This window comes from Rhea americana, unplaced genomic scaffold (genome assembly GCF_003343005.1).
Source record: "Rhea americana isolate MKP2758 unplaced genomic scaffold, rheAme1 scaffold_45, whole genome shotgun sequence".
Lineage (NCBI taxonomy): Eukaryota > Metazoa > Chordata > Aves > Rheiformes > Rheidae > Rhea > Rhea americana.
The window spans coordinates 3,354,471-3,426,559 of NW_028186590.1; positions in this window are offsets into that span (position 1 = coordinate 3,354,471).

Here is a 72,089-nt window from a genome sequence, read left to right on the forward strand (position 1 = left end):
AACACATGCACCCATAAGTTCCCCTTCTGAATGAACAAACAATAATTTAGTTAAGTCCCTGCACACAGTACTACTTTGATGATTGTAGAAGAGGGGCCACTGGGCAACTGGAGCAAACCCAGAAGTATTTTGACTGAGTCAGAAAATGCTTATGAAAGTACTGGAGGAAGTGGGGAACGTGAGCTCTATCCTTCTCTGTAGGGCAAGAATGGTAGGCTATTGACAAGATTTTTTTTTCCTTTCTCATGCAGTCTAGCATCAAAGTTTACTGACCATCTCCTGAATACGGCAAGAAAAAGCTCATGTGTGCAATGGTGTCCACTGTTATACGTGCACATCTTGGCTCTGTTAATGTTTACTATAGGAAGTCATATAGCACTCTTACAGTCAAAATTATTTTATTACTGAATTATTACTGAAATAAATTATTACTGAAATAGTCCTGAGGTTTACATTTATTTATTTTTTTATTTTTTGTCATAAACCTTTTTGTCCTTATCTGGAAGCAAAAACTTGCACTGGAGTGAGGCTCATGTTCTTCATACTAGATAAAACTAAGAAATGACATAGGAAGGTCTTATTTCAGTGGACTTCTCCTTCGGTAGAAATATTCCAAATTTAGGCGTACATTTGCATATTGCTCCTAAGTATTCCAGTTTTGAATGCAGCCTAATTCTCAAATGTTCATTAGCCTTTCCTGTGAATTTCAGCATTCRCCTCAGCATGTATTTGAGATTAAGTTGCTTTCAAACTCCAGCACTCATAGAAAATGAATAAAAATGGAGATTCTTAAAATTCATTTTCTCAAAACTAAGACCTTGTCTGAAAGAGAAAAGCCACTTGTAAGGGTTCCATAATGACCAGTTATCATGACCATTGTGACTGTTTTTAGTAATTTGAAATAAAAAAAATCCTCAGATTCCTCCCTATAATTGAGTCATTATCTCTCTTGCCTCCTGTAGTCAGATTTACTTTTAACTCCAGATGTGGCAGTTTCCAAGGAAGGATTAATGGTGGATATGATCTCTATTGTTCTAGAGCCAGTGCAGGAGTATGAGGAAAAGAGAAGTTTCTATGTTTTCCTCRCTCTCTGCTGTTCCCTGGTTGTTATAACACCCACTTCTGGGTAGCCAGCTTGTCAGAGAGGCTTCCTGCTGCTCACATGTGTACTGAAAAAGTCACCAGGCACTTTGTAGTCCCTAGACTTTCAGAATACTGAAATAAAAGGAGCAAAATCTGTATGTCTTTCAAGAGCAGAGTGGTATTTGCTTTAGCTGTAGCTACAGGTCAGGTCCTAAGATTRCTGAGACCAATAACCCTGTACAACYGCCTTGACAGTGGGAAAGTACAGTTACCATAAGATCGTAGGATAATTCATGTAGGAAGTGACCTCAGAAGGTCTCTAATCAACCTCTTGCTCAAAGTAGGATCAGTTTTGAGGTCAGACCAGGTTGCATAGGGCTTATCCAGTTTGGAAAGCCTCCAAGGACAGAGTCTGCACAACCTCTTTGGCAACTGCTTCACTCTAGACTACATTCACGGTGCAAAAATTTTCTCTAGATGCTGAGTCTCAACCTTTCTTGCTTCAGTTTATGCCCATTGTCTCTTGTCCTCTCACCATACAGCACAGTGAATAGCCTGGATCTGTCTCCTTGATATTCTCCCTGTAGACACTGGAGGACTGCTGCTAGGTCACCCTGAAGCAGTGTCTTTCTCCAGATTGGACAAACCCAGCTCCCTCATCCAAGGCAAGAGCAAATACTCCAGCCCCAACCATCTTGGTGGTTCTCTTTTGAACCCTCCTGTTTACCAATGTCTTTGGTAATAGGCTGCTGTTATCCCTTCCTTCRACCAACAGGCTGTGCCTCTCTGGATACAGCCCAAGACATTATTGGCTTTCTTTACTGCACATGTTTGCGTTTTGCTGGTCTTGCTGCCCTTCAGGACCCCAGGTTCTTTCCTACAGAGCTGCCCATTGAGTCCCCMGCCTGAATCACTGCAAGGTGCAGGACTTTGCATTTGTCTGTGTTGAATTTCACCAGGTTCCTGTTGGCTCATTCCTCCAGGCTGTCTAGGTCCCTCTGGATGTCAGCCCTGCCCTTGAGCATATGAACTAGCCCTCCCATTTTGGTGTCAACTGTAAACTTGCTGTTACCTCCTCCAAGTCATTTAAAAAAGATGTTTAAAGGACCCCAGGATATTCCACTTATTACTAACCTTCTAATGTATGACTCTTTAACTGCTTCCCTCTGAAYCTGATGATTAGACTACTTTTTCATCCATCTAATTATCCAATGAGCTATTTGTTCATGTGCTATTTACATTTTTTTTGTGTACGTTCGACTTTTTCATATGATGAGGAAACAAAGACACAGTTAACTTTTATATTTTCATCTTCTTACCTCTGTCAATTAAAGAAATAGCCCTTACAATTTTTTTTCAATGCCACAGGATGATAATATGGTGAGTTCTGGGAATGAGGCAGAGAAAAGGTTAAAATATTCTAAAATATTCTTATCTCCCAAGCAGGTTTCTTCAAACTGTACAYTTTTCAGAGAAAAAAAACAGCCTTCTTAAGTTGCTGGAGTTAACTGTGTATTTCTTATTTTAATCATAGAGACCACGCTGAATGTTAACTTGAAGTRTTCATGTAGTTATTGAGGTATTAATTTAATAAGTTATAAATAAGTAAGGTTTTCTGAAACTCGTGAATCTCATTTCTTGTTTTTGTTTCCATACAGCTTTTTAAAATAAGTTTTCAGAATTATCCCAAGAACCTTCTACCAGAGAAAGTATACATTACAATCAAATAATTTACAACACTAAGATACTTGGGTGGCCTTTAGAATTGTTCACTGTTTGCTTATCTTAATATTTGTATACAGATTCATAGTACGAGAGTATGGGCTTGCAGCTACGGTTCAGTCTAACATYAGCCATTCCATTATGCTGTATTAACCCAAAAAAAAGACATACCACCTTTCTCGAAACATAAGTGAACTAGGAATGTCAAGATGTGTTTTCCTCACATAAAWCTACTTGCAGAACACAAAATCATCACTTTATTATTTCTACACAACTTAGGTTTGAAAGATCACCTGGTTGCTGAATAGGGTCTTGTACATATTTCCTTGTAAGAAAACAGGCTTTGTTGTCTCAGAAAAACAAAAACAAAACCAAAAAAACTTCTTTAGTTAGGGTGTTGGAGCAAGTTCTGGCAGGCACCAATGCAGTTTGCTATCCGMACTGATCTCCTTAACTAGATTTCATTCTTGAGGCAGAGTTGCTTCTTAACAATCATTGTCTGTGTGGTCTTTGTGACCAAATATGTTCCAGGACTGATTTATTCATATAAACAAAATTGATTGGAATATAAATATATCTGCCAGGAGCCACAACCCGATGAATGTAGACACAGGAAAAAATGTTGAGTTATGCTGTTCAAAAACCTAAAAACTCCTCTGATAGGGGTGTCTGTGCTGGGCTGATGAAGTACAAGGCCACACTCCAGTTTATGGCTGGCTTATAATTCAAATTCTTGCAACACCATGGCTTTAGGTCAGTAATTTCATCTTCAATGAAAAAACAAGTCATTGTTGGGTACCGCTGCGTAGACTGTTCTGCAATACTGTGAGGCATTGCATTACTGTGAGGCATATTCTGGCAGCTATCTACATACACAGAAATAACACACACACACTTTTTATAGAGTACAAACATAACAATTCTTTTTCTAAAAAGGAAAATTAGTAACTTTCATTTGTAATAAAAATGAACAGTCAAATGTACAGCTCTTTCACTTTGTATACTTTTATCATCTAGATGTTTTTTGCTCTCAAGAGATTTCTCTGTCACCAGGCTCTCCAATACCACTTTTACCAACCGCTTAAGATCACTAGTAGGTGCATGCTGCCAGTTTGCCTTTCCTCTGAAGCCACGTGATACGATTCATTTAGGATTTTTCTTAAAGACTTATAGGTTGTTTGTAAGGAAGAATAGCTGTCATGACAGATTCATCCTTATACTTTTTACTATTTGTGAACTTTTGTACTCATTTTCTTTATTTTGCCCTCTTCCCTGGTAACACTTACAGTAACTGTCCTGTTGGGGATCCAGGGAACTCGTTATCCTCCCTGTTACAGTATTAATTGGACTTCTGTTCCTACTGCTTATCTACTGGTTGTGCTTCTAAAACGAAAGCTGTTAGCTAGCAGTATCCTTGTGCAAAAGTGTGTGAGGAAATGTGCTAAAGGCAATTCTGTTTCTGGTTCAGTTTTCCTGCACTCCTGCCCACTGCTAGAATGAATGACTACTCTTTCTCTCTAACTCCTTACAACAGAGARTTAAACTATATTCATCTTTCATACTGACCTAATTTCAAGAAATGTATGTAGAAAGCTGCTCATAGGAAACCATTTAAAATGTAAAATCACCACCAATTCTGAATCCTAGAAAAATCTAGCAACAACGCTCCCAATTTAATGGAAAAAATAATGAAAGAAAAAATAATGAAAGAATAGGGTATTACACAATAGACTACTGGGATATAAASTGCTCAAAATGGATAACCGAGTATGCTCAGTCTGGTCTGCTAAAGGTGCTCTTGAACAGAGCTGTCCTGGGCACCAAGAAAAGGGGGCAGATTACCATCTTGGTGGCTTCAGTGGTCTTTCAGTTCCACATACACCTGGCGACTTCCTTGCTGTAGAGGCAGAATCCTTAGAAGCGAACAGTGGGTTTAGAGCAGGTTTACGGTTGGCCTGTCAGTGTTCATCATGCACTGTGAAATATAAGCTATACAGAATACATCTATCTACTGCAGCCCAGTTAAATCAAGCTGAATTTCATCCTCAGAATTTGCATGAATTGTTAATATTTGGAAGCAATTTTACTTCAGAAAGACCAAGTTGTTCCAGAACAAGCTGAGACCAACAGTAGATAAATTTTCTGCGTGTTTCTTGTACAGTGTGAGAAAGTGGTTTGTAGGTCAACTCTCATTAGAAGAAGGGTGACTACATTATGTTGMGAGTGTCTTCTCTGGAGATAACAGTATAACGTAATTCAATCTATTATTAAATTTCAGATTTACATTTTGGCACTGTCATGCATTTTCCATTTTTCCAGATTATTGCCTGTGACCCTTCATTCCAATATATTTCCATGGAGGTTGAAAACTGGATTGCTACCCATTACCTGTAACATACTCATTAACCTTTCAGACTGTTTGCCCCAGTGCCTGTGCATCCTGTGAATCAAAGACAGGTCATCCGATTCGGTATTCAGCAACTGTGAACTAATTTCAAAGGGATTATGTTGAAATTAAACAAMTGGTGATTTTTCTTATCATAGGAAAAGAAAAGCCAAATAGCTTCATGATTGTTTTACACAGGTCAATGCCAGTATGGTGTAACCTGATCTCTATTTCAAGGATAGCTAAAAGGCAAAAGTTATAAAGCTTACAGCAAACCTTGCTTGCTTGACTCAGGATTTTTGGTAGAACTTATCAGGGCATAAAGTCTGGAATAAAGGAATCTGAAATGCTATATGAGGATTGCATTAAAATGTAAAAATATAAAAAGGTGAAAAAATAGAACATACTGTAATAAATTCACATCTTATAAATGAGTTTATTACAATAATAGAAAATCAGCTGGCTTCAGCTTTTAGAATAACTACTRTTAGCTTCATGCCAAGGTAATGTATACGATTTTCCTGGATAATAGCCACATCCTCCTACAGATTTTTTTTTTAAAAAGTGGTATTCACTGTGGTGAATTTTGTAAGGTTATAGAATTTTATGGGATGTAACCTGATGTAACAAGTTTAAGCAACAAAGTTTATGTTGCATAAGAAATTCCATATTAAGAAATTAATTTTTAGAAATAAGGCAAATTTATTCTTGCTGGTGACAGATATAATATTTGCAGAAGACATGGTAAAACATGGTAAAAGTAAGGCATAGGCAATTAGAAGTGAAGCATGAGAACTCTTTCCTGCGCAAAGTTAGTATACTAGACTATCTTTTCTGAGGGTTACCAAAATACCTATGTGAGCAACTGGAGAAGACTAAGGATGGTTAAAACTAAGGATGAAGTCCTAGGATAGCTGATCAGTGTGATCAGGATTTCAAYCACAGGGTGTACAGATCATTTCAAGCGACCCCCAAATATGGAACAACAAAATCCACAACTGAAAAATTAATCTTCTTTCACTGTCTTRTCTCATCTCTACCTAACTTCTAATAAAGTGAGCTAGAGAACTGTCCTGTCTAGGGTAATCTTGTCTACTTGGTCAGCACTCAGAGCACAGAGCAGACATTAGGAAAATATTTCTAACTTCTTTGCAAGTGCCTTTAAAATCTGGAAGAGATCACGTAAGCAGCTGGTAGGATCTCCATTGCAGAACATGTTCAAGGACAAGATAGATGAATACTTGTCAGGGCATAATTGAGTCTGYCTTGGGTCAGAGAAAGGGGCTAGTTTTGAATTTCCATTTGCASTTTGCACTAATTTAGACACCAGTCTAAATTAATGATTCTCCCTTAAGCTTCATGTTCATACTAACATGATGTCAGTGGGAAAAAGCTGGTCTTGCCTGTCAAAGATTTGGGTATTTTTCATTTATGTRGTGAAGAAGGACGAAGTTACCAGTTACCCAAATGTCACCAAATGTTTCTACAGGCATATTTTACTATATTCCTTTATACTTTAAAATGTAAATGTGTTATATCAGATACCCTTATCTTATAGTTGTTTGCAAAAGGGARTTTAATTGCTGACTGCCTTCAGATTCACTGCCATTTATCTGTCATTTTTCATATTTCTAYTTATTATTCAGCTTTTGTTTCTATCTATTTACCTCTCTTTTCTAGCCCTTTCTTTCAATATGTGAATGTCCACATATATTCGTTAGGGTGATGAAAAAAATGTTGCCCATTGGGGGATGACATTTCAGATACTTCTTTCATGCAAAGYCATGCAAAGTTATTGCTATGTTTGGCTCAGTCAGATTTAGTCACTTGGTGTATGGTTCAAGGCACTGAACAAAATAGATCTGATGTAAATTAAATGTGTGTCAGCACATGGTCAACACAATATTAGGAAAGTCTTACAACTAGGGACAAGCTTTAGTCTTACTATATCTGAAGTAAAACYATCTGTTCCTGAGAGCTAGATCAAGTTATAACTACTGCAGTCCCCCCCCGCCCCTTTTTTGAATATATCTGCTATTCTACAGACTTAGAAACACTGAAGCTTATCAGGGATCAGGTAAATTAAAAAGAGAAATTTTCTGAGGCTTTTGAAGCTCAACAGRTGAAATGAGACTGTACAATAATTCCCTCCTTTTTCAAAAGAAAGATGAAGATTTCTGGTTTTACACGTTTCTTCTTTTCATGTAGAACTCTTGATTCATTCACTGACACAATGGAGTGTATTTTCATGCAGTATGGAAATACATTTTATTTACTGCTAGTAGAATATAATATATAAATATATAGTTTGAGAGAGCAACAGTGTTGAACTGAACATTTTTCCCTCCAGAAGACACTTGCCAAATTAAAGTGTTTATTAATCTAAATATGAATAACATAACGGTCCCTCATCAGTCAGAAAATTATAACCTTACAGTGCAATAGGTAACATAATACTGGACCCTATATTGAAATATGTTAGGAGAAACTGTGGTCCACATTGTTTTAAAAAACATGCTGACAGTTTTGGGATGCTGACCTTAAAAATGTGGCTGCAAAGGCAAGCTTTATGGGTACAGATAAAGTTGACACTTGTGCACACAGAAYGTTGATTTATACTAGTGTCAGATTTCTCGACATATTAAATCTTTTCCAGTAAAGAAAAAGCAAACCACATAGGAAAGTTGTATTTCTAAGTGGAATAAAGAACTCTATGTACCCTTGACTGTATCTATTATTTTRCACCGTTACTAAATCATCTGAGTTAACTATTGGAATGTAATAGGGTTGGAGATTAATATCATATTCATTTTATAGATCAATAAATCGAGACAAAAATGATTAAGTGATTCATCATGGATTGCAGTAGAAATGACTTACAGACTGATTAAACCAGCAMTAATGGAATCTCCATCTGCACTTTTTATCAAATTAGAACATGAATAGATAAAAAGTTTAATAATATTTAATTTAATGYAATGTGTTTTACATTTATCACTATTATCAATAATATTTCCAGACTAATTTAATTTACTTGTTTAGCACCTAAAGAATACTGTGCCAGCAGTCCTGCAGCTTTTTCCTCTGAAAGAACCAGAAAAGGGTCATGCGGACAATACTTTCTCAAGGATCAGCGTACCTGAGCCTCTAAATGTCATTTTTGATTCAACAAAATGGGTTTTTAAAATATGAAAGACGAAACCAATCTTTTTTCAACCCATGACAGAAAGAGATAAAGACATTGATAGTAAAAATCAGCTGGCTTAACTAAAATTACATCAGAGTTTCATTTGGTTCAGAAACYACTTCTGCCTTTTAGCTCTGTACTGCTTCTGAGCTGTTGTTACATAAAAGTTATCCCACTCCAGGGGACCGCAATACCTTCTGTTAACTCTGGGGCTAGTGCTATGTAACTCTAAGGTCACGAAGGCTTGAGGCAGCCTTCCTTAAAGCTCCCCAGGATGGGAAATGATACCTGCATTTCAYATTTGTGAACAAATTTAAAAGGATATTGTAACGAAAAAACGAGATGACATTTTTTTGATTCCCTGAACTGGGATAAACACGTTTATCTAACAGGTTTATTCATGTTTATCCTAACAGGTTAGGTTTCTCGTTTGTTTTTCTCTGCATTTCTCCTGGCAATGTAGCCAAATTACCTCTGTTGTTTCAGAAGTGAGTGAACTGCCATTTAGCCACTTTCCGTACATTAGATAAGATTTCCTATAGTCTGACCTGAAACTTTTCTTTTGAATTTTGGGTGTGTTRGTTTTTCCTTACAGCCCTGTGGAGGGGATGTAATTCCCTTTTTCTAGCTGAAGCTTTTCTCAGTCTTTTAAGACTAATCATTTGAATTTTCAATCTTTCTCAGTCATATTTCCTGTAACTTTGTGTATTCCTATTGCTCTCCTCAGTGTTGTCCCCCCGCCCCATGATTGCAGTGTAGTGTTCAAAGGCTCAAGTTCAGCAGGGAGCTCCAGCTCTGATCACAGTCTCACTGCAAATGGTGAAAAGATCAGAGGCTTCACATGTCCTGCAGGCTCTGATCTTGTATCAGATCCAGGTAAGGATGATGCTTGTTTTCCCCAAAGCAGCTTGGCGTTGTTGAGTCATTATTCAGACTGCAAACTATACTAATCCGTCTGCTCTTGTTTGGCCTGGCAGGGTGGATATACCTTTGTCRCTCACTTGTCTTGGTCCTTTTTCAAAGCCATTCCTGAAAGTCACAAAGTCAGTTGGCTGGATTCTTAGGGAAGAAGTAGAGCCTTGGTACGCTGAAGGAGAYCTTCACTCAGGAAGTAGCATATGGAGTATTGCTAGCAGCTAGGGCAGAGCAAGGTTGTAGGTATTCTCCTGAGCTGTCTAAAATCACCGGTCTTTGAAACCAGTGTAAATAAACAGAGTGCACTTTGGATTTTATTAGTTGAGCAGTTTACTGCTCAAATACCTGTTAGATGTTAACTGAACTGCTAAAACCAGCCCTTGACTGCTTGTAAACAGYGTGCTAATCTCACTAGGATTGTCTGCTTATCACTGCTAAAGCAAATAAACATTTTAAAGATGCAAACATTGAGATTCAGAATGTTTTAAAATGTTGATTTTTCTAAGCCTAATAGCCATAAGAAAAGGACTWCTTTCCATTTGGTTTTAATTATTATGAACTTATGTGGGCTAAACTCAAAGAGCTGCAGAACCTTTCATATATCTTTCAGGTAAATATTAGATGTCTTTGCTGTTAATGAGATCTCATTACATTCTGTATATTAAATTGCTGCCCTATTCTTCCTGAAAGGCCTGGTTTGCTGCTAGGACGCATGGATGCCAAATGTGATTACATAAAAGGTCATTATTTTTCATTTTACAGAAATTAATCTGGGCTCCTTGAAGCTGAAGTTTCTTAGAGAAAAAAGGAAACAGTTCTTCATTAGTAGTCACAATGTCTCTCAGGCATGCAGGAAAATGTGGTGCTGRGCAGATCTTAAGCACCAGTTCCCAGCCTAAGAATGTGTGTGGACTGGAAAAAGCAAGAGGCTGGGCAGCGTCACTCACATATATTTCGTATATGACTGTTCCGCAGTGACCTGTCCCTCTAATGTAACAACAGCAACACACCAGGAAGCTTATCATAAACCAGAATTTCTCCGGTGTGTGGTCATAGCTCAGCTCTAATAGCTTTTCACCTGGAAAATAGTCTTTCAAAGGTTTGTTTTTTAACTCCCCACAGAGTTTTGTATTGTGGAATGCCTGGCCCTCATCTTCACTGCTCAGTGCCTTTCGAGGCTTCTGCCAAAAATACCACAGAGCTYTTAGCATCTCACTTATACTGCTTATGGAAAAATCTGTTTACTTGCACAAAAGTAAATTAAGAGGAGAAAATCTCAACTGTGCGTACTAACATATGCTGTTGATTCCAAGTAAAACATAGAGTGGTGGATATTTATTCATCATAGAACATAACATATAATTGAACTTGTCTGAGGTAAGTGAAAGATCTTTTTCCATAGGAAACAATGACTATAGGAAGTGTTTAGTTATATTATTAAAAAATAAGATCATATTGCTATTTCTCAGCTGCAGATCCTACAGCAAAATAAAACACTTTCCAGTTAGTAAGATGATGATCCAATGTCAGTCATCTTCAAACACTTCTTTTTTATGGGAACCTGCTCCAATTTCTTGCTATTTTGCCAAATTTCTATCATCATTCACATTTCTACGTTGCCAAGAACAAGATAATAGATAACTTTAAAAGTCCATAAAAGAATGATACATTCTTCTTTGATGACTTTTCCCCTTAGGAAAAAAATATCCTTTAGTTATAAGGAAGATGGAATTTTCAGGAGACTGAAATGTTTTGGTTTATATGTAACATTTATTTTTGTTTGAAACATATGATCATTACATATATATGTGCATATTTGCCTGCCACACAGCCACAGATCTACTTTTCTAAAATTCAATGGAAGTATTATTCTTGATATCTATGTTAGCAGATAGAAAAACAAAGCGTTAGCACTGCCAAGCCCCTTACTTCCTTTGCTAAACACTGCAATATTTTGTTACTCTTGTCCTTAAAAACTTAAACTGAACGGAACTGAAATTGCCCCAAGCTGAATATTAAAAAAAAAGAAAAAAGGAAAATGGAAGGAGCATGTCCAGGAGCTGTGGGAGATTTGAACTGCACGGCTGAAGAGGCTGTGACTGGGACAGAGATCGAGGATGAAACTGGAAAAACACGCTGGGTTTTGAGGCAGGAGGAGCTCAGACAGTTTGGGCCAGATGAACAGGAACAGAAGAGATACTAGAAAAAGGAAAGTCAAAAGGGATGGGGTGGGGGGGGGGAGGTACAGGCCAGAGATGTGAGGACACTGAGACTGGTTGGGGAAGGAAATGAACACCRAGAACCATGAGCCAAACTGCAAAAGAGATTTGAAGAGGTGCTGGGGGAACTGCAGGAGAACCAAATGTGGCTTCTCATAGAAAAAAGAAATGGAGTCAAGGAGACAGGCAAGGAGAGAGGGAGACAGAAGTGAGTAAGAAGGGGATATAAATGGGAGTTAAAGACTGAAATCAGGTAAGACACTGAGGAGGAATATGTGGATTTACTGAGTGAAGAGGTGCAAAATTTTTGCTGAATTCCTTATYGTACTTCTGTTTTTTTCCTCACTTCGTCTCTTTGTTTGGGTATCTATTGTTTACAGCCAAACTTCAGTTGTGGTGGTTTCATTTTCTTGGTCAGTTTGTTTCTTCTTCAGAGGTTGTACCCTCTTTGGACTATTGTTGGGATGAATTTAAACTTTGGTTGTGTGATTTTTTATTTTAGAGGTCTCTTCACAATTGCTGTCTACTTCTGGCCCTCCAGGTCACTTGTCCCTTTTTTGCCTGCAAAATTATTTTTAACTTAAATCATTTTCTTATGCAGCTCTACAAACTAGTGGATGGTGGCTAAGGAGGATGACAGGCCTAAAGATAAAACTGGCGGACAGGAATGCTTTACTTTGCACTGTGGTTTCTAGTCTTATTTCAGCAGGAGTCTGGGTTTGGATAAAGCATACATTTCAAAATGAGATCAAGTTTTCATTTGCAGTGTTCAAGGGGCAGAAAATCCATCATTCTTATTTGTCAGGCGTTCTCCTGATTAATCATCCTTTCTGCTGAAAATGTGAACATTAATTTTAATAGGATTTTTTTCCCTTCATTGTTGTGCTGAGCATAAATGGCAGGGTTTCTGTAATGGGGGACTGCAGGGAAGGAGGCCATGAGCTGCCTGGTGCCAGTCACCATTGGGTCCATTCAGCCCTGATACAGACATTAATGCCCCATCACCAGTCAAAACTGCAGCTCCTGCCCAAATGTATCTAAGAACGAGCAGCAGGCACCAGGAGAAGGAGATATGTGCAAATACAGATTTGGAGAATTTTGAGGAAAATTCTCCCCTCCTAGGGGAGGCACAGGAAGAAGATGAGCTTGGAGAAATGCGGAAGGGGGAGACGGTGGGGGAGACGTGTGCCCGCGCCGTGGCAGGGACGCCCTGGAGGCACTGTGGCTGTGGGTAACACACTGAAATGAAGGAGCCTGGGGGAGTGGAGGAAGCCCTGCAAGAAGCAAGGAGCAGCAGAGCGAAACCATCGCMTGACCCCGGTCTCCATCACTTCACCAGAGGAGTTCGGACAGACTGAATGTAACCTACAGTGAAGCAAGGGGAGTTGAAGCTAAGAAGGGGGGGAGGGTAGGTGTCCTAAGCTTGAAAAAGGAGCACCAAGGAATTTCTTGATCTAATTTGGCCTTAGAAACAATGGCTCAAGAAATGACAAAACCATCTGTGCACAAGATAAAACAATCAGAATGTAAATAGTCAAAAGACAAGGTAAAAACAGCCAATATAAGTTTGTCAAAGTCAGATCTTATAAAATAAATCTGATCTGCTTTTATGACTAAATCTAATTTTATCCTTTGACAGGATAAGTAGCTCAATGGATAATGAGAAGGTGCACATGGGATGTTGTATATTCTGAACTTAATAAAACTTCTGATGTTTTTCTGCATGGCATTCTTAAAAGCAACCTAAGGAAATATGATGTATAGTGACCATAAGGTGAGTGCAAATTTGGTTTAAAAATTGCTGTCAGAAAGCAGTAAGCATTGTGAATCTGAGAGAGATGAAACCATTTTTACAGAATGATACTGTGAAAGAAGGAAGAGGATTTCAAGTTTTACAATGAAATACAAAATCCCTGCCTTTTTTAACAATGCAATTGGAAGCTTTTATCTTTACTGGGTAAGTAAAAATATGGGCTATGGAAAAGCGATGTTTGAGACCAATAAATGTGAAAATATTTCACTTCAGTTTTCCCTTATCCTTTAGATATTCTTGAATAGCAAAGTATTCGTTGAACTTGCCTCTGGCATATGGAAATATCCACAAATGAAGGAAAGAAAATCTCAAGGTAGAAAATTATTCATAAATTGTCCATGAAGAAAAAATGCAAGTTGAGGAGTTATTTGGAGGCTTTTTCAGTATTGCTCAAATTAAGTCACATCAAGAGCAAAATTATTTTTAAGTTGTAGTGATTAATAATCTTTAGCCATGAAATAATTACTAATTGGGCAAACTCAGCATTTCTGAACTTTTATGAGGATTCTAGTACACTTGTCACAGGAAAGGGAGAAAAAGATTTCTGTTTTTCACTTGAAAAAATGGGAGTTATGCTTACTATAGTAAGGAAAATATTCACTCCTAGTGGGAAGACTATACATCTGCAGTTTATTAGAGAAGAAAGCCTTTAAAAAGTGTTTAGGTTGGGGAAGAGAACCCTCTTTCCAAACAAATATTGCAACAAGATCTGCTCACAGCCTGACCTCTTGCTGACAAGGCCACAAATGAACAGCGGCCTTCAAAGAGCCCGTTTAGCAGTTACTGTACTGCTTTCAAACAGTGTCTTATGAGTTGAAGGATCATGAATTCATTGGTCCCTAGAGAGGATCTGGAATTAAATTGTGTTTGCTGCCCATAGCTGCATAACACTTTGCAATATTATGCTTTTAAAATTGAGGCTGGCAGGGGAAGAAATAAAACAAAAAACTCCCTTCCCTTCCCCCCCCCCCCCCCAAAAAAAAAACACAAAACTTGGCAGAAAATTAGAGAGATTTTCCTAAAAATACAAGCAGCATTCCAGATCAGCTTTAGAACATTCCTTAAAGATTGTCTGTCCAGCAGGGTTTAATCTCACCTAACTTGAGCCATTTAACAGTTAAACATTTAGTGACTGTTAGTGGTCTAGGATCCCACTGTGATCATATAATCTTGAGTGCTTATCATGTCAGATTTCTTCTCTAAATAGGCTCCTTGTTGAAATATTATTTGAATCAAAGACCTCTATTGAAAATCCCAGGGGCTGAGATGGCTAAGGTATAAAATTGTGCAGCATAGATGCTTTGAGAAAGTCTTCTGTGCAAGCACWGATTTAACTCTGAAACCTGATGTCAGGAAGAGAGATAAACAAATGGCTTAGCTAGTTACCTCTCTGCCTTTGCTCTTCATTATTYGTCTCTAAGAGAATTAAATATTTTAATAAGGATATTAAATATATTTAATATATTTAATTAATTTAATATATTTAATTATATTTAGCTCATAACTTCTTGCAATTCTTATGTTTTTCCTATGTGAAATTCAAAAATAAGTTCTTCTGCTGGGAGACATAAATGATGTTTGTCTCCTGTGTGGGCAAACTAATTATTAAAACAAATGTCTTAAAAAAATTAAACAAAATGSTTTTCTGTAAATATTCAGACAAAATCTTTGTCCAGAACATGAATATCTGAATAAAGTTTTACTTTCAATATTAAGGAGCTTAAATTAGGATCCTCATCTCTGTGAACTCTATGTCAAGTCAATGAAAAGCAACAAGCATCATCAGTGAATGACTTAGATCTAAGGAGGGTCTGCAGAGGTACATCTCTGTCTGTCTCTCTCTCTCTGTTCCTTAGACTGTCTAAAATTAAAGGTGCTAAATCTGAACCAATATCTTTTTTCTTATCGCAAAAGTTTGATCTCTTTCAGCCCTCTCCTTCTTGTATTTCATTGTTTCTCAGAGGTATGCTACTAAATTAAGGAATTTTCTATGAGGATCCAGTTATGGAAGTTACTTTCCACTTTACAGCCAGGAACAAGTGTCAGGGTGATTTATATCATTTTCAGCTTGATTAATTGTTTCTTCCTCCTTTCTCCCCTTCCAACCTGGAAATTTTTTTGTCGGTTATGAGTTGGGAAGTGTATATATTCATATATTAGTTGACTGCTTGTTAATTTTGATACTTAACTGTGTCTGTGAATCTAGAAACTGCAGCAGGAATTCTCAGTCACAGTTTAGCTCACAGAAGTTAAGTCCAAGGAAAAGGAAGACAAAGCCTTTGCAACAAAAACAAAACCAGAAACAGCATCTTTGGACTGCAGCTATTTTCCATGGTCAGATCTGTATGCCCACATGTAGGCATCTCAAARTATATCTGCCCAGCTTGATTTCAAAAGGCCCCTTTCAGATTACAAGTGGTCAGACCAGTTAGGAATCAGTCAGTGGCAATCCTGGGAAAGGAATAGAAAATTTCTAGGAATTAATTAGAATAGCATTTCTCTGTGAGACAGACATTGCAGTCTGTAGGAGAGCCACAGCCCACACTAAGTCCTGGGAATTAGTACAAATTCTTAATTGCCTGAGTCATAGATTGAAAAGCACTGAAATGCAGCATATCCTGAATGTAAAGTTTCCTACAGTCTGTGTACACAGGGCTAGTGCTACAACTAGAAAATGTTCACGTGCTACATCTGCCTCATCACCCGGAGAGACCCGGGTGCTGGGCTGTAATGCAAGGGCAGCAGGGCCTGACCGCAGCAGTGACATGSACAGAAAGGCTGTGTACCAGGAGCTAAGCACCAGGAGCTATGTCAGCCACCAAAGAGGACTGCCTGGGTAGCAGTCTTTACCTCCCTAAATCCCTGGCTGTTAGTAACAACGTACTTAGTGCCGGACACAACGATCTCATGGACTTTCAGCCTGTCCACGTAACAGAGCTCTCGTCAACGTCGGTGGAAACTGTTTACACAAGCTCTGTGCGATCACATCCTAAGTGCCTAAGACTACTACTGTCTGTTTTCAGTTTATATTAATGAGCCTTTTTCTTAAATGCATTTTACAGTGTCTCATTTTTCCCTAAAAGTGTTTTGTTTCCAAGAATCAAGGCAAAGTGAGGTATTCTGCAAGAGATTTGGGAACAGTGGTTGAAGGAAAAACAATTAATACCCCAAGGAAACAAAGCAAAACAAAACTACAAGTTAAAATTACAGAGCACCTGCTCTTTTTTAGATCTGGTAAAGCATGGGGAAACAGCTGGGACTTTTCCTTACAAACCAGCATGGGGCAGTATTATCCAAGCAAACTCAAACTGTGCATTTACCAGCATAACTGTCAGCACAAATGTCTGTAAGATTTAGAGATATACATACAAACAGACCTGGAGCCACCTGTAAGTAACTGGCTTGGACAAATATAGCTAAATAAAAATGAAAAAATCTCCTACAGCAAAAATACTAAACTTAATGCATTGTGTTATTTACTTCAGAAGCTCAAAATGTGTCATAACAGCTAGCCAGAGGTGTCTCTGTCTGCGATGAGGATGTTGATGATAATTAACATTATCATCCTGTATCCAAAGAGGACCAGGAAATAATAACACCAATTCGGTTAAAACTCATATAAAAAGGTAATGGAGAGAGGTTCAGGCAGGGAGGGAAGCCAGAAAAGACAAAAGACATGATATTCTTGAGCAAGGTAAGTCATAAACACAGTAGGTTAGCATCCAAATTTTACTAGGTTAGCATCCAAATTTTACTAGGTTAGTTTGTATGCATCTTGGCAAAGTAAAGCTTTGTGGATAAATGACAAGATTTTTAAAGGTAGAGAGGCAGTTAGATTTCAAAAGAGATGAACAGGTGCAATTTTCAAAAGCACTAGCATGCTCAACTCCTGTTGCTTCTAAGCGATGTTAGGATCTAGCTAAAATTCTGTCCCTGATTTCAGAAAAATCTATTTATTTCATTATTATTAAGGACTGGGTTTTCTCCATTTATCCAGTCCTCTGTAGTGATTAGGCCACCGTCTTATATTTTCTTGAAAAGCAGCCATATAAATCCTGCTTTAGCATTCTATGGATACTTAAACACTTATTTTACACACCTTCCAGGAAACTTGCCTTACATGACAGTCAGGATCACGTCAATAATGTCGGAAAATATTTTCCCTAAGCCTATATGTGCTTTTTGACTTGACAGCTGGTCAATGATTCATCTCTAGCACACGGATGGCGAAAGACGGACTATTTTAGGAAGGAATGTGGAACCCGAAGAAAAATCTTCTGGCAGCTCCTTGAAGATGTTAAGACTCACAGCCACAAAGTGTCATTTGGGTGGAGCAAGACTTTACTGCTTCACAATCACTGCTGATCACCAGAGGAAAGGGRAAGAGGAAGCTTCCTCTGGACACTCTTGCAAACCTATCAGAAGTGTGCTAGTAGAACAGAGATGATCCAGCTTATGAATTAAACAATCTCCTATGATAAAGCTCTTTAAAACGATTTCTCTCTCTTGTTCCGTCTGAGTTCTGTCTGAAAGGAGATATTTGGCCTAAAAGAAGAATCACTGAGGTCTTAGAAGCCCAGGGGATGAGTAGAGGAAATATAAATGTACCAGTAGCTGCAGCATTCACAGAGGCTAACTAGGTCTTAATATGCATGCAATTGTACCGAAGTTTGTTATTTGCGGAGTAAAATGCTTTTCARGAGCGACACACACTAATTCAACGAACCAGTGCTGTTCTGGGGGTCAGGAGCACCTGATCAGGGTTGGTCAATGACCTTAACTTTTGGCAGTTTACCTCACTGCCTAGGTCTCCATTRTACCCTTTGACTGTCAGCTCAGGATCTTTTGCAGGTTTGGGGACTTAGTTTTGGTGCGAATTTTGTTGTAAAGCATCATTAGTTATAATGATGAATTGAATAATGGAGGCTGAACCTGTCATTGTTCAGAGGCTAAGACACAAACGTTTCTTCTGTTCTTAACTCCTCTCTACCTAAGGCAGATTTTCCCCTCTTGCAGGTTATTTTTCTTCCTCTTGCAATAAATTGTTCTGAAGCATGAGCAACATGCATGCTTCAACAGCACAGACTAATTTTTGGCCTTACAAGTTTAACAGTAATATCTCTAGAGTAGAGATTTATGATGTTTTTAATTATTAATCTTTATGATTTTTCCATATCTTACTGAAATTTACTTTGAATATGGATCTTTCAAGGTTTTTGTGAAGATTTGTGAATCTCAGTGAAGATTTGCTATTTTTGAGTCAAGCTTTTAAAAATAGAAGTAGATATTTTCAGCAATGTTTCATCTGGGATAAAAAAATAGGGCTTCACCATTAGAAATATGGAATGAAATGTAGGTGAAATACTTGTAACAGGTGATATTACATATTTTTTCAAACCCTCTCCCCCAAAGTGTATGTCTTTAATTATTCTAGTGACTGTCTTTGGAACCACAAAATGTTGCAGATGCAGAAGGAGAGTCTGGTATAATAGCAATAACATCTATTAGTGCTAGTAGGTCTTTCCCCATCATTTATATAGCTGATCATCTTGGACTGGAAATCTTCAAGATGAAAACTGAAGTGTAAAAGCAAATATGACAGATTAAATTAGATATAACTACTGTGTTCTGAGGAAAGTCACTCATGTGTGGGACAGTCTTCAGTCTTCCACTGCATGCATTAAAAACTAGTTTWAAATCAAGAGATAACATAAACAGGTTTCTTTCTCTCAAGAGGAAGAAAGCTAGATGGTGTTGAAGACTCCTATTTCTTCTATCATTTTTATTCTTTCTGTTTTCTTTTATGACCATATTCCACTGTTGCTGATGACTTCAGTTAATGCACCATGTGTTTTCTTGTTTGCTGCTCACAGCTCCAGAGAAAATGAGGTTTCTTTTGTAGAAATTGAATACTAAACGAGGGCTGTCATATATGTCATCACATTTAATTTATCACACAAGAAGAAGGTAGTGTTTACCCAGTGGTTCTGATGGTAGATTTAGGACACTGCTAACATGTGGACTGCTGACAAATTGACAAGTTGGCAAAACAATGATTACTAAAAAAAGAAAAAAAAAAAGAGAGGCTAAGCCAGCTTCTCTTCAAATAAACTATGGATAATACTGCTCTGTCTGCTTTATATTATTAAAAATTAAAGAGGAATGAAAAGCCAGGAAAAAGAGAATTATTAAAATTGATACCAAAACATGTTTAGCATGCATCTCCTGTATGAAAAATAACTAACAAGATGGTTCTGTGATCCAGCCTATTATTTTCAAAGACATTTACAGATAGAAATGGAAACCAAATAGTTTTTAATAATAGCCAGATTTCTGTGATATAATATCCCTGAGATGGAGTTATGTGACTCTGGGAGCAAGTACGCTGTGGGGAAACACAATTCAATTTAAATATTTTGAGAAGAAACTGAGAAATGAGATTTGAGAATAGGAAAAAAAGACCARATTTAACAGTACATTTTCTGTAATGTGATACAGAACATAGAAAAGCAGACACTTTCTGCCTTATTCTATCCCCAAATCCGATGGTAACGTAAACATTTATTTTCAAGTAAAAAGGCTATGAAAAAGCAGTTGTAGTTCTTGAGTTGGTAAGATTCTGAACATATTCAATACATTACTTTTAAAAATTAAAATTAGTTAATTTTGTGAAGCCTTTTCTTTTCTCTGGGACTAATACTGTGGTGCAAGGAAAACAAGAAATAATTAGATGTACACATTGAAGGTCTTTAAAAAGRCTTTAAACAGAATTATTCACAAAAGTTAAAAGGAGATACACTTTTAAAAAAGAACTTCCTGACGTAGAAGCAAGGACATAACAGAGGACAGAGGTCAAAACAAGAAGGAGTCACAGCAAAACCCATTCTGCCCTGACACCCCTGAGGAACCAACTGCTGGCAAGTTTGCTCTTGTGGTTTGAACGCAACAGAGCTTTCGGAATGCAGAAAAGTACAGTACCATCAGCTTCCAGCAAAAAGTCCGTCCTAATCCAGCCAGATTGTGAAAAAAGAAAAAAAAAAAAAAAAAAAAAAAGGGGGGGGGGGAAGGACTCCACAGTGCACAGTGTCAGGGAGGAAAATTTGTAGCTCAGTCTCCCAGGTTGGATCATTTGTACCATGTCTGTGGTACGTATTTTCAGCTTAGCCTGAATTGCTTTTGCAGAATTGCTCTGGACAATTCATTTGTTTAAAAGTATGAAGTCTTAAGTGTTCTTTAGAAGAATGAACAGAGAGTGCATTTTGGAGGAGTGCTATTTAAAAATGCATTTGGCTGGGCCTGATGCTGCAGTCTTTAGTCACAGTAAGTTTTAAGGGTTTACACTGAAATTCTGCTCAAAACCCTCTGGCTAAGGGGCAGTTGACCTACTTAGGGAGAAATTAGGATTTAGGGCAGAATTAGGACTTGGGGGTCCCAGTTCCTCCTTTGTTATCTCCTGCCCTTGGATAGCAATGATTTTCTGTAGCTCTTTACCAAATACTTCACACTTTTCATCCTCTTCCTTGTACTACCCCCACTTTGCTACTGATATCCTGGGCTTGACCTTCATCCTCTACCTTCTTCCTGCCCAGTAACCCTAAAAAGGCACTAGACAAAAATACCCTAGAGGGTATTTTTCTGTCCTTTCATTAGACTAAAGAGCCTCAAGTCCTTCAAGAACCATCTCATGCAGTGCAGGATGCTGGAAGGGTCTAACACCGGGGCCTCATTGGCCACATCTTCTAGTAAACTAAATAAGGCCAGGACCCAGGCTTGAGCACAGTCCCTGGGTTGTCCATACTGTTTAATTGTTTGAGTGCTCCTCGAAAATTATTTCAAATTTTTTGAGCACAGTATATTAGAGAAGATAATTCATATATAGTAAATTACATAAAGTAAACTACTAAATAAAAATTAAAGGGACAGAGGTAGATGCCGTCAGTAACAATTTTTTGTAATGATCCAATTTCTGTATGTTCAAATTATATGCCTAAATATAAACCTACTCATTCTCAAGAGAAAACAAGAACTCTGTGAAAAGAGGATTAGCTGCCTTTATTGCTCATGTTGCTCAAGAGTTGATATAATTCATTTCAGAATGCTCTTTTTTAATTGCTTTTCCACATTTCAGAAGCACAAAAGGAAGTGCTATGCACAAATGTGTTGGCACCATTAGTTCAAAGCAAATTTTATCAAAAGTATTACAAATAAATATTTAGGAAAATAATCAGGAGAACAGCTGTATGAACAAAAAAATAAAACTAAGAATACAAAAGCAATTCTCAAAACTATTATCAAGCCATTAGCACAGGCAAATGTAAAATGCTAAGCTTGAATTTGACTTCAGGATTTCTGAACAATTCTTACATTTCACCTGCTAACTATGTCTTCCTCTGAATTGAATTGTAGCTAAATGTTGAATAGTTTTGTTTACAACAGAGATAGTGCAGTAGGAAAGAAAAAGTCAGAGACTGCAAAGGAAGTTAGGAAGGGATGAAAATGTTTAGGATTTTGCCACTAAAGCTGCCATGTGAGGATTTGGAAGATATGGAAAGACTATTTTAAAACATTCTTAAAAAATACTTTTCATTTTTAAAACATATGAAATAAAATGTGAAAACCTCTTAGGACACTTAGGTGGCCAGAACTTGAAGGTAGAACTCCCTTAATACTTCCGTGATGATATTCCCATCAACATCCCCCAAACCATGAAAACAGAGAAAACCAAGAATCAGAAAAAATAGAAATTAGCAGGTGTTTTAAACAGTCTCCCTCCCCACTCTTGTCATCTGTACTGAATTCTTGCAGGTTTTCTCTCAGCCCAGCAACCTTTATTGGCTTCCTGAAACCCAGCATGTCTGAAGCCAGTCTGCGTGTCAGCTTCCATCTCGTTCCAGTAGCCTCCAGGGCCCTGCTGGTGTTGATGGTTTCCCCTTGTTGAGTCTCTTTCCCTCTGCCGTCTTGTCTTGTGCCTGAGCAACCTCCTGAGGACATCCTCATTTGCTCCCTGAGAAGGAACATTTCCCACAGAAGACTCTACTTGATCCAGGCAACAGCATCCATGACAAGGCATACAGAGAACCTCATATATTGATGCCCAGCCCTACCATTTTGAAGAGATGTATAACATAGAAGAAAAACCACACAGCTGAAACAAACACCATTCACTATAACCTCCCACAACCTTCCCAGTCTCCCTTTGGATCACCTGCTGTAAAATGAAGCACAGCTTGAGCAAAACTGGTGCCAGATGACTGCAGCGTGATGTCCCAACAGTGCTGTTGCAGACCAGAAAAATGACTTTACTAGAGATTAGTGGAAAGCTGATTTAAATCAGAATGAGAGACATGAAATTAATATTTCTCAACTCTTCTGTGCCTTATCACTTTCTGATCGGTCCAGCTATAGCCACCACCATCCAGAATATAAACCACTCAACCATCAAGATGTAGAGGGCTAATGGAGGGGAAAATTCTAATGCTTTATGTTTTTAYAGATAGAAAGCTTTTTCTAATACAACACTGATTCTTTTCTGTTCTATACATGATGGGGACAGTTCATTACCTTTTTCTGCAGTCTTTTATACATTAATGGAAATGAGAACTGTTAAGTGCAAATAAAGTGTTTTATAGTATTGTTCCAAGGAAAATGAAGGTCTGTCAGCATGCAAAACAAGTTGTAGCAGATTTTGTCATGAGGTTAATTAGTTGCTGTTTTGTCACAGACCCTTTTCTTAATTTGGTTTAAAGATTTCATGGTATCTTTTTATTGAGTATACATTATCTTTTACAAGAAGTTCACACTTTTCATACTTGATCAGAATGCATCACATTGCTGTGGTTTTCTTAGTACTGCACCCAGCTAAAATTCTTGTCTTTAAGAGACAGGAAATATTAGTTTAAATTTAAAAYGGTGCTGATGCAGTCCCATGCCTCCCAAATGGTGCTGGATGCATCTGGAGTGTGGGCAGATGGAGACTGCATCTGCTTCCAAAATCTGTGTAGATGAACTGTGCAGAGGACTGCACTACACCCTCACCAAAACATTTACAAACAACATTTTTGTAAGCTGTCCATATTGGAGTGATTGTCAGGAACTGTGAGATGCCCGCATGGCTCTGGCTGCTGCAACACTTGGAGGATTTGACTTTGAGATTTTAGGTGTATTCACTACAGTATGAAAGCTACAGTATAGTCACAGAGTTACCAACTCTTTCCTTTAAAAATGATGACTCATGACCCCAAGACATGAGAGATCCTTATATGATGGGATCTTCAGTCAGCCAGTGCTTTCAACTGGAACTACTCCACCACTAAAATTGAGCAATTCTCTAAAACTAAGCACGCCAAAAGACACTGAAGGTTTCCAATCTCTAGAGGTATATTTTGTTAAAGCACAAAAATAGTTAGCTGGAGCATGGCAATTTTTTACAAAGAGAAAACTCAGGATTACCGGGTGAGATCAGTTAAAAATGAGGTTTGAAAACAAATCTTCCTCCTCTCAGTTGCATGCTGGCAGGACAAGACCCATCCTTCAGGCTTTCTTTTCTGTCCAGCAGCTTTTAGTGGTTTCCTGAATTACAGAAACCATACACAGCCACTTTCAGGTCTCCAGAAAAACTTTCTCCTTTCCATCATCTCTTTAAGAGTCTTATGACACCTCTTGACTCCTGGTTGCTCCAAGTGTGACTCTTGGTCGACCCCACCTTCCTCCTGGAGACCTTCTTCAGCTGCAGATGTTCATTCTCTGTTAGAAGCGGAGGAATCTCTCCCTGTGAAGTTAACCTGATCCAGAGGGCAGCAGCCAGAGTGCYGCACAGTCATCCTTCTTCCAGCCTCTTCAGCAGGTTATACAACACACAGCAATCTTAGAACAAAGCAATTGAACTGCCCTACCTATTTGTTCTCACTTGAAAAGATGAGATTTAAGACAAGGCTTTTTTCTGAGCAATGAAATCAGTAATGTCAAATTTCCTAAAGATTTATTTCCCTCTCTCCAAYCCTACACATTTCAGTAATCCTATTTTTCCTGTAAAGGCCCAGGGGTGAATGTTAAACCAGTTTGGAACTATGTGCTTGCTGACTGGTCAGGCCAGTAAGTGTGTGCTGTTTGGCCAACAGGAAGTTGCAAAAATTAAATGTATAAATGTGTAAATGTGGAGTTTTTCTTCCCTTTCCTTCATATGTCAGGATCTTTCTTCCAAATCAAACTGCTGATTTTCATAAAACTTACAAGAGTATCCTTGGAGACTTCCACTATTTTTTTACATCTAGGTGAAATGTGTTCCAAAATTATTAGAAAGGGAGGGGTAGACAGATGGATAAACAGAAATTTAAAGAAAGACAGCTAGATGGCATGCACATATCAAACATTTMTTGAGGACACCAATTAAAATACTGAAATATTTATAGTGATTTTATTTTATTTTATTATTTCATTTATTTTTTTAATTTTAAAATGCTTAATAAGTACGTAGTGTTCATTTTGCTTCCACTTTCAAATTTTAGAGTATTTCTTTTAATTGAAAAAAAAATTGAAMTTAATCATTGGACTTAATCATTGCACTCCTGAGTCTGGAACTTAAATAAAACAAATAAATATTGTAAAACTTGTGATARGATCATGAGATCTGGCAATGCTTTTTCTCTACAGCTCTGCTTGTTAGGAATAAAGTATATCCAAGATTGCATGCTTTGGTTGATGCCTCTTTTTTTTTTTTTTTCCTATTTTCTATTAAAATATATGTGTTAGTATTGTATCCAGAGCTCAGGTAGCTGCAAGGATTTATTTTATAATTATGATATGTATTATAGTTAATTTTTTTACAATTCCATTCAATGACCTGCTTTGCAAACAAAGCCTAGAAGCTCCAAGGAATGCTTTTTCTACAGGATTAGCATTCTTAAGCAAAAGTTTGAAAATCATAGGGCCATAATTATTATGTATTAATGCACTTGCTGTCTGGCTGCAGTTCTGGTATTCTTGCAATATAAGAGAATATATCCTTAGTATACTCTAAAGCTGAACAACCGGAAGATGTGTTTGTTTGTTTTACTATAAAGTATTTCCCAAAAGAGAATGAATATAATATCCATCTAGGAAACTTTTCTACAAATAAAGAGGGAATCAACAGGAGAGGGAGGGAAGCAGAGGGATGTAAAAGAGGTTTTTCAAAAACTCCCAGCGAAGTCAGTATGAGAAATCCCAATTAAATTCTTGTATTCATGTCCTTGCAATGCTTCTGCAAATTTGCTTCTTGACTGATAAAGTAATGAGTAGTCTGTTTCTCTATTTACAATTGTATAATAGAGGTTTAATGTAAAGTAAAGAAAAATGCAAATACTGGATCAGAGGCTAGTTTAAATCCAAAATCCAAATGTCAAATGTCATTGAATATAAAGTGGAAGCCAGCTACCTACAAACAAGTTTAATCCAAGATCTCCATTCACCTGCTATATCCACATKTATGCATGCATATATTCATGCATACAATAATAGACCATGAGGAGTTTTACAAGATGTGGCAAGGGGAATATAATGATACAAAAAATAAAATCATATCAAATGTCTTGTATTATTCCAAATATGCTTGAAAATGTGAGGAAACATATTACAATTCCCATCAATGCAAGTCAGGTCTTAACTGAAATAAGTTTCATTAAAGTCAATACAATCTTGATATGAAGCTTGTATATCTCCTTTAAAGCTGTCTGGAGATCCCAGTTTGCTTTTTGTAGAGGAGACGAATGAACATGAAAAAATATTACATTGAAAAAGTCAAAAAGAGTAAAACTTACATGCTATACATTCTGAAAAAAGTAAGAAAGCTTGGGCTGGCCAAGGTRGCTGTCTGACCCTCACACTACTTGTGAGTTTGTACGCTGTTCCTGTTAATATAGTAATAGAGGGGAAAACTTTACAGTATCTTCAAATTTTTTACAAARATCTGAGCAGATGGCTTTCACTATATTTCCAGCAGGTTCTTCTTTATCATTAGATCCCAAATCTAATGCAATAGCAATATCCAGGGATACACTTTGCCTCTAAATTTCCTCATGTGTATTTGGGGAAATAGTGAATGACACCTATGGAGGCCAGATGTTTGTTTTCCTTCTAATGTTGAATGTGACTCTTTATCTTCCATCTGCACTAGGTTTATAGACAGAAAATTGACTCTCTTTAAAGACACGGAGCTCATGGAGACCTGAAACCAGACTACACAACAGCATCTTATAATTTTAACGGCCAGTAAGACAGGTCATGTATTGATAGTAAAGCCAGTAACATAACAAAACAAATATCTAAATTACAGTGTGGCACTGCTCATAAATATATTTTTTCCTCATATTTTCAATATTCTCTATCCTTGGGATGATTTTGGATGTTGTCTAGTAATACTTTGATTTTTAACATTAGAAACATACATGCTCTCACTCTTTCTATTTTATGAGAGAGAAGCCACAAGTTAGAATGAAGTCCCAAATACTAGTGTAAGCTCAAAAAAGGAAAGGGAAAAATCTATGCTCATAAGATTTGGTCATTAGCCAGTAAAAGCAAAGATACTAACAAATGCTCAAAGGAGAAAAAAAATGAACTATATGTATGAAAAGTTTTTGATACTTTCTCTCAGTTTGATGCAATCAAGCTAAGTCAGGAATATAATGTTTCTGCTTGACAAGAGATAGTTTATGAAGGGAGATGGAAAAGCTTCATACATGTATCTGGGGAAACTTTGGATAAATTAGAATGGAAAAATCAGAGGAATTCTTGCTGAATAAAGCAAGAGTCAGTAATGGATGGGGTAAAACTTACTCTAGCACTTTAAAAGAAGATCAATTTATAATTCTCTCCTGTGACTAGGAGACTGAGGAGCTGATGATTGGTCATAGTATTTTTTTTTTTATATAGGCCAAGGTATGAGGTGATATGCAGTATGCTCTTTTTTTACTTTTGCTCAATTTGTATATTCTCAACTYGGAACTGAGGAACCCCATTTAAAAAATACTAAAAGGGTTCTTTATCCTAAAACAATATGAAATACAATATAAACTTACTCCAGGTAGCCAAGTTATTGCCACTGAAGGCTAGAAAATAAAAACTAGGAGAGATTAAAAGTTAATATGCACATGCCAAACCTATTAACTTCAGTACTTTCTTGTGTAAAACCATAGGATGAAACAATTCTCAAAAGGAAATCAATACTAAAGGTAGATAGATTGTATGCATACATTACTTTTTATAGGAAATCATATCAATATGTATTTATGTTATTTTATAATATGCACTGACTAGATAAGAAATACTCCAAAAACTCTGAATTACAGATGTGACTTCTTTATGAGAAACCGAATGTTGTTTTGAGTCGAAGATATTACAGGGGAATTTGCAATGTTTATACTGTAGCTGCTTTTTATTATTATATGTTCATTATTACATGATTTGTACACAATACTTTCATGCAAATTTCATCCAAGTGTCTAGAATGCTTAGAAAGACTTTTACTGTCATTTTATAGATCTAAAGAAAGTGTAATGACAAACTGTCAGCTTAGCTTCTGGACATTTACAAGTTCATTCTGAAAATACAGCTTTTCTTCTTTGCTTTTTTTGGGAGGCAATAGTTGAAAGAAGAAACCTAGGTAATTTTCTTTCTATGAACGGGACTTACAGAAGTGAGGTATMTTATAATTTAAACCCAAAGATCTCCCTGGCCTGGAAAACTGCTTACCTGCAGATTTTGAAAGAGGGGAAGAAAAGCATTCTCACAATGTTCTRCCAAGTGAGAAACATGGGACAGGACCTGCTAGGTCTGATCAATGTCCCATCTGGCCCTGTRCTGTTCACCTAGCAAGAGGCTGCAGTGGGTGCAGGCAGATCTGACTGCTTTCTGCAGTTGTTCCCTCATTCTGCTCCAGCAGAAGAGATAAAAAGCAGATGAGATACTGGAGTATCTGCTTTTGGGCCTGCTGCTCTTTAACTTGTCTAATCCTTTCTTGAGCCTGCTGATACCACCTGCCTCCACGAATTCCTGCGGCAACAGGCTGCAGAGATTCACCACCCACTGGGTAAAGGCATACTTCCTTCTAACTGTTTTAAACTGATCTCCTGCTAGCTCAGTGAGCACACCCCTCTTCTGGCGCATTCATAAAAACATATACACAGATAGCATAACAACAAGCGTAAACTGGTGCAGCTCCACTCAGGTCTGAATTTACTCCTAATAAATACGTACKCAGAGTATTCAATTCTCTCTTGAAAATAGTGTAACACAGATGAACAGTTCTCCTATAAAACATGAATACAAAATTTAATTCTCTGAGGTCTGTTTTTATGACTTACCGGTTTTATACATGAGATATTTGACTGACGTCATCAGATTTCATGAGAACGAAGCACAAGGCATTGGAGCAGAATTCAAGAAGCATAAAAGGATTAATTTAAAACAACAAATTAAATTTTTGTTATTTATTGTGAGAAGACTTATGTCAAGTGTTTCTAATGAACTGTGCATACAGATGAAGTTCAGATGTAAGGATATTTTGTTATGAACTTGAGAGCTGGCCAATATTTGTTAAGGTTGGTGAATAAGACTTCAACTGAGTCAACATAAGCCAGTCTGATTGAGATGAGAGAACAGGTGGAAATTCGCTTTAAAACTTGTGTCCTGGTGATTCACTATGTAGAATTAAAGTCCTGAGTGATAAGATTATGTAAACCAGGTGTAAGGAAAAGTTTGCACTAGAAATTAGCCCAATCTGAGACTTTGCATCCAAGACCCTTCCTGCCTGAAAATGACTGAGCTGTGCACATGTAGAAATCTCCATTTAAAATATTACTTGCTTTTCTATAGATTTGGACCAGAGACAAAATTGGAAGGGATCCCTTTTGAGATTTAAATGTAATTGATTTCATGCATGGTTTCATGAGACTGAGGCCAAAGAATGTGTGTTTCCTATGGGAACAGCTAATTTTATGAGAATTCTGCAAATTTGGGTTCAAAACTCTCAAATAATATATAAGATTTTGGCATTTTTAATCATCCAAACTAGCTATCTGCCTTTCTGAAATGATAGCTGTTCACTATAATAGTAAATGAATCAGAACAGTTCCAAGAAATGATGCTAGTGTTCTTGGTAGTAAGAGTATTAGGATCAAATGCAGTTTGTAAGGTTGTGGAGGAAAGACAGAGAAGGGAAAGATGTGAGGCCATGAGGTACTTATAACCGGTGATCAGCTCACGCTAGAGAACTCTCAAGGAGACCAAAGAGGCTAATTTTTTGTGAAGGTGTTACTCAAAGGTGTAAATCTTGTATGTCTCTTCCTTTAAATTCTGAGACCATTRTTGTGTAGTCAATAGATCAATAACTTTGCTGAACATCATTGGCAGATCTCATATTCTTTTAAGAGATAAAAAGATTTTATTAGTATAATATTTTGTCTTCTGACAGGTAAATTAGCTGGTGTGTTGGCTTAGTTTAATTATTTGGACATAAAAGAGAAGTTAAGAGTGGACAGGTAGCAGTTAAATATGCCCAGATGGTGCACATCTCCCCAAAAGAAAGAAGGAAAGGGRAGTAACAAACCGAGACGAACTCTTTCCCTTCAATTCTATTTATATAAAGGGAGAACATTTTGATTTCTCAAATTTTGCCTTTATTAAAAAGAGAAAATCAAGTCACAGGCATTATCATAGATTTGTGTTTCATTTAAAATGAGGCTAAAACAGTACTAACACTGTATTTTAATAATTTTAGAAGATTTGGTCTCCAGTGCTCTAAAACCTTGTTCTATGTGATAGTTATCTAAAACAGACATTAGCAGAACCAGATGTTGCTGGCTTTTTTCTCTCTGCGTGTAAGGAGTAGGGTTTCTCTAGAATAAAAGAYATAGAAACCAAGAGGAAGCATATTTTATTTGTTCACATGTTCTCTATACTTGGCATACAGAGGTGGGATTTTATGATTACCAGGCACACATCCTTTGAAATAGTAGATACGGGATCAAATACCCATGGTGGGAAAACACATGAAGGTGACATCAAATGCAAATCTGATTTATATACCCTTGAAACTCCACACAGATTTGAGTGACCACAGGCAACYCCATTGCTTTGCTGTATAAATGGGCTGTGTTTTAACAATATCCACTTGGAAATGTATAAGTACTCACTAGAAAAAAATGTACATCTCTCGGTAAATTAAAAAATAAAAAATAAGAGAATAAAGATAAATAAATAGGCTAGTTGAGAAAAAAAAAACTTTTCAAAAATTCTTTATTATCAGTTGATGATCAGTCAGGAAAAGGAAAAAGGGCCAAGTGAAATACGTATTGCAAAACTAGAGAGAAGGAATGTGGTAATATGTTAATACTTTAAGATTAAGTAGGACCTAATAGTTGGATAGCATTGCGTTTGGCTTTATTTAAATTTAATAGACAGCTGTAAGCTGGGAGAATCCMCAAACTGTTGGACACAGACAATATAATATGTTGTGACCAAAAGGTTAAAAATATGAGCAGAAGAGAGTTCATTCTACCTGAGAACATGCAAATAAGGTATTTGTTGAAAATAACGCAAAACATGGATAGTCAGTGACAAGGAGAAACTTGTAACTCAGAGATGCCAAAAAGAAATGGCAACATGAACGGCTAGGCCTAAGGATTAGCTGTCAGTGGGCTGTGGCAGCAAACAATGCCAACAATATTCTGGCCTAAAGCATAAAAAATCATGTCATAGTGCAGGGAGATGGAACTGCATCTTCACATCACTCMTGAGGTCACATCTGGAATACTCCATTTAACTCTCAGCACTTCAACACCAGAAATACATTAGCAAACTGGATGCAATTCAGAGAAGCATCACAAAAATAATATTGGATTCATGAGAAAAATCTAAAATAGCTAGATAAAACATAACTATTAAAAAACAGACAACTGAGACAGACAGGCTAACTAAAAAGCTTTTAAGGACATTTTCTTCAATTACATGTAGCTACAAAGAACAACAGGAAAGAAAAATTTAGACTCTTTGGCTGGTGAAAAATTGTTTGAAGARTAAGATATAATTGGTATATGGAAACCATATGGGGAATCTAGTACACTTAAAATAATAAAACCATTACTAAATGTGGAAAAGAAATCCATAATTATAGAAGGATTAACTAGACACAACAATGCTTTTTCAAATTCTAATTTTTATGACACRTCTCTGGAGAGGACATTTTAGCATTATTCAGGAAAATAAGATGTCTCAGAGCTGTTTGTTTTGTTTTAACATAAAGCAGCTATAAAACACTGTTATTAGCTGTTCAGAAAGAGAGATCATCCATCTTTTTCTAAGATTTTAAATAAACACTATCTGGATGAGGCCTACTTTATGAGGGTAAAGTATGAACTAAGAGGGCAAAATCAGTCTTCCTGAGAAGTCAGTTTGGTTGATATTCTCAATAACACCCTAGCTGCAGCAAATATATAAGTGTGACCAAAAAGTAAACCTATAAAGATGACCAAGAGAGGGAAACCTTTTTTTYCCAAGATTTATGTGGTAAAAGCTCTGTACATTCATATCACTCTGTACCAAGCCTGTAACCTATAGTCTGTACTATAGGTCCTTTATTCTGAGAAATAGATGCAGGTGGATCAAAATCAGCCAGAATTATCCTTTAAACAGGTGAGTGGCTCTCCCAGCACAGCGGTCTATGATTGCTCTTCTTTGTGCTGTTCTCATAAAAAGATAAAATTCTCCAATTGATGTCTGTCTTGGAGACTTGCAAAATGAGTTCTCCAGAAGTGTGAGGGAGCCCAAAACTCAAGACATTCATGCTGTGGTCTCCAGTGTCACTGCTGGACCAAGATGCATTTTTTTGGTTTGCTCATTGCTTTCCTCACACTTTGTGGGCATCTTCTGGCTTGCAGCATAATTACCTTGCGGTTTGAGATAAACAGGATATAGTAGTGCAAAAGCATCTAATCTTTTTTTCTTAATAAAACACAGTAATTACTATTTACTCTTCCATGCTACAAATAATGTGGAAACATCATTAAYATGATCATAATCATATCATTAACATGAACTGATCCACATCTGAATTATGAAAGTGACTTTCAGAAGATTTATCAGACTTGTTTATCAGACACTTACTGGTAGATAGGCTTGACATAAAAGCATCTAAATTCAGGCCACTGAACCAAAGTGTTCTGCTTTGCAGTTGAAGGTGATTGATAAATTTGCACTTGTGCAACTTGTTTGCAGGGAGTTCCTTATGCAATATGAGATATTTAGCCTTTTTTTTTTTTTTTTTTAATTTTCTCCCCACCTCTTTTTTTCCCTCTACATGCTTGGTCTCATCTATGATAGCTGAACTGCATGGCTGCTCCATGCTAGAGTGTTCCTGAGACTACCGATCCCCTGATCATTCAAGTCAGGGAAGTCACATGGTTTTTCTGCAGCTCCCGGTGGCCCACAGAGTTGGTTTATAAGCCATGGCAGGGTGGATATAATGCATGACCGGGAGTTTGACCATGGTCATGGATACACCCAGACATGTGACTTGGGAAACTATCSCAGATCCTTCAGTTTAAACAGAGCAGTAAGGTATGATGTTTACTTAGAAGGACACAGTACAGGCTCTCCTTTCAGCCTCTTATTAATTCTTGATTGGGARGAGTGTTGAAGACACGGTTTGGCTGATCCTTACTCTGCTTATTTGCAAGCCCCAGTGTGTCATCTCTGCCATATTCAGATAATTTGCAGCAGTACCTACTGGATTAGATATCCTGGTTCAGGTTTCGTCTGAATTCAAAAGGACAAATTTTAAGAGATGGAAAGATTTCAAATGCTTCCAGAGTTAGAAGACTTTTTTTTTCCTCTGTGCTTTCTTTACACAGTTGTTTTTAGGATAAAAAATAATTTTCTTTCAAACGTGCTTTTAACACTGTAACTAGTTTGAAATGSAATATGAAATTAAAAATAAACCATATATAACCTATTTTTACACATCAGCCTTGATCTACCTATACTTTTTTAATGCACAAGTGTATGAAAACAGCCATTAATAAAATTTTATGGAAAAGAATGTTCATATTTTAAAACAATAAATCTGCTTACTCTAAAGTGTTAGTTTATTTTAGGTTGAATTTATTTCTTGTTTCAATGTTATGAAGAGAAACTACAAATTTTTACTCCCACAGAGAGAAAGCAAAAAGGTCTACATTTTTTATAAGCCTCAGATTTGTGTCAGAAAATGCATAAAGGACCTCTCACCATAAATAAAAAGAGATTAGGCCTCACATATGAACGAACTTTGATTTGGAAATGATTTGCAAGGTCAAGTGGGATGGGATTGTTTGTACTAACACATCTTATATCTTTTGTTGAATACTGAAGAGTTATGGAATAATAGTTAAAGAAAGTATTATTGGTATGTTTCAGTAGTGTGGCTCCTGAACTTCCAGGTCAAAACATTTTTCTAATCTCACAAAGAAAGAAAAAAAGAGACATTTAATATTTGTAGCTCTGAGTAATTCTCAGCTGAAGTTTGTGTTCTTCAATATTTCATTTACAATTGGCTCATTTGAACTATCTTTGGAAATTCTCTGGCACTGACTACACTGTTAGGGAGATGTACAGTAGGTCAGATAAAGCAGGTGAGAGCAGTCCAAAGAGGAGATATCTGTTCTCAAAGCATTATAATCATTAAACTGAAATATCCTTCCAAGGTACYTTGCAAATATTACTAATAAATATTTAGTACAGCAGTCACAGTATATCAGCAAAGTATACTAAATGTCTAACTTTAAATAGGCACTTTAAGATATAAAACTCAGGGATGACAGGCAGTTGCTAGAAGATGGTGTAAACTAGCACTCTTAGCAATCTGAGCTTTCTCTCTGCTATTACGGCTTTGGGCATAGGAGCCCTGATTTGCTCTCAACAGTAATCACAAACCTGGGACTTGCATGGTTTGATAATTGTTCAAAGTTGCACTAAGAAAGCCTGTCCGCACTTTTTTATCTGTACCTGATGTTTTTGGATTGTCCTTTGCTATGGGCTTCTCTTTGACAGGTAGAAATCACATTTTTGATTAATTTAAAAGGCAGATTGTCATTTTATTTTCTCTAGACTGAAACTATCAAGCAATAGCAATGGCTCCCTGCAATATTTGAAAGTGTTTTATTGGAATTAAAGAAAGAGACCCTCTTAAAAGAGACCCTCAACCTTGAAGTCAGTCAGAGTTTTTCCATTTATTCCAAATAGAAATGATTCCTCATAGGAAACTCTGAGTGCTTCCAATTAAAGGCAGTTGGTCAGATTGAAAGGGTAACTGAGTGTCCCCTGAAAGGAACTAAAAGTCATGACTAAAACCYTGGGACAAGGTCTCCGCATTTCTGATGTACATTTCAAACTGAGATCCAAAGGAAACTGAGTTCCAGTATCTATTAAGTTTTATCCTGTGTAGTGCCTTAGTCAGAKTTTGAGCTTATGAGATGCTGCATGCATTTGACTTCCATTAATTTTAAAGACAAATCTGAACTGGAAAAAAAAGGTTACACTGTGGTTTAAAATAAGTACAATGCTTGCAGCTAATTTTCAGTACATATATCATGTCTCAGATAAAGTATTTGGTGTTAGATAAATTCCCTTTACTTACAAGATAAATCCAGCAAATTAAAAATGCTGATTTACTGCTAATWACTCAATGTTTTCTATCTTTTTTCAAAGAAGGCAAGGTTAAAGCCAGCTACAGTCAGAACTTCAGTTATTCAACACTTCTTGTCATAGCATTTCTATTYAAAAACCAAGATATCTAATTAGTTTCTGACTTTAGGCACCTAAGTCAGAAAATGTGGCTTTGAGTCTGAGGTTGGTCTTCTGTGATTGTTAGGTTTCTTTTAAAAATGAGAAGTAGTGGTACTAAAGGTRCCTTATTTTCCCTTCCACAGCACCATTGCTCAGACTGTGGAGGTAATGACACAGCATTTGTAATGAAAGAMGTTGATTTAGAGGCGTTTGGTGGAACTGGTTTTCTCAGCGTTGGCCAGCCGTGGAGCAGATGTGAAGGCAGGCTTAGAAAGGGAGCCAAACCTCCCGTCCACGGCTGGCCATGCTCAGACTACATTTTCCATATGAGCACGCCGAGGGGCTAAAGAGGAGCCTTTAGTCTGTACACAGCAGATCTTTCAGGTAACCTGAAAAGCCACTTCCTTAGGTGAATCACTGGGAATTGCAGTAAGATCGCCTCTCCTGGAATCTTCTCTTGGAGCACTCCCAGTCCAATGTTCAATTAGAGAGTCTTAGGAGCTGTGGATATTTCACTTATAAAAGGCATTCCCTATCTTGGATACTCATTTTCTTGACACTTCTACTTTTTATTTTTTTTTCTTCTTTGACGTTCCTTTCTTTTTTTCTTCAACTTTAGACACTGTAATGATAATAATTAAACCTGTTCCTATTCAAGCCTCAGGCTCCATATGTTTTCACGGTTGCTTTCAACTAGTTTCYTAACAATGAGTGCCTGAGCAGCAATAAGAATTGTCAAGTTACCGTGTTTTCCCTAAAGCCAAATAATATTCAGTCCTCTAGACCTAATACCTAAATGTAGGATTAATCTTGCCTTACCTAAAGTCAACTCAAGGAGTCTACTTTAGGCATCCATTTTAAGATGTGCCAAATCATAGTCTGAATGTGTCTATCAATCTCTACAGGCTATACAGAGAGCATTTAGGGAAAATTCCGTCCTTCCCTGTAATCAGAAATTCTTAAAGCCAGTCAGAAATTTCTAAGAAAATSTATGACCATTAAAAAGAAGTCTCTGAACATCACCTAAACGTAAAATATTTCTACAAATTATAATTTCAGTGAGTGTAACATGCCAAATAWTTTTTGGAAAGTCTAAAGCATCCATTCTAAAGCAATTTGTGCTAAAAGAATGTTTTTAGATCAAAAGGAATTCTAAAAATCAAGCTGTTTATAGAATTCCTAAATAGGAAAGGCACAGCCCCCAAATCATCTAAATAAAAAGATATTTTTACTTATTTTTAATTGTYAAAATTTTCAAATTTTTTCTGAATTTAAGGCAAATTTTTTAAAAAATCTTCAAAATATCCAGGCAGTCATAAAACTACTTTCTACTTTGTTCTAAAAATAAGCTGTAAAGTATATACATACATACATACATACATATATATATATATATAACTTCTTTATGAATACCCAGCAGAACATTTTATGCTGTAATATTTAATTAAATACTAATTTAATAAAATTAATTGAAACTAAATTAACAGTATTCAATTTCTGAAACTATTTTCAACAGAGGACTATGAACTATGCCAAAATGTGGTACAGAAATAAATATATACCAGCAGTGCATATTCACCAGAGAGAAGTTCTCAAAGAAAAGTTGCAGTTAAAGTTAAAAGCCAAATGATAGGAATCAGGAAATTAAAGGTTGCATTAAAATTAACCTAAGCATTCCTTTTTCTTACATATCCTCTCCTTCTTAGTGATACTGTGCTACTAGTTGCTACTTCAAAAGTTTGCATTCCTGTTATACATGTCATATCAGTGGCTCATACACGAATATGCTTTGGTGAGAGAATATGCAGTTTTCCTTTTGGCAAGCATCAGGCCTTCTTGAGGCAAAGGACTGCCTTCTCCTGGGGCAAATCACAGCTCTATGTGCTCGGTGGACCGCTGGAAGAAGGCACAGGAAAGACAGATATTACCAGATGGTGTGTAGACCACAGCATCTTTCTTTAGGGGTGAGAGTTTGAATGTTTTATAGGGGAACTGATCTGACAGCCTGTTTCATATATGACAGTGATCCTCTCAGATATCCTTTTATTGGCTCTTTTCCCAGTTCTTGGTGGTGTGTTACTCACCGTCTGTCTTCTTATCTGATCAGTGTGGAAGCACAATCCTGCTCTGCTTTCCTCTCAGTACAATAAGGCTCTACTTTGCCCTCGCTGTGGCCTCAAGCCCCAGTTTGCRGAGGCAATAAAGGATAACGAATGGCAGCTAGGAACGAGGTAAGCCACACAATGTCACTTAGCCCATGATTTATGTGCTGGAAGTTATAGTTTCAATTCTACATTTTATTTATAYTGTTGAGGAACTTCCGAATGACTGCCAAAGTACTGATTCATCGTCTGACTCGGTAATGCAATATATCTACTTGYTCTTCCCACATCCTTTGGAGATACGAAGTCATAAGCATTCCAGTAACTGAATATCCAAGGTAGTAATGGCTGTTCTTTGAGCTGCACTTGGTGCTGCCCAGCACTGCGTTAGGATAAAAAGGCTGCTGTTGGAGACAGGGTCATATGTGCCAAGGCCAAGCAGAGATCCACCCTCATTCCCACCCAACGGGTCCAGGCTACCTGGCCACTGGCACAAGTTCCCCTCAGCGGGATGCAATGGCAAGAAATGGTTCCAGTTGTTTTGAAAACCACCAGACTTGTGGTTTTCTAGGGCTGCTGTGGCTCCTGGTGCTGGTACTGCAGGCCCTTCGGCCGTAACAGTACTTATAGGAGGCGACTTCACAAGAAAGACAACCTGTGTCCTACTGACTGCAGCTTTTGCCACTAGGCACAACTGGCCCTATAATGCACATGTCTGTCTGAAGAAAATCTGTTTCAGGTTGTAGCTGGCCTGTGCGTTTGAGGAAGTTTCTTCTTTAGCAGATGGTAATAATTTTTTACCAAACATTGCAGACATTCACTGAGACACATGCTCACTGCATGGTGACCATGTGCATTTCTCTTGCATGCACTGCCAAAATCTTCCACTTGCCTGGTTTGTATTTGCATAACTAACTWAATTTTGGGTCTGGAATGCAGCATAGTATGGTGCTTGCATAGACGTCTCCCAGCACATCCTATTAAACTGCACAGATTTAAAAGCCTGGGTGCTCAAGCATTGGCAGCAAATGTTATAAAATCTTTCCTTAGCTCTGCTCACTGCCTAGTGCTCTATCAGCCAAAATATCTGTTTCTCCAAGTGGGAAGTGTCACTGAGTTCAAGAAAATGCAGAAAGCATTATGACCCTATTTCTGTACTTTCAAATCTTATATTGTCATTGTAGGATTTTTGCATCCTTCACAGATTCTGATGTTGAGTACAATGTTGTCAGACACRCACAAGAAACTAATGTTATAACTGAACGCATTCTGCACGCCGCAAACTTAGCCTTAGAAATCAAGCTATAGTCAAAYAAGAAATGAGAGGAAAAAAGTAAAGTGGGCTGTAAGGAGCTACACTCTATTAAAAAAAATTAAACCGTTATGTAAAAAACTGGTATATCTTATCTCAGAGAAAAAAGTATTAAATAAAGGAACGTGTTTTAAGTTATACAACCACAAAGATAGCAAAAAACAATCAATAAAACAAACCACATGACTTCTAATTCCCTTCTCTGTCTTACTTCTCCTCCATATTATTTTTTGCATTATAAAAAATGGAGGAAATTTAAGAAATGGGGAAGAGAGCTGCCAGATAAAGAAAACAACAAGAAACATCACTTCAGCAGATGGGTTCACATTTTCAGTTTAAACTTTCCTTCCCTTATACCTAAGAATGAATGGAATGTTTCTTTTGCAGAAAGACCTATATAGTATTTAGGTCATGCTGAGTGATAACAATTGTGCTCTGTACGCTTTGTACTTCCTTTGCAGAAAAAATGTTAATGCTCTCTTTCAACAACATAATGATGGATGAGGCTGAATCTTAAAATACAAAAATCGAAAGCAGGGGATGAAAAATATTATATGAAAATGATAGCCRTATAAATACTTAAGCGGTATAAATACTTATACATTAATGGCATAGTTATTTATGCAGAACTTTGGCAGCTACTCATTAAAGAAGTGGACAGGAGCATCATTCCTTTCTTTCCTCTGCAGGGTACACACTGTGTCCGATCTCAGAGTAGGGGGGAAGAAAAACATTCCAGGGAAAGGCAGTGGCAGGGATCAAAGAAATATATGCCAGGAAGATCCACAGAAAAGCAGCCTCAGCAGATCTAGAGGCAGGGATTAACTGACACTGATGAGGTTATCACAGCCTTTTCCATGGGTTTCTGCCTCAGGCATTCCCTCACTCTGCTGAATAAGTACGTGCTTTAGTCTCTTTCCATCTCTTCCTTACAGCCCAAATTATGTGTGAGAACTTAGGAAAGGAAATGCAACAGGAAGATGGCTCCACTAGGCAGTGCAACTGGGGAGTTCTGCGCACAAATATTCTTGCAGGGCTTTAATGCAAGATTTATGCCTTTGTATTCTCACATAGGTTTCATACATTGAGATAAATAGGCTGATTATTAACCAAGCCAGTAGTGTGTGTGTGTGTGTGTGTGTGTGTGTGTGAATAATCAAGTATTGCATTGATAGGTTTTCCATTGAAAAAGGAAACAACAAACAAAACAGTGCACGAACAAAGCACACTACTTGTGAGCAAAAGCCCACAAGCGTGACAGTGCATTTGAAAGGGAAGAGAGARGCTCCTTTGCCTTTGGAAGGAGGTATCCTGCTTCACTGAGTGAGTCTGGTGCATCTCCCTCGGGGTGGGAATTCCTCGCATGGAGATTCAGAACCCAGAACATCCAGATCCAGATGGAAATTYGGGATGAAGAGCAAATGTACCTAGCCAATCCCAGCTGCCTTGGAGGGGGAATTGGTTGCTCCAGCAATGTGGGCTTAAGACTGAATGCTGAATGAATAGGAAAAAAATAATAATTCAGACATGTTTTACTTTACTTTTTAATAAAAACAAAGTTCTCCTTTATTTGAAAGGATTTTCTTTATTTGAAGGAATAAGTAAATAGAACTCAGGCAAAATAATAAAATCTGTTGGGGGAAACAAACTTTAACAATTCCACATGATTTTTAAGATATTACTAAAAGATGCTGAATCTGCCCAAGCACAGTATAACATTTTTGAGTGTATTCCTCATTGCTCAACACTTGAGCTAATTTGGTATATTCTGGTATTCTAATGACAAACAGATGATTACATGAGAAAAGGATGGAAATGCCACTGGCAGCTACTTGTAATATTCCCTTAAAAGAAACAAACAAACAAACACAGCAAAAATAAAACCCCTTATTTTGTTTTGTTTTAAACTGATAATCCATACTGTGTTGAGTGAGCAAACATCTTAGGAAAAATATGCAACCTGCATACTTATATCAATATTTAGTTTTGACTTTTTTTGAGTTTGCAACAGTTCTCCCAAAATTAAATGACATATATATCTCTCTATATATATACAAGAATTGATACATTTAACTAGACCGTTTTTTTCTTACCTAAGTCTATCATTTATTTTAATCAAATGTGTTTCTTCATTGAATTCTGCATAATCTCACTCCCAGGTCTAGACAGAAAAGTACTTACAAGAAAATCATTCCAGCAAAGGAAGAACTAATTTGGAGCTACTTAGGGGAAAGGAAAGAAAGAAAGAAAAAGAAGGAGGARAGAAAGAGAAAGAAAGAAAGAAAGAGAAAGARAAATAAAAGACAGAAAAAAGAGAGAAGGAAACACATCACATGTTTGCAGGGATCTTAGCATATTGGTACACGTATTTTGCCTGAAATCTTTAGTGCGTGTAATGCAAATGCTAAAAAATTATGACCAATGAAGACTGTTGCATGGAGAAACACCTAAYTGCAGATGCACATTTGCAATGTCCTTGTGTCCCACACAACAGCTACTAAGCGGAACAATTTGGACTTGGCCTGATCTGTGGTTAATTGACATCTTGAACTCAYGACCCTTCAGGGAGGATGCTCTGTCATAATTAAAAGATTTTCAAGCAGTCTCCACCATCGCATCCAAAGACTATATGTTCACACAGTTAGCTGAAATGCTTCTTTCAGCCATTTCTAGTCTTATTCTTCACAGTAAAAAGAAGAGTTTTTTATACATATTTTCTAAATGTTAGATTTTAAAAGTTTCCAAGGTGAATTTCCAGGGAACAGAGCATTTACAAAGCATTTTATCTCTGGAAATGGTAGTAAGTAATATAGCAAGTTGTAATAGGCTAAATATTTTTATAGAATTTGCCTTCAACAACGATGAGACCTGTGAAAATTATGTGATTGATCACTTTTTCAAGATGCACTGGAATCTCACCTAATTGTCTACTGGGACACATAAGTTGTTTAATTTTTTTTTTATAGCCTTTCAGTGAATTTCTCCCAAGTTCACTTTTTTTATATRCCTAGATAGGCACTAAAAACAACGGTGGGCCAGATGAGAAATTTCTAGTGTGATGGTGCTACGGTGTTTCCAATGTGGAAACTCTGGATTTCCAAAATGGTGAATTGAGGTGGAAAGATAACTGCCTGCTTTTTTACAGAAATTCACATATTCGCTTTATCCTCTAGCCCTCTGTCATGAATTTGGAAGGAGTTAATATGGCTAAATAAACAAAAAAGCCCAATCCAACAGTTCTTATGCTGGTAAATTGTGCTGTAGTATAGCCAAAAGTAGCTTGAACTAGTCAAAAAGTACAGCAGAGCTGCAACCAGCAGAAGTCAGSGTAGARTCTCAGTCATGCTGTTTCCTTCTACAATACTAAAAAATTGGATTTGTGCTCACTCACAATCCCTGTATCYGTGCACCCCACTAAAACACTGCGGTTATCCTTGGATTCATACTGACAAAGAAAAACAACTTTTACAGCATGGATATTTTCAATATTTAAATGATGACTGATAGTTTCCTTAACAATCTTAAGTGATCCTGAAAGCTGACAGAGAGGTGATTCATTTGAATTGGAAGTAGGTGATATTGGCAATACATTTGTGGAACAAGTTCTTTGCTGAAACGTATTGCAAGTAGCAAGCAATTGTTCACATCTGAAAATCAGAGRTATGAGACAAATGAAGGCAATGAGAAATGTATCTCCTAACATAGAACAAAAGACAGCAGAATGTAGCAAGCAAATGACATGCAGAAAGAGAGAACACAAGCCTGCAAAGAGGAAGAAGGCTTCAAATCCTCCTGGATACCTAGGCCTGTTCAGAACATCCCCTGCAGTCATTGGAAAGATTCCTGTTGACTTTTGGATGCTCTTTCGTATGAGCCCTTTTGAAAACAATTGGGATCTGTTGCTTTTGTAGTAAAGGGAATCTTAAATCAGGTTGTAGAGTCTCCATACGCCTTAAAGCAAGAGCTTGTATCTTCTGGCCAGTGTGTGTGGTTTATTCCCAGGACAGCTGGGAGCTTTAGGCTGTTGCCCACCYGTCAGGCTAATGCTTATGGGGCACTTCCCACTCTCCCGTTTGTCTATACAGTATATCAGGGGGGATGTTGATGTCTGAGCTGCTTTTTGTCTCCATTTGTATAGAGAAAAAGTTGAATATTTCTAAACAAACTTTATAAAGGTGCAATATTCAGTCACCGGCTGAAGTGTGACTCCAAGTCTAGAGGCCTTTCTCAGAGAGCAAGCGCAGGCTGTTGCACTGCACAGCTGTCTTCAGGAGCACCCTGTCCACATTAATGCTAGGCAGCAGCGACCTTTGAAAGCCTGTGCCAATGGGCTTAAAAATACACACATATTTAAGTGATTTAAAGTGACAATGATAATGCAACGTTTGCATGGAAATAGCTTGAAAGATACTTGAAGAGCTAATTGTCAACAGTACCCACTACCTGGAAATCAAAAATTTCTGTGATGCAAATTATACTCAGCAATTTGGCTTCTGTTGGCTTCCTAATGCTCCTAAACCCTGAAAGACATGGGTATCAATTGCTTTTCTTCAACTGAACCTAAGCTACTTTGTTGTGCATTAGGCAYTCCTAAGAAAATGCAAAGAGAAAAATTCTAGACAGATTATTAGGAAAAGTGTGTTTTTTTCTTGGAACCACCCATTATATTTTTACACTTGCTATAACAGTTTAGTGGTGGATTTAAAGAGTATTCTTTATTAAATAGTATGCACTTTTTTCCATTAGAGTCCTTGTCCTTGTTCATTCCATGCTTATCTTCCATGGTATTTTGCTTCAGAGAATGTCTTGTCTGCAGTGAGTGCAATGATAAGGCAGGAGGCAGTAAGCGTACGAGTAAAGAAAAATATCTTGGAAATAAAAAAATACCGCTAAGTGAGAGTCTGCTGGAGAGCTCTAATATGACCAGGAAAAGCAGYGCTGGATAAAATCCAGAGAAGGAGAAGTGGGGCCTGGTGCCAGGTACTGTAAGTGCAAAGGCTCGGGATAGATGTGCAGCCAGCGAAGTGTCAGTGCCATTGGTGTGGAAAGCAGCCGCTTAAAGCTGTGATGTGGCAGGGGATCAGAGACTGCTGCTGCTGCAGCTCCGCGCGGGAAGAAGCGACGTCTCATAACACTGGGGCTGCATCGCACGCCTTGCAGGTTCGCCTGGGGTGCCAATCAACCAGCGCTCTGCCGCTGGATGACTCTACTTTCTCCCAAAGCTGCAGACGTTTCTGAGACAGAGCACTGCCTCCTTTCCTTTTCCTTCTGTTTCTGCCCTGAAACAGAAAGCAGGAATGAAATTTGTATTTTGTTTTTTGCAAAAATATTTATTTTCTTTTGATTTGCTAATCGAAGAACAGACACTGTTTGTGTTGGTTTTGCAATGTGTATTGTTTCATGTGGATTAGCGGAGCCTAGATGATCAAAAAGTTGATTTGCATAGGCTTCCAAATGGCAGGACGTTTGTCCAGATTCATTCATGGTAATCATTTCCGCTGACCTGTGGATTTGCATGCTTGAGCTTTTGTTTGAAAAGCCAARAGGAGAAGCTGACCTTGTTGTCTTGGCTAGCTGACTGAAATCATGAATTTTGTTTTCATAGTCAAGTATCTTCTCCAGTGCCTCTATTATTGTCATTTGGGATTAATTTTTTCTTCTTTTATTAAATATCACTGGGAATGGAGGGGCAGGGCACTGTGCTCAACATTTTATTGCTTTGTTTGTGTAGTTGTTCAAGACTGATTCAGATTGTTAAGACTTTAAGGGCCTGAACATACAAGATCGTTAGTGCATATTTTCCACTGAGGTCTACAATAGTTCCTAGAACCTGCCAGCTTCTGGTTCTATCTCTTGAACAAGGGTGACTAGACAATTTCAAATGTACCTCATCAGTGTATGACACATAAGAGTATGTCAAACATATTCATTATCAATATTGCACAGAAGAAAAAAACATTTTGGTATATGTAGGTAAGAGTAACTACAAAATTTGGATGTAAAAACTTAAAAAGACTAATTTACCACCTCTAAAATTTACCACTCCACCATTACACTTCCACTGTCCAAAGGCTGGAACTAGATACAATTTAGAGAAGAATTTCATAGTCAGAGAAAGACACATAAAATATTTTCTCTGGAGATMTTCAAGGCCCGCCTGGATGCAACCCTGTCTAACATGCTCTAGGTGACCCTGCTGAGCAGGGGGGGGGGGGTTGGACTAGATGATTTCCAGAGGTCCCTTCCAACCTTACTGATTCTATGATTCTATGTATATATGTAAAATATGTATTTGTATAAACATGTAATTTATATACATAGGTGTACATAAATACAGATATGTATTTAGCTTCTTTTTATAATGTCATAAAGTAGTGGTATTTATGGTGACATTGCCTCTGGAAAAATTCCAGATCTACATTGTCTGAGGGTCTTCTGCTTTRGAGTTTATTCTTAGTATCAAACGGAAGTAGCAGAGGTTCACATTTAGGTAAGATAATGCTAAGCTTAGGGCAGATAACAAGCAAAACTAAGAGAGAAAAAGCTTTTGCTTTAATATAGGACTACAGACGCTGTCTATATGCAATATCAGCTGAAAAGTGCACTACTATTCAAGTCATTTCCTTTATATATACTTTGTTTATGAGATCAAAAACTGTCTGTCAAACAATGTTTGTACATTGTATGCTGTTTTCTCTGCCTAATTGTTGACTGCTGTCTTATTTTACCCCATATTCATGAAGTTTCATTCCAATGACAGGGGGGTATGGTATACTGGTCACCTGGTATGTATGGCAAAAGCCTATTATTTTCAGTCCAATATAATCCTACAGAGACCTTAGTGAAGGAAAATAATGATTTTTGGGTTTCTTCCTACATTTTCAGTGCCAGATGGTTGTAAGGGGGCTCCATGCACTTTTCTTTGTATTTCTGACATAGGAGTTCAGAACTGGTTACATACTCATACACCAAGAGCCAATAAAAACAGCTAAATCTGGAATACATTAAGTCTCTAAAGGCACAGGAACTGGGAAAGCTGCAATCATTGTGTATGACCATGATTTACTGTAGCTTCAGGTTTTGTTGTAAAATATTATGCTTATCATGTAGGGTATTATGTTATTAACTATAATCCTGATAATTTATCAAATGAATTGAGAAGTGATTCATTACCTGTTCTGAGGAGGAGGGGATCTGTAATGTTTTTTTCATTATTTTTGAATCAGTTGAGGTCATATTCATGTAGCTTCTATTAATTGGTATGTTGCTTTACACTTTAGAATAATTATTTTTTCTATTTACTTTCCATCTCGTTTCTGAAAGATTTTCTTCATTTCTTTAATAGGTATGTTTGATAGATGAGTCGTATTATCAGACAGGATTTTTCAGTAAGGTGTTATTTTCCTTTACTGCAATACTACAGTAAGTGAAAAAAAAATTAAACACTTTTCTGTAATGTGAATATATTTTAAAAAAATGGGATAGAGGTTTAATAGTTTCTTCAAGTATCTTACTTCCTTATTAGAATATATAGGTATGTAATTGTATCTGTGTGTGTGTGAACTTCATATGCAAAGCAAACCAATATCAAAGTTAATGGTTTTTTTTTTCTTTCTGACTTAATAATTTATTACTATATCTGCTAACACTTCAATTACTTCTTGAATCCAACGCATTCTCAGAGTCTGTTGTGGAATATGTAACATTTCTTTCTGGAAAATCAAAAGTTATACTAAATGAAATATCATTATATATAAAAATAACTTCCATTACTAAAAAATACGCATTTTTATATTTACAAAAATACAATTTACCCCAGGTACTATAAAGAGCTGACATCTCCTCTACTTTATGTAGGTATTTTAGGCTGTGTTCAACCAGTTTTATTCTTATTATATTTAGGAAATACAGGGAAATATATACAACTACATTATTTATTACAGAAATGAGGAAAAATAAATCTAGGAAGGGAAATCTTTTCTTACTGGTATTTGCCATTACTGAATTGTACAGTCTTCTGCTTCCTGAAAGTGTGTTTTCAAGCAATTAATGACACATATACTTGTTTTCAAATGAGTAAGAAAAATAGTTAAATTAAGAAATCAMCAACCTAATATGCAAATATGACTGCCAGTGTATTTAGAATAAATACATAGATAAAATAAAATAAAATAAATAAGTAAATAAATAGAATAAATAAACCATTTTGCAATAGGATTTCYATTTGGCAGGTTTATTTGTTAAATATAGATTTGTCAAGCAAGYATAATTATGCTGTATATTCCACTAGTCTGAATAATAGCAATCTTTCAGTATATGTACAAATGTAAAAAGTATAACYAAAGATTTAAAGCTCATAAGAAAGYAATTTCTATCCTTCTTATTATTGAGTATTTGAGCTTTATGTCTTTCAGGATACTTATTTCCAAAAGAATCTTAAAATAATGTATTTTTGACATCAGAAAGTATGTCTGATACAGAAAGACTATCCCACAGGTCTTATTATCTATCAAACTCTTAATATTTCAGTTCTGGATAAGCATCTTCAGTTTTAGCATGGCCACAACACTATAATAGAACACTTAGATTTTACTAATCCTTGTACGGTGGCATAGATCAGTCTAGTTGGAAGGGCGTACATGTGTTCTGTTTACACATAGAAATTCCCAGTGTGAAGGTAGGAGAATACATTTGTGACTATCTGCGGGTGAGCACGTGTTGTCCTTGGCAATGGAATAAGACATATGATAAACATGTAAAAAAAAAATTGCTGATGTTTTTCTCAAACCAAACAGCTACAGATCGCAGTTTATAAACTTAAAAATATTTTCTGTAGTAAATATTTGCATTATAAAATTTGCAATCACTTCTATTTGAKCTCTTTAAAATACTTGAAAATTTATCGTTATTATATTAAAGAGGTGCTGATAAATATATACCATAAAAACTTTTTTTTTCTAAATTTTCATATATGTTAGTATATCTGTCTGTATTTCTGCACTTGCTTGGTATTCTTGCATTAAAACTCCTGTGTTTGATTGACATTGTTTACTTGGTTACTGTTCATCTCTGTTTTTATACCTCCTTAAAAAAGTTTAATGATTAGTGGGAAGCATAGAACTTGTATTGTATAAAAGCCACTTAATATAGAATTAATGAGCAGTAAAATATTGTTAGATTCAAAAGCCCAGATATGTCTAAATCAATAACATAAAAAATGATGTTAACTTGCACAGAATTTGAGAAACAAACCCACAAATTTACTTCCACWGAGATAACTAGAATAAGTCTCCCTTTCTTGGTGTACCCTGTTCCCTTAGTGCTTGATCCATGGTCAAGACGGACTCTCCATTGCATCTGCTGGATCTATGTCGTAGGTTTCTGCACCGACCCGTCTCGGAGGAGCCGCACAGCGAGGTGCGAACTGGCTCAAAGGACAAACCTTCCCTCAGGTAGCGCAGGCACAGCTCAGCTGGCAAACTGCAACAGGTGCTTAGACATGACTAACATAAAATGAATATAATGTACAGGACTGGGGTTTCTCTGATGGAAAGAAACAGCATTCCTGTTTGGTTATAGTGTTGGCACAAGTCATATTCCCATAGAAACTATATCTGTACTTATTGCAAGCATCTACATCCCTGATGGGCAGTAAGAGGTAAAACAAGCATGAAATGAATCAAAAGATTTCCTTCCTAAAATCCCATAGAGAAGTGTAAGATTTTTAGCTCTGATTCCTGAAATGTCCTATTGTATTCATCCACATACTCAGTGTATGTGGCCTACAGAAAGRAGAGTATGCTGACCTTGTTTTTTGTGCTGGATTTTATTTATATTTCCTYATAACTGAAGAAATATTCTATAAGAGATTTAGTTATGGCGTTTTGGGATACAAAGCAGGAAATTGTTGCAACATTGAAAAATCAAATAAAATGTTCATGTGAACTATTATACAAGTATTAAATACTTGCCATTACATCTGAAAATCTTCTACTGCAGATAAAATAAACATATGTCACACAGCATTTCATAATATTTTATTAGTATACTCTGTACCTTAAGTGCAATTAAAGTTAACAGACAAGTCCTACAGTTTATTAACCAGGTCTGATAGTAATTTTTGGCGCGTTTTCATATGCCTGCATCATGCAAGATATTACAGAGCTTGGCTAGACCCTTTGCTAACTACTTTCTGAAACTGTGTAGTCCAAAATGTCTGTAGATTTAAAGATATTTTAGGATATTAACTATGTTAATGGTTTATGACCGTGATAATGTTAATGCTTAGAAAGATTTACCGGTGCACTTTTCATCAGATAAGGAATAATTTTATTGTTTGAATAGCAGAGAAGCAGAATAGAGTATGTAGATATGCGTATTAAATAACAAATGCAAATTAAAGAAGAGCATGACAAGGAGAAGGGCACTTCCACTCTTCTTCCTTCCAACACTGCCACWATGACTCAGGTCAACATGAACGCCAACCATTTCAAAACAACGGAGGAGGAATTAACTGTCTTCATCAAATAAATGATGGAAGCTTCAACCTGTCGGGACTCTGTGCTAAATCATAAGGCACAGAGCTGCTAGGTCGCAGCCTCCTTGAGAATATACACCATGTTGCTGAATTACTAAATGATTAAGCCACCAARCAAAAAGGAGCTATATTCACCCTAGACCATGAAGAACTAGTCACTGAGGCTGGCAACTCTCTAGCACAGTGTATTACAAGAAATTCATGCAACATCTTTCATCTCTTACTATTGCAGTACTGTGCCTTTTGAGTCCTAACTCAAATCCAGCACCAAATCACTTCTCTGACAAATTTGGGAAACCTACAAAGTCTAATAAACAGTCTGCTCACCACATATGTTAAAATGCACCTCAAGGTTCACAGAGAAAGAAAATCTTGCAGCCTTTAATATCCAATCACAAAAATATTGGGGTCATATAAACTGTCTTCCAGCTTCTYTTTACATAAAAAGTGAATTTTCTTTGTGGCGTGATGCTCACCTTCAGTGAACTACAGAAATCAAACCACTTCCCCCAACACTGCCCTAACCAGCCATCTGCAGACCATATGAGGGTGTTACCACAGGACTTAACTGTGGATGAGAACAAACCAACTGTCTGCTCAAATCTACCTACTTCTTCCTCTACTCTATCCCCCCCCCCCCCCAAAAAAAAAAGACCTTTTGAAAGATTTATCTTCAGCAAGTTACATTTGTTTCAAGCCAAGGATATAGCCACTAGAGCTTATGGTATCATAGGATTGTGGAGTCACGAAACCAGACATTTCCACTGATGTGAAAAGAAGGGAGAAGTAATAGATTATTGATGATCAAAATGCACATGCTAAAGAAGAAAGCCTGGTTAAAAACTCYTCATCCATGTCTTTCTGCAGAGATTCTCCTTAATAGCAAGACATCCATGAAAAGAAAGAAGTACTCCATGTCTTTCCAACACCCAACCATTCCAGCAGAATGCAAAATCTATTAAATCAACATCCTCCACAGTTTTGAACCTCTCTTCCCGTGCAGCAGAATTTCACTGTCTGAAACAGTTTCCCTTAATCTGGTACTTTGTGTGTACTTAAGCCAATAATCAATGAATTTAATACCAGTCTAATTTTCAAAAGAGAAAGAATTGTTATTTGGTTTTTAAATAGAATTTACTTTCTTTAGAAATGAAAATTAGATCCCTCAACTTTCTGAAATTCATCACTGGATTTTTTTTTTGGAAATATATTTCTGAAGTTTTGGCAGATTGTACGGTCACGTCACGACCYTGTCTACATCAGTGTTTGTTTACATCACAGAGCACATTTTGTAGTGCTCCTATACTGTATTGCAAATATACACTGTTAATGATTTAATTTATTTAAACTGTTTTAGTGTTAATTTTTCTTAAGTACCCTGAAGAACTTTAAAAAAATACCTTTTTTAGTCCTCCTTTTAATTTCTGTAGTTCCAGCCAATTCAACCGTAAGAAAAATACCAGCTAGTCTTATATTTTCTCAAGGCTGCTTTAATTAAAGTAATCATCGCTTGCAATTTAAGTTTCATATCAGGAATACATGAAAAGGATKAGCACATTTTTTTCATTTGCAATTTTCTTCTACAATAAAGCCAAGCACCTGAAAGATATCTACGCATATAATTCCTATATATTACACTAATCATCATTTGACTACCACAGGGTTTTGTGTGATCATCATATCACTTCAAAGATGCTGGCTCCTWTTCAGCCTTAGTTGCATAGGACTCAAATGCCTCTTCAGCATTTCAGCTTTTCCTAACATGAACCCCACTCTTGGTTTATTTCCCCAGCYGGAGGAGATCTATTCTTTTTAGTCAATTTTTAGTTCAGTCCCAGCCTTGTCTCTCACACAAAGAAAGAAAAGTAAGAAGACTTATTACAAGACACAACTGTTATTTCTGTGCTGAGGCTATTTATCTTTCAACTTAATATGCATATTTCCATACAAACATATTAAAAATATATGTAATAATAATTAACACACTACTGGAAATGTGCCATGAAAAGGAGGATCTTCCAATCATATTTCACTTCTTTAGAAAGATTACATAAATAATAGAATATTACCAAACTCAAACGAGTCAGTTTCACAAAGGAGATTTTTTATCACACATTATTCAACATGTCCAAAATCACAAAGATRTCCTGGGCTATCTATCTGGGTAATTGCATAACTCCCCATACCACATTTTTGAATGTACCACCAGTGTTCAAAGAAACACTTAGAAATGAAACACAAGCATAGCAGTGCTCTTTGCAAATATTTTAAAATATAACATTGTAGAATTACTGGATGCAGAAACTGCATTAGGCTTTTCTAAAGATGGCTTCAGTCAAAACTGATCACTCAAGCTGAACYGAATTTTGCACTGTGGGACTCTGACCAAAAGCATCCTTGATTCTAAGCTTTGAAGGAAAACATGAGCAAAATTTAGTTTTGCATAACTGAAGTCTGTCCCAAGCAGCACCATCTAAAAATTGCATGTCTAATGGAAGTGTCATTTTGTATAAATCAGKAGATTATCTGTTGAAACACCACTGGTTCTGTAGCATCTCTGATTGTTCCTTTAACTGGGTGCGTGTGGAATTTCATCCAGAGATCCCTCAGTCCAGTTAACCCCAGTATCCTGATCACTCCTGCTGCTGTGGTTACTGTTGCACAGTGTAGAGTATCTGTGATGTGAGCTATATGTGTGGATTATGGYACTGAAATAATAGCGGGGAATGCTGCATTAGAAGATGTAACTAGTTTAATGTGAACAATGTTCAGAGGGCCAAGTGCAAAACATGTTTCGCATGACTACCTCCTCTTCCTCTGCTCCCGCACAAGGGTTTTGGCTACCCCAGTTGCTGGCACAGGTCTCAACTACCTTAACCTTAACTGAATTCTAAACTCAAGCTGTGTCTACAAAAAGATCATTCACAGCTACAAATGTATACGCAGGCATGCAGTTGATCCTGAAGCGTGAATATTCTTTGTGGAGGAACAGGCTGGTGGACCCAACTCACACGATTCTGCAACTTGTACCTATTCCCAAATACTAGGAGCAAGGGGGAGAGGACCTTATAGGGCATAGCTCCTGTACAATGAGTAGTGACTCATTGCACTTTTGATCATTCATTCTGTAAAGCTGTGTTATACTCAATACTTACTGGAACTGCACCATTTCCATGGCCTTCACAAWCCTCTGGAGTAAATAAGCACCATGCTTCTCTGGGAGCTGCCCAAAATAAAAAAGCTTATTTGTTTCCTCACTTCCAAAGTGCAGAAAAAATGGCATGAAAAGCTCAAGTAACTTGGAAAAGTAGGTGTATTCTAAATCTATCATTTACAGAGAATATGTATGCTTTTTATGAATCTGACTAATAAAGTACTGTTTTTGGAAGTCTTGCTAATGGCAGAGAAATCCTTTCATAAAGCCACTGGAAGAATCAATGCTCCAAAAAGAAAGCCTTTAGATTTCAATATAAGCCAAGTGGCTAATGCTAAGTATGAATCTTTGATAAAGCAGTTGAATCAAAGTACATTTTAGTTATGTTCCTTAAACATAATTTTGTTGAGTAAGGTAAAATATGGGTAGAACTGACTATTACCTAGCATTGTTTGTATTCTGGTAAAAATACACTCACATATGAGTGAATGTCCTGCAAATTTTAATGGATTTCCTCACTGTATCAAAAGTTTGGAATGAAATAAATGTTATTTGCCATGAAATAAGAACATTTCAAGAAAAAATGGAAGAAATATTTAAAAAAATACTTAATACTCTGACCATAATGAAACCAAAAATATTAGCCTAAGTACTAAAGAACAGATTCAGCAAAGCAAAATGGTCTCATTTTTTGGATAGTTACAAATTAGGGAAATTAAAGTTTTATTTTTTTGAGAATATCTAAAAAGCATAAAGTGGTGCAAAAATGGTTTGATGATARATAGACAAGGAGATAGAAGGGCTCACGATAGAGCAGATCAACCATCAGTGACATCTTATATGCACATCAACTCAATTCACTCTCAGTAGCATATCAGAGCTGAGTTTCTAAAAGCACCTAAAGTATCTGTGGAAGTTTCACTTTTGGGTGATCCACCTTTTGCTGGAGGTTGCAATAATTTTTGAGAATAAGAGCAAAATTTGTTTTCTCTCTTCTGTGKGTTGGGTGCTGGGATAAAAGGCTCGTCTGCATGAACACGAAGGAGCGCAGAGGAAGAAGGATGCGAGGGACTGCTGTGGCCAGGTCGGACAGAGCCGCTGCAGGGCTGGAGCTGGCACCRCTGACGCCTCAAGGGGCAGCGASTGATGACCCTGGGCTGGGCTGAGACAGCGCTGGGGCTGGGGGGATTCCTGAGGGGGCACATGGACAGGCAAAGTCAGCGGGGCCTCATGGCCGGACAGGAACGTGGAGCTGCGGCAGCCTCACCTCCAGCAGGCTATCATATTTGGTGACTCCTAACACCTTATAATTACAAAAATAAGTAAACGTTGACCTATTCAAGGAGATTCAGTTATGACTTGGATTTGAAAACTGAGATTTTGCTGTAAAGAATCCTCAAAGAGGGGAACAGTCCCTCAGTCAAGGTATAGAGTCTGAAAAGACATAAAGTTTAAAATAGTGCTCTACTAAGTTTCCGAAAGGAATTAAGGAACATTGTAGATGTACTTGTTGTTGGTTTTGCAACTCATATTGTGAACATGATAGCATATGATGACAGGGTCTGTACTGCTGTTTGAGAATCTGAACCACCACCAGCAAACATTATTTATTGGCTCTATTTCAGATGTGGTAAATTTATTCCAAAGTTTTGAGCTAAGATGATACCATCTGTGCAGGGAATGCATAGGATATTTACTGTTTATGTTAGAGTATTGCAAGAAATGACTGCTTGGAGCCAATTTCATTGAAGCTTAACCTACATTTGAATAGCTGCAAGCCCAAATCTAGCCTGATTCTGAATTTTGTTTCCTCGGGAAATGTAGCAGGACAAGGGATCAGGAATACATGTGTAGATCCAGAATTTATTGTTTGGATCCATCTGTATCTAGCAGAGCACAAAGAACTAAATGTGAATAGTTTATGATCTAAAGAACTGTAGGCCTTTAAAGCACACTCTGTCTTCTCCATAGCATCAATATTTATGTCCAAATAACATATTCACTTCATAAAGTCAAAAAATATTGTCTGTAAAKAAATAAATGTTATCTCTGTATCAGACAAGTCAATGCAGACCCTTGGGTATAGCCCTTGGGTATAACGTCCACTTGCAATGTTTACTGCAGGAAAGTAGGGAAACACTATGGAAAATCCAGGACTTTTCTTGGTATCCTCTTCAGAATACAAGAGTTTTCCTTCTGGTGTAGATATAAGGAGAAAGACATTAACTCCAGTACAATACAACTTGAACAAATCTGCTTTACAGGGGAGAAGTGTACTCTCACACCAGATTGGGGTCTTTTAGTATTTTATAGTTTCACTATCTAGTAGAGCATTACTTGTTGATAATACTTTCCTGATTTTTGCTCTGATTACAGCAAAATAAGGAGCATGGCAACACCAAAAATTGTTTTTCTTATTGTCTGTTTCTTGGAGTCTAATAAGGAGATGCTGTAGAAGGACAAACAGATGTACAAGCATACTTCAAATTGCTGTGAAAATGGTAATTTGGGAAGTATTGTACCTGTCCTTTCTGAGCATCAATTAATTGTTTTTCTAACGAATCAAAGTGGCTCTCACTACATGGAAATTTTAAAATGTGTTCTTGTGATTTATCACCCAGAATTCAATGAAGATAATTCCTCTTAATGAGCTGAAATGTTTTATGTCATTGTGGCACTGCAATTGTGTAATAGCTAGTAAATACTTGGAAATAGCATAAACATTAACTTCTTGTTATCTTTCATCCAAATGTAGGATTAGTTTGATCCAAAACAGATGAACGAGGAAAACAGCTACTGTTTCATATAGTTTACTTGTGCTTTTTCCAGACAGAAGACAAACTAGCTGTGAATCACTTGGTCAGTTTAACGTGGCTTTCAGAGACCCATCAGAGTAAAACCAAACTCTGGAATCATTAAAATGTAATATTTTCCATGGGTGTGGTGATAACTCAGCCAACGAGACAGAGAAACACACACTATATGCTGCTTCAAGCATCATTGCAGATGATTTCCATATTTATTAAAATGAAAAATATATGATTAGTTAAAAAGGTCATGATTGCTTCCTATTGAACAGGACTTTATAAAATAGGTTACCCCACGCTGTAAAGTTCTATATTATCCTTTATTCTACATGGCTGCTCAGAAGAGAAGGTCATTGTATTTATGCATTTGATACAAAAAAACAAAAAGCAAATGAAAATCACTTAATTGCCCCTGCTGTTAGTTAAACACACAGAAGCTATTTATTTTTATTTGGCATTCTTACAATAATTTGTTGCCTAGTAAGTCCATAAGGTAGTGGCTGTATTGTACTATCTTCCCTATTGCAGGATGGGTATCTCCTATGTTCGATAAAGCTTCAGGGGTGATAACGAATAGATTATATAAGATTATATATTATATATCCTGATCTGTCTAAATAAACATTCATTCACCTATGGCAGATTGAGCATCTCCTTCCTGGCAATTAGAAGAGGCTGCATTTCCACACAGACTGACAACATTTGTATCTGCTAGTTGATCTTCAGAGACCACAGTTGTCCTTTCTTGGCCATTGAATCATTTAGCTTGAAGTCTGGTGTGACATAATACTTCATCCAATCCTATACTGTTCACTATAGAAAAATGTTCATCACTCAGGTGATTTTGATTTGTAATCATATCAGGTTTTCGGGGAGGACAGTGGAAATAGAGCTGTTTGAGCAGCATTTCCAGAGCTTGGATATTTCTTGTTCTGAATCCTTTCCCATTTCTCATGCTTGAAGACATACTATCAAGAAAATCCCAGAGCTGCCCTTTACTGGAGCTGTAGATCAATCTGTGATAATTCTTAAAACGTCTAGACCTCCAACCTTGTTATTGCTAGGAAATAAGAAATATGTTTTCTTTATGATTTTAAGACTTGTTCTAACATATAGAAATGGGAAATTTCAAATTTAAGCACAGGGCCTTCTGCTAAATAGTATTATTAACAAATTCTGCMGGATTCTTTTCTATTTCATCAGTACAGCACTGACCGTCTCTGTGGAAGTCAGTGCACTTATTCAACCAGCTCTAAGTTTCCCCTGAACGTGAGATAATTCTCAGTGCCACCTGTTAGGAGTTAACTTCATCCTCAACTGTGCAATAAGCATTTTAACCAGCTGCAATAAAATGTGCACAGTTGCTCTGGATTTACATCAACTTAATTAAATATATTAAGTACTGAGTAAGGTTGCTGGGTTTTTGTTTTACTTCTCAAAGGGCAGTTCTACTCTTGAGGGCTAAGTAAATCTTTTGGGAAAGCGGAATCTCTTTACTGCCAAGAGCAGCATTTTTTCTTGCTTCACATTCAAATTCAGTCGAATAACAGCACATTTAAATCATACATTTATAATAACAATATGATAACAATGTTTAGTTTTCCTTTAATTGTTTTCATTTTTTCAAGAAGAGAGATTATCAAACAGAACCAGTCCAATAAGATTACTATATTACTGTCCATCTCTGTCCTGTGTCAACTGATATTTATTCATCAGTCCAGAATTATCCCAGGAAAGTGCACAAGGGAGCATGCAACTTTTCCAAAGAGGATATTTCGTCTCACTTTTCCACCAATTAGTCGTGTCATTATGCTGCAATATATTTAAAATACCCACTCTGAYACAATATTGAGAAGCTGTTCACAGAAGTAACAATTTGGTTCCCATTACAGTTAACGGAGTGAAATAAGCTCTTCAAAGGATGGGAATCTAAAGCAGGGCCTTAGCTGTGCATTACCATCTGGTGGTAGCTCTCTCACCATCATCTTTGCAGAGCTCCTTTGAGATTAGTTTCTCAACGCAAGAATGAGGCTTTGTACTAGATCAGACTGTCTGACACATAAAAATTAAATAAAACTCTACTGGCCTCAAATAGGCATCTGACAAAAGGGTAGTGATGTCAGTTATTGTAAAGGCATTATATTCTCAGTGTTATCCTCCATCATGTCCTTAATGCTCACCAATATTTTGATTGAATTTGGAAGTGGCTTACAACAGTTCTTCAGTGATTACCTAGGAGCACCAAAATTCTATTTGGTTCTATTGAAGGTCCCTTGTTTTCTTCCGTATTTCACAAAACTTAGCGATCTATATATATGAATTTTTGTATGAATTCCCAAATGGCTAGGAAAGGCAGAAAAGAATAATTAAGAGCTGCCTGTTTTTGCTATTAATTTATTTTGTTGTTAAAAAAAAGTTGTGAAAACTCATTAATAAGAAGCTGGACAAATTTCCAGTATGAATGCAGTTGRAGCTGCCTCTTCTGCATCTGTTTCTTTCCATACATCTCAGAGTAAGTTTATGATCTGAACGCATGCTATATAGCTGTGGCACAAGGCAAAATGCTTCTTTTTTTCCTCTTTAGTCAGCCATACTGTCTATTTCCTTCAAAATATTTTCTATCCAGAAGCAGCTTAGCCATGTAATTGACATTAGCTGAGGCAAAGCCAAAAACGAGAGCAATCAATTTCTTGATCTCACCTGCATTGTAATAACTCTCWTGGTTGCTCTAAGATGTTTTTTGTCATAAACCTGGAGATCAGAAAGAAATCTGTGAGATCACACAGCCAAAAAACCAACCAAATCCAAATACATGTTCTCTATCAACATAACAAAACATACTTTTGTACTCTCAYGAGGGGTGGTAGTATAAAAATATACCTTGAAAGCACAGTTCTCTTGGAGGTTCCCTACTAAGTCCTATAGCTACTACTGAAGGCTTTGTTTCAGGATGTTATCATTCACAAATTGTATTTAGCAACGCATATTTTGTTCATAGATTTTGTTCTACCAACAAATGGTGGGGAAAATTCTAGCTTCAGTAAACTCACTAGCACTTTGCCACTGACTTCTGTGGAGCCTAGATTTCACCCTGTGCATCAGACTTTTTGCATGTCATGAAGGCCCCTGTAAATCTCTTTGATATTGTAAAGGAGCCAAAAGGTGAACAGCAGGACACTTTTACACAGCCAGAATGGTGTCAAGTGATTCTAAATTATATGGCAATTAGACCCTTAATAAAAATGAAAAAATAAATCAAGTTCAGATYCTCAACTGTGGCAATTCCATGCAGATGTGTATATTTGGCTTGGTGCAGGGCCACTCACATTAGCTGAGGATCCAATCCTAATATATTTTGATAATATTATTTTCTTAACATTTATTTATTTTTCTAAGCAGATGACCAAGTGATATGAATATTATTCAGTTTGTTTTCACTTTGATGAATACTTTAAACAAAATATTTTAAATGACAGCTGTAGTGTAAGTCATGTTGTAGATTCATACATTATCATCAGCTTTGCAAAACGCATACCAGAAACAAGATGAGGTTTATTGGGTGGAAGAGCCAAGAGTTTCTTCTTAGCAATATGTAAAAACATGTTTTTAAATAGTTTTAATTCCACAGCTAGGAGAGTGTAATAGTGCACTGAATTCTTTGCAATATGATTGAATTCCACCCCAGTATCACATAAAAATATTATATAAAATATCACCCCACTATCATATAAAAAATATATTTGCCCATAAGGTGGGACAGGAAATGACCTACTTTGAGTAGCATACTAAAGAAGCTAAACATATGAACCATCTGGATAGAAGAATAAACTTTGTACATATACAATATGTACATATTTAGATCATACATGATCTAAATACTTTGCAAGTATAGCATAAAAAGTATCAAACATTATTCTATATATGCTATCTAAAAAACTTATATCAGGACCAGCTCTTGGACAAGTATGTGTTTTGGTTTGTTATTTGAGAAGGTTGCCTTTATAAAGAAAGAAGAAAAATCTTGCACACCTGCTACTTAGAACATTCTGCAGGATGTCTAGCACTTAGAATAAAGCACATAGTAAACTATGAGGAATATGTTCTTTATGCTGTTTTTTGAATTCTATTTTTGGTAAATAGCACAATTTTATCATTATGTTTAATAACATTATAACAAATATTGAGGACATTTTTTCCTCAGAAAGAAAAGCTACTTTCTTTATTGAGAAGAGAATAATCTATAGGATTCCACATTTATAAATAAACCAAGCCCAGGAATGAAAAAAATAAAAAAACAAAACCCAAAAAACTATAACACTGAAAACAGTTAAGCTGACGTGAATATGCGTAAAAACCAGGTCATAGTCAATTCTAGAATAGTTTCTTACGTCCTCAGGAATGCAAAGTCCATTTATTCCATGCAAGTGGAACATAAGATCATTTTTAACACATAAATTTTAAAGAAAAAGCAAATAAATCCAGCTTGTTTAAACAAAATTGTGGTCAGGTTTATTTTTTTGTATAATATAATCTCTTCTAGAAGTGGAACTTTTAATACGAAGGGAAGTAAACTTTAATAAAAAATTTTGCAACTTGGCTGTAGTTCATGCTTTGTATCAGGATAAATGATGCAGTTACTTTGCCAGGAAGAAAAGTTAGAAATATTTATGGTCTTTAAGAATTTTACATGTAGATGTTCAGTACTCCAAAAGATAGCCATTACAAATAATCTTTTACTATGTGTATTTGTCTTTTGTGAACATAAACTTCACACTGCTACAGCTAGTTTCAAAGCTAGAGGTCAAAGTTGCTACTCCAGTAATTTGATGAGTTCATAGTGACGTGCTGTACTATGAAAAAAATTAAAGTTAGAATTACACAGCCAGCATTGTAATGTCTTCCCCCCCCCCCGCCTTGAAGGTGCTTATATTTTTCCCCTATTAATTGTGACTATAAATTAAAATTAATTTATTGAAGCAACAGTTGTCTGAGGATTCATCTGAGAGATAAAGTTTCTGCATGTGCACAAACTACAGATATAATTGCAAAAATAGGATTCCTTTGAGACTGAAATGTATCTTTTCCATTGAAGGATTTATTTGTATGAGTTTGTAATTTATGCAGTGTAAGTGAAAAAGTGAGCCTTTGAGATTTTCTTTTTGTCTTAAGAATTTACAAAGATAACTATAACATACAGCAAGAATTTGATAAGTCTAAAGATGTCTGTAACACAGGCAGAAAGAAAATTTGTTTAATTGCTCTTCTATAATTTATAGGACCATCTAGATTAGAGAGAATTTCCCAAATACATCTTTTTTAGTGAATTTGTTTGCTTTTTGCAGAGGAATATATCTAATTAACACATTTTATGCAGTTTTAGGCCTTAGTAGAATGTGAGGAGTATAGTGGCAAAGATAACTTACCACAATTAAATTCAAAATAACATAGCTAGCTCATCTACTGAAGTATATTTGTAAGGCAAATGAGATTTATGRATCACTAACGCTAGTTTCTTATACAATACAGCCAAACCCAATCCTTTATGAGAATTCATGCAAATAAACAGCACTTCTATCTTTAATATAAGTTTGAATTTATCCCACTGAGATCTAGATTTGGCGGGGGGGGGGGGGGAGGTGGGGAATGAGTTATGGAACATTTCTGTATGTTTGCTCCAGACTGGTGTGACCTGATGAATATTGCTGTTTTTTTTCTCTGTGTTTGCAAACTGATGACACAGACTATATAATTTTATCATCACTTTTGAAGCATATGCTTAATATATACAATATATGAATTTTCCTCCTTGGATTATTATTTGAAGAGCTCCATCATGGATTTTTTCTAAAAGTAAGGTAGATAGCCAGTATTTTGTGTTTAATGTGTTGATACGATATACTATAATTTATTCTAATATCCTCTGTGAGATGGAAACATGTTCAGCAGAACACTGCATACTTCCATACAGTAGTTATTTAATGAGTCCTTAATGATGTGGTCACTCTCCTATACTAACACAGGTCTGACATTATGCACTCTGCAAACTGAATATGGAAATGATACTTTTTGGTGTCCAAAGAGCTGATGGGGCCTTCTAAAATCGACCACTTCTTTGAGAGAGGGGCACTGGAACCTGTTTGCTGGAAGAAACGTTTCCAGGGAACGTGACATGTAGCCTCGGCCCTAGAGCGTCTTTCAAGAAATGCTCTCCACACCAGCCCTTAAACACTCTTCTGACTGTTTTTTTGCTAGAAAGTAATAGGTATGCTGCCTGATTTCTGGCTCTGAGGACACGCAACTCAGCATGACCTATACATACACTCCTAAACTCTCTTCTTCCCTCATTTATTTATTATAAGGGAAATGGCCTTTCAGATAATTTCTTGTTAATACTAACTTGCTTTTTCTCTCTCAAAAGTCTTGCAATGTAGAAGAGGATAGTTTTGCTTTTCATATCACTTGCTATGGGTTGTATGTGTGCCCCACCCTTTAGAAACCAAGCAATGGGGCTTTCCAATGACATATTCCCTCTTCTTCTTCTCCTCAAAAGTTAGCTGCTCAACTTCACAGCCTGAAGTATACGCCAGAGAGAGGCAGTACACCTGCTGCTCCTACCATTTGTGCTCAGAGGACAAAAAAAGGAGTAGTAACTCTTAAGGGTTGCTCATGTCTTTATTCTGTGTTTTTCCCTACTTACAGTTTTGCTGTCCAGAGCATTTTCCTCTTACCAAACTTGTTTATACAAGGCAACAGCTTGGTTTTGGAAATACAGATTGCTGACTTCTATATGGCTGCCTAAAGAAGAAAAGTAAATGATGATCTCTTAATGATACTTTTACACAAAGCCACAAGTATCTAGAAATATACAATCTGATGTTTTTCATTACTTTATTTCCCACTGAGAACAATTCACACCTTTCTAGGTTCATTTGATCAGATTTTTCCCCGAATGAATAGTTATTTCCATGGATAAGATATAGGCATGTTCCTTCTCTTAAGCAGAACTTATGAATTATCCCTTTGTATGTAACTCACCAATTAACAGATAATTCTCATTATTAGGAGTTCATTCATTCTCTCTTTCAAACAAATTGACACCTATCTGAACAGTTATATAAAGGGAGGTTAGGCAAAAGAGGATTCCATAAGCTTCCTCAGAAGAAAACTCTGGAGGACCATTCATTATTTTCATTATCTTTATTATCAAAGACAGCACCTTAAATGCCTAGAGTAACCACATTTGTGTTCTCATCTGAGGTCATCATAATAAGGGGCTCCCTACATATGGTCTTAGTTTGCCTGTGATACATGTTACATCCACTTTCAACTTCATCAGGTCCTCTGGCACTGTTACGTTACTTTACTCATCTGTACCAACAAGAGCCATCATCAGGAGTAGAGGTCACAAGTCATCCTCAGTGTTTGTGATAGGTCTCTACTTATCTGGCAGAGACTGAAAGTCTTCAGCTCCTGAGAATTATTGCTCAAGGGAGGACTGCTGCTGTCCTTGGCTGTGGTCATGGATCTCCATAGCACCGATCCTCATCCCTCACATCTCTCATCTGGACATGGAGAAGGCTCAGCATATGCTGGATACTGGGGACTCTGTCATGTTTTCTTTTCCAAACTCACCCTGGTACTAATCCTAACTCTACCCCTCCCTAACAAGGCATGTTAATTAACAATTATCACCAGCTGTCTCCCTATCGATTTACACCAGTACAACACCAGACTAACACAGTGCATACTGATTGAGAACTATTGTCACTAGCCTCACAGGCCAGCAAATTGAGATTTGAGCAGATCTTAATTGTCATTGCAGCAGAGTTCAGGTTCTTCTGAAGTTCCTCTGCTTGTTGCAAGATCAACTTTTCATCACCTCCTTTCTTGCAAAGTTAGTAGTCCAAGTGTTCTTCAGGGCTTTGTTACTGTCTGAATATCAATGTCTCCCACTGATTCTGTAAAATGCATTTGTAATTTGAGATATGCTTCAAAATATTCTTAAGAATTTCCATCCAGAGTGCCTTTGGACAAAACTTTTTCAAATTCTAATTTGATTCAGAAGTTTAAATCAAATATGGCCAGCAGACCTTTCTCTCCACTGTAAAACAATATAAATTTTTGGCAAAAAACAAGCCCTGAAATTGAGCTAGTGTTGCCTGTGGTCAGTAATTTATGTTCTCCTATTGGAAGAATGGGTCCTATGGCAATAGGTAGCATTAGGATTAGGTTTGGATTAGAATTTGGGAATATAAAAACTTGAAGAAGCCAGTTAATTCTATTCTGACCACAAGAGTTTGGAATAGAACTGGAGACTCCTGTCAACAATTTTTCTTTCTTTCCTTTTCTTTTCTTTTTTTTTTTTTTAATTTGTATATTTTTGGCATAATTAGTCTTAGGTTGGGGGTTAACTCTGAAATTGGTGCCTAGTTTTGTTCTTGGTACTGAGCACCACTCAGGAAGAAGACTGAAGAGAAACCTGGAATCAATTGTGGTCAACAGCTTRTGTTTCCTTCATTGAATGTACAATTCCCTTGTCTAGAATTATTTTTAAGGGTAAGGTTATTTGCAGGAACACAATGACTGAAGAACTCAATTCAATACCTGGTACCTCACCCTCAGAATGAGGAAAAAAGACTGAGTTATTTCAAACCAAAACTTTGTTCTCTTTTGTGTCACAATTTTTTCCATGCTCATGGTTAAGTTCAGCTCTTTGGGAATCTGCAGCTGAAGAAGGCAGTTACTTGCTGTATGCTGCATGCCTCAAGATTAAGTAGGCTATTAAGGACAGCCGATGCTTTGTGTCTTGTTTGCTGGAAAGTTACAACCCCTGACCATTACTGGATTTAGAAATAGGATTGGAGTCAGGGTTTGGGAAATGGATGGTGAAAGATGTCCTTTAAATGCTTGAGGCTGCATGCTTTTTAGTGTTATGAAAGAGATTTGTGTTAGCTGTGCTCTGCATTTTCTCTTTTAAAATCTTTTTTAATCTATCTTTTCTTTCTGGGTTTAATTCCTGGGCAACAATTATATTTTAAGTTAGATTCAGGAAAGGATGGCTCMTGGTGAATATTCATTTTATGGCTTGGATTAGGCTCAGGGTAAAGTTTGGGGAATATAAGCACAAAAGTCAGTGGTCTGAGAATTGAAATGTTGTGTATTTCATTTTATTTCTGGATGAAGTGGGAACTTAAGGGTCAGAAAGCAGGCTTGTTTGATTGAGATCTATATGTTTAATGAATACTGGTGGCCACAGTAAAACTGGATGTATTACATAAAGACTGAAAATACTGCTCAAAATTGAGTGGTCCTCATAGCTGGAAGTACTAGTCTTGGGCTACAGTTGAACTAYGGTTAGAGTGGACAGTCTGAAGTGTGAAGAGTTACCTGGCTTATCAGATGACATAGGATCTTTGGAGTTTGGTGTCTGTCATTGTCAAAATACAGTTTCCCTTGCTGTAGTGATAAGTTACAAATGACCCRGTTTCGAGATAGAATTGAAAGCTGGATGGAGCCCAGGTGAATTCCCTGTCCCAGGTCATATACAGTTAGGAGGAAGGCTGCAGGTCCATGTGTCATTTCTCTGTTACTGTAGAGATGAGTTCCCCAAGTTATTAATTATAAGGCACTCATTTGGTGCTAGTAAGATTATATTTAGATATTTAGATAATGTAAAGAGATATTTTGTCAAACAAGAAATTTCCATGGTATTATTTTCATAGTACCCGGCATGTATGTTAGTTCACTTCCTTTGGGGAAGGTAGCTAATCACTTCTCTCTGAATTGAGTTCAGTGCAAGCCAAATTCATCTCTAGGTACAATTTGTTAGATTTCATATGGAGAAACCTGCACCAGATTTAGCTCCTTCTGTCCTACATAGCCCTCAAATTTTCTCACAAATGCTTCAGATCTTGAAACACAAACCTCCATTGGCGTTATAGAAAAACAGTGCTTTGGTCAGCTGCACTACAGGCTCACATTTCTAACAACTTGGACTATAAAAGCAGACAAAAGAAAGATGTTTGATTTTTTTTAAGGCCAGAGGAGTTCCTTATGGCCCAGGTGAAATCTAGGCAAAACGCTATTCCCTTGTGATGTGCTAGCTAGAGCTAGCAAGCTACAGAAGTGCTGATACAAACCAAGTTATAATGTTTGGTCTGGGAGCTCCAAGCTTGAAAATTCCTTCCAAAAAATACATTCGTTTGTTCCTTGACTTCCTATTCTGTGTTGTCCTTTCCCGAACTGTCTGGAGTGTGCCTTGGTCTCCCAGGCAGCGTCCCACCATCCAGAGCTATGTTTGTGATGAAATGTCCTCTTTTCTGGTTTCAAGTGCCAGTGGCATGGCCAAGGTCACAGCCATAGTGCTAACCTTCCCCTTTCCTATCTCCCCACAGTATAGGGTGACCTTTTGGGAACAGGCTCTGTCCCACATTATCCTCTGAACGGTATTCAGATATTATTTGGGATAATCCTGGATGGCACAGGCAAAATGCATGCCTTATGGAACATGCCAGCAAAAGCAGACAAAGTCAATGGCCTAACTGATGATCCTGTTAGAAATTTCAACTTTTAAAACCCACACACTAGTTCGTAATACATGAACTGCACTCAAAGTGAATGAACGTGACCCATGGTATGCTTTTGCCTTACGTTTATTGTTGTAGTTAGCAATGAACAATGCAAATATAAATTAATTCTGAAAGCTTCAACGGAATGGTTCTAAGTGTGTAACCAAGTCAAAGTTTGGAGACAAACATCTATCATGATAAAAGTGATCAGTATAATAAAGGCAATCTCCATCACTGCAGCCTGATATGAAGCACATGGTGAGGGCCTCTGTTAGAAAATAACAGCAGTTTGTCTACAGCACTGCACGTATAGACTTTTAAAAATGTCAGGAGGCAAATGTGTGGGTTTTTTTTTTTTTTTTGAAAGAATATTGTAGTATACAAAACATAACAGGGAAGTTTGGCCACTGTTTTTCTGTGATCTTGCCAGTGCTTTCACAATCCCATTTTTTCTTTTGTTTGTTTCAACCATGAAGTCATAAACTGAGACTTATGATGGCATTAGTCTTTTGCCACAGAATGATCGGTATGTCCCAGATTCAACCTTTTGGGCTCAACATGAGCAATGAGGAGAAAAATAATAGTCTGAAAGGGAGCTGATCCTTTTTAAAAGGCAAAAGAGTTTTAGTAATAAGTAAAAATGAATATTAACATCAAAACAAATAAATATCAATAGTGGGATGTTTGAAAACACTGTTGAGCTGAAAAAGGTTATAAAAATATCTTGATTTAATAAGAAATTTCTGCAGGATTATTAACTTTTCAGTATGTTATTTCTGAAGATTGATGTATGTAATTATTGAGAGTATAGAAAACCCATGACTGTGCTGTGAAGATTATACAGAAAATAACTTTGAAGCCTCTCATACTAGGTACACTGAAATCCATGTATTTTTATATTCAGGAGTCAAGTTGTCTGCACATCCATTAAGTGCTAGATATGATCCCAATGGCCTGAGCAAATCTTATTGGAAAGAGGTATGTTTGAAAATTTGAGTTTATTATGTGATAATATTTTCAAATTCACAGTCTATGAACTAGCAAATTCCAGAAAGCTTTCCAGGTAAATTAGTCAGGACAGCAAAGCAAGTATAAACAGAGCACATATTCATAGGGAGGGTTTTTTGAAACATTTTTGCAATATCCACTTCTTATAAATATCACTTGATCTGATAAATGAAAAGTCACAAAGGGAATTGCAAATCTTTATAATTATGCTTCTAGTTCAGTTGCTAGAAGATTTTCTATCCAACAAACAGGGATGAAATTTGTCTTCTAGGTCTAAGTCATCACGTAGATGCTTTGTTTATGGAGATACTTAATTTTGTGACTAAGAGATATGATTTATTTATCTGAATTTAATAGATTTTTTTTTAACAATTTAGCTGTTTCTGGCTGAAAATCTGGGATATCAAATTCAGCAAGAATGTTATTCAGTATTCCCAAATATTTATCCACATTGAGGCAGGACAGAGGAAAAGGACTTACTGATCTGAGTTACTAAACACTTTCAAAACCAGTTTGGAAAAGGTAAATCTGCCTAATTTAGGTGGTAAATAACTACATAAACCTCTTTTCCACTATCTGATGGGTCTCTGGCTCAGCAGTAGCAGAGACGCAAGCTGCAATGGAGCTGTAATTAGCCATATAATTAACCCTYAGCATCAGAAGTGACCTCATTATTCCTTAACCATCTTTAGGAAGCAGTTAAATTTATTTTAGCTGTCTTTAAAGGCAAAGATTCTTGGCAATCTGTTCGATCTCCTAGTCATTCTTGATGGTTTCTCTTACATACACCCTACATTTCCATCACTGCTTCTTCACCCAATGATTTCTTGTTTTACATTTATTAACATTGAATGGCATTGCATTCTAAGAGACAAATCTGATTGCTTCCTGGACTGCCTTTTTCATACTGGCAACAGCTTTCAGGATGCTGAATTATAGTATAGGAAGCCCTGCCTTTTGTTGAGTAGAGAGGACAGCATAAATACAGAAGATTTATTAACAAGTCTATCGGGACAAACACCGGTAAAATCATGCATTCAAAAAAAAAAAGATCCATCACTATCATATCTTTCCAATCTCAGCAAAGACTTTGGAGTCAACTTGGTACACTTATGTACAGAGAAGCAAGTACTTTTTCTGGGAGACTGCACTGACTCTTATGGAATGCAGCCTTCAGTCAGTCTCTATGCCTTATGTGAGCAGGTGTCTGTAAGAAATGAAATGGGAATTTTTCTTTAAGATCAGAACCATTGTCTATTATTCATCTGCAAACAACAGTGGCAGAAGGTTAAATTCTCATTATTAAAACCATTCTCTGCTGAAAAGGATTATTGCCAGAAAAGATTTGATTTGTTAAATACGAAGAGTTTGACAAAAAATATTGAGGGTGAAGCAAGCTCATAGTGAACAAAAGTATGTTATTATGCCATCTTAACCGGTTGCTGAAGATCCCAAACTCTTAAGGTGTTTGGTTTCACAGCAGTCTTTTCATGAAGGCTGTGCTTGGGCTGGCAAGGAGTTTCAGATTCAGAGCTTTTCTGGCCTCTCTACTGCAGACTGACTCCAAGCTGGGAAGCCCACAAGGGTTTAGTCAGCAAGTCCAGGAGCCTGTCCTAGCAAGAATTTTCAGATTTGCTAAGTTTTCCTTTCCAACGCTGAGAATTTAGCAAACAAAGCTGTGAACCCCTGCTGAGAGAATATTCGTAGGGTACCTCTACATGATGTCCACTAGGCATCAAACATCTATCACAAACATCAACACAAGATGCAAGCTACATGGGACGTGGGCCTCGAGGGGATGCAGTTGCAGCTAGAAAAACAATTAGTTTGCTACTGCAAGGCATCCATCCTCATGAGTTACCTAAAGCAATGGTCCACAGCACGCATAATTCAAATTCAACAGTACTGAAAAATTGCCACTTTTGGCAGTACCCCATACGTATGTCAGGTTGAAGTACTTGTGATATCATGTCCTAAACTGAACCACGTGGAGTTTGTTCCAGCCACTGCAGCAGTGCAGAGTGAAAATAACAAAAATGGCTTAAGGCCACTTTCCACTTGTGCTCTACATGGTAGGGAATGTCTTTTAAGAGAAAATAAATGAATTTCACACCCACTTCAGAATAATTGTGCAAAGTGAAAACACTGAATGTAACCACTTGTTTGAGTAATGATAAATCCATTATTAGCAATCTGCCACATCAGGCCCTAATCTTGGATTACTTTTGTAGAGTGGAACAGGAGTACACCTCCACAGCTCTCACCAAGGGATTCTCATCTGATACCTCCTGTGAAGATGCTCAAAGAAACAGCTGGTCAGGATTAGGAATTTCCTTCCAGAAGGAAACTCTTAAACAGATTCACCAGAAATTCTGCTTTGAATTGGAAAGAAAAGTAAAACAATTATTTTACATAGCAGAAGACCTAAAATAAACATGAGAAATATACCATTCCAGCAAGGTGGTAGAAGARCATTTTTGCATAGATGTGTTTTCTTTTTCCTAAACGAGGTGTTCTTTCTCATTCAGTATGATTTCAATATGTTAGCATTTTCCTATGAAAAAATATTTAATTAGCTCTACTCATCCCAGTTTCTGAGAAATGCAGGTCTCATAGGATTTTTGAGTTCACATTAACACTTTAAACAGCAGTCAAAATAAATTGATTATATTTCAAACCCTAAATTGCAGTGTAATAAGCTCCAGGTGAGGGCAAGTGCTGGATAAACAGGATTCCAAGGTATATCAAGGAAAAACTTTGAAAGGGACAAATTGACAGGCATGTATTCTACTAGTTAATTCTGACAACCTTTTTAATCCAAAATAAAAAGCTTGACAAATACAGATAATAACAAATAACCTTGATATTATTACTCATAAAGGAAGCCAGTAATCAGTATCAACTAAAATCATCTGACTGAGCTAAAAGCAACTCAACAGTGGTAAGAAAAGCAAGATCTGAAGACTAGCATTTGTAAAGAGATTWAAAATACCAGAAAATTCCATTCCTAGATGCTGAATTTAAGGTAACTTAAAGGCATCTGAGTTCCAAAATTCAGGAAAGCACACGCGTGGACACATGTGCAAGCACAATACGGTCAGTCACTCCTGAAATGGTTGGCAGATATAACTGTACRGAGAAACAAGATTGTTATTCAGAATGTCTAATTAACTAATCAATTAGTCATTAGCTAATTGATCATTCAGAAYGTCTAATTGACTAATGATACAGAAGATCAGCTGTAGAATGCAAGTCTTTTTTGTCTTTTAGGGCAGTCAGAAATGAAAAGCAACTGTCATCGTTAGACAAATTATTCTTTGTTTTGTTACTGGAGCAGGCTGCTTCAGGGGAAAGACTTTCTTACCCAGCTAATAAAGTAAGCTAAAGCAGCCATCTCAGACCTTACTTATGTCGCAAGTTCTAATTCAGGCTAACATTTAAAATAAAATAGACAAACTGGAAGAAGTGGTTAGCTGTATAGTTCTGTGACAAATGGTTTAAAAATAAAATGAAAGAGTAACAGTTGAGCACAAGTACAAAGCAATTAGTTCGGGTCTTCTTAGCTGTACAAAATAAGTTTTTTGTAGAAGACATTTAAGTTCTGTATAAGTAGCTACATTCAAACACCACTGGATTTCAATGTCTGCAAGACAATCTGATTCCATCCAGCTGTTTTTTTTTTTAACATTAGAAAATATAAAATATATACTATCAATCCCACAACATGAAAACATCCTCAGATGACAGATAAGAAAATAGAATACAATAAATATCAACTAACATGTTAAACTAACACATTTCATACACTATTTTTTTTTACACTTCTGAAACTAACCTTAAAAAAAGAGATTTTCCATTTTACTTTCTATAGATCAAAGCCCTCTCATATACCTACACAAAATTTCAGGAATTTCTGAGCCAATGATTTGTATTTAATAATAAATGATTTTATGTAAACATTAGAAATGCCTAAAGTTCACCAAAACTTATCCCACTGAAATGTTCACTTTAAAGCCAGCAATGCTTCACCAGAGCCTAGGAATTTCCTCTTTCATTTACACTTTTCTTTCTATACTGCTCAGTATAGAATTTCTAACTACTGTTCTTTCTATTTTGTTGGCATTCTTCTTGTATTTCATTTTCACTTTCTGCTAARTCATTCAACTTTTTACTGCTCCTGTATAAATAAGTGTTCAACCTTTCTGCTTGCTGTTGGTGGAAATGTATATTGCTGTAATTCTACCTTTCCAAACACATCATGTTTTCCCCATATGTGCCCTTGCATCCTGCTGGTTTTAGACCTCTGCAAAGCTGAAACTTTGTTCAAAGTTTGATTTGTAGGTCTGCTTTTATTTTTAGGTATAAAACTGATTTAGGGAAACACTCTGGCTATTTTTGATGCATGTACGAATATTTCCAGGGGCTACCGGTCTCCTTTGTGTCAGGCACTGCCTGAAGGACATCAAAATACATTCCCAAAAGATGAGTGTGTGGTAGTGGTGTATGAATAATTCTAAAGAGGCCCTCTGTGACTACACGGGATTATGCTGAATTGCAAACTATCTCACAACCAACTCCTCCTTGCCAGAAGGACACTGGTGTTTGCCGATGTGGGGAGAATTTCTCCCTGAGAAATTCATTTACCATCAGTCATCCTGAGCCTGGAAACTTGATGGGAAAAGACCCATGAGCCTGTGTGAAACCTAAACTTGTTCTGTGTTTCAGACTCTCAAAGGACTTGTGTGTATTTAATTAATTTTTAACATATTCTTTGAATAYGTAATTTCTGGAGAAACAGAGTGCCTTTTATTTGTAAAGTTTTGTAAGTTTGCTTGAAACAGATGATCTTAATGAAGAGTTAACAAGCAAAAGGAGTTTTCTATTATAAAATTGGGGAAAAAAATATAGGACACCCTCCCCACCCTGAAAAACAAGAATATTAACCTTATGGCTTGGAATTTAATTGCAACAATTTGCCTACCTCTCACTTAGGCTTTTTTTGTTGGATTTTTGATGACTTGATCATCAGAGGGAAAGAGCACTCTGTTCCTGAGAGATATTTTGCAGTATCAAACCTTTAACCCTGGACTTTTGTCTCCTACTTATATCTAATGATTATCTGATTACTGTTGAATGTAAATGAAGTTTCAGTGTATTCTAGGGACTGTGTATCTTCTTATATTAAGATTTAGAGAAACATACCATAAGGTAACTTCGGTTATTGCTTGATATTTGTGATAAAGCACATGAAACTTCTTCTTAGTTTGATTAGAATTGATTTGCTTTGGTATGCAAAAAGCTTTTTGGAACATAAATTTCTCATCTGTTTCACATTTTTGCTTAGGAAGTTAATGGCATTTGAGGTTTACCTGACTCCTCCCTTCCTAAACAACATGATATCCACTTTAACCATTGTTCCCCATAGCTTTGTAAGAGATTACAAAAAGTACAGGAGGAAATATATTAATTATCTGGCGATGCCAC